The 64,960-nt window shown below is 34.2% G+C and overlaps 5 protein-coding genes and 1 non-coding gene across 11 annotated transcripts; 1 reads left to right on the top strand and 5 right to left on the bottom strand.

Moving 5' to 3' along the window:
- Positions 1-15,674: 15,674 nt before the first annotated feature.
- Positions 15,675-18,081, bottom strand: LOC115970948 (pentatricopeptide repeat-containing protein At2g22410, mitochondrial-like). Its single transcript, XM_031090586.1, has one exon. The coding sequence runs from the start codon at positions 17,997-17,999 to the stop codon at positions 15,969-15,971; it is 2,031 nt and encodes a 676-aa protein (XP_030946446.1). The 5' UTR covers positions 18,000-18,081; the 3' UTR covers positions 15,675-15,968.
- A 7,491-nt stretch (positions 18,082-25,572) lies between these two features.
- Positions 25,573-34,615, top strand: LOC115972243 (nodulin homeobox-like). 4 transcript variants are annotated; one of them, XM_031092454.1, is made up of 18 exons: positions 25,573-25,704; positions 27,089-27,170; positions 27,259-27,310; positions 27,485-27,613; positions 27,727-27,885; positions 29,247-29,330; positions 29,408-29,533; positions 29,795-30,013; positions 30,461-30,592; positions 30,735-30,830; positions 31,271-31,432; positions 31,748-32,039; positions 32,128-32,253; positions 32,339-32,408; positions 32,604-32,667; positions 33,054-33,539; positions 33,627-33,661; positions 33,954-34,615. In XM_031092454.1, the coding sequence occupies exons 3-18, from the start codon at positions 27,269-27,271 to the stop codon at positions 34,489-34,491; spliced, it is 2,760 nt and encodes a 919-aa protein (XP_030948314.1). In that variant the 5' UTR covers positions 25,573-25,704; positions 27,089-27,170; positions 27,259-27,268; the 3' UTR covers positions 34,492-34,615. The 4 variants fall into 4 exon arrangements, with proteins under 4 accessions (XP_030948314.1, XP_030948316.1, XP_030948317.1 ...); XM_031092456.1 differs by lacking the exon at positions 27,089-27,170; XM_031092457.1 differs by lacking the exon at positions 27,089-27,170 and having other exon boundaries at positions 25,573-25,859.
- A 2,756-nt stretch (positions 34,616-37,371) lies between these two features.
- Positions 37,372-47,107, bottom strand: LOC115971152 (serine/threonine-protein phosphatase BSL1). 3 transcript variants are annotated; one of them, XM_031090875.1, is made up of 21 exons: positions 46,458-47,107; positions 46,294-46,354; positions 46,111-46,189; positions 45,902-45,981; positions 45,705-45,799; positions 45,019-45,118; positions 44,853-44,922; positions 42,674-42,775; positions 42,306-42,387; positions 42,021-42,194; positions 41,495-41,684; positions 41,199-41,403; positions 40,949-41,116; positions 40,624-40,862; positions 39,632-39,716; positions 39,436-39,534; positions 39,158-39,357; positions 39,000-39,075; positions 38,240-38,375; positions 38,020-38,159; positions 37,372-37,907 (listed from the first exon to the last, which is right to left on the bottom strand). In XM_031090875.1, the coding sequence occupies exons 1-21, from the start codon at positions 46,660-46,662 to the stop codon at positions 37,824-37,826; spliced, it is 2,670 nt and encodes an 889-aa protein (XP_030946735.1). In that variant the 5' UTR covers positions 46,663-47,107; the 3' UTR covers positions 37,372-37,823. The 3 variants fall into 3 exon arrangements, with proteins under 3 accessions (XP_030946735.1, XP_030946736.1, XP_030946737.1); XM_031090876.1 differs by having other exon boundaries at positions 41,199-41,400; positions 46,458-46,769; XM_031090877.1 differs by lacking the exons at positions 46,294-46,354; positions 46,458-47,107 and having other exon boundaries at positions 45,902-45,971.
- A 3,670-nt stretch (positions 47,108-50,777) lies between these two features.
- On the bottom strand, positions 50,778-57,409 carry LOC115971364 (protein tas-like). The gene is made up of 12 exons (XM_031091243.1): positions 57,258-57,409; positions 57,064-57,163; positions 56,755-56,863; positions 55,801-55,889; positions 54,779-54,835; positions 54,475-54,583; positions 54,285-54,386; positions 54,093-54,157; positions 53,308-53,411; positions 53,167-53,231; positions 52,717-52,771; positions 50,778-51,551 (listed from the first exon to the last, which is right to left on the bottom strand). The coding sequence occupies exons 1-12, from the start codon at positions 57,313-57,315 to the stop codon at positions 51,391-51,393; spliced, it is 1,074 nt and encodes a 357-aa protein (XP_030947103.1). The 5' UTR covers positions 57,316-57,409; the 3' UTR covers positions 50,778-51,390.
- Positions 57,410-57,431: 22 nt separating this feature from the next.
- TRNAA-UGC lies at positions 57,432-57,504 on the bottom strand. Its single transcript has one exon. It is a non-coding gene; the product is annotated as a tRNA-Ala (tRNA).
- A 2,366-nt stretch (positions 57,505-59,870) lies between these two features.
- LOC115972560 (histone H2AX-like) lies at positions 59,871-60,943 on the bottom strand. Its single transcript, XM_031092884.1, has 2 exons — positions 60,648-60,943; positions 59,871-60,296 (listed from the first exon to the last, which is right to left on the bottom strand). Exons 1-2 carry the CDS (start codon positions 60,846-60,848, stop codon positions 60,075-60,077), a joined length of 423 nt encoding a protein of 140 aa, XP_030948744.1. The 5' UTR covers positions 60,849-60,943; the 3' UTR covers positions 59,871-60,074.
- Between the last annotated feature and the right edge of the window lie 4,017 nt (positions 60,944-64,960).

Raw genomic sequence — 64,960 nt, 5'->3', positions numbered from 1 at the left:
AAATTTAAATTCAATAACAAGTTATTGACTGATGTAACATTGTTTAGAATTACATCATATGTAACTTGAACCCAACTCATATATATATGAGTTTAAGTTACATCTAGTATAACTTCTTTATTCTCAAAAAAAAAAAAAAAAAAAAAAAATAGTATAACTTCGTATACCTTTTATGGACCATTGATTTATATTTGATTTAAGGGTGAAAAAACACTCATAGTTATCTTGTTATTGTTCTCTAAAAATTTGTAATTAAGGCATTAAATCTTCTTATTAAAAAAAAAAAAAAAAAAAAACTTCATCCTCTCTCCTCTCTCACATGTTCTTTGTGTTCTATGTACTTTCAGCCTCAATGATGGAGCAGGAACCACTATAGATTTGGGTATAGTTTTGACCCAATTCGTCCAACCCACTTACTTGGAAATTAGGGACAAGTTCAGGAAAAAGCAAGTTTTTTTTTTTTTTTTTTTTATTTTTTTATTATTATTATTATTTTTTTAATGTTGGGACTATTTAATTGCTTCCCTCTTTTGCTACCACCTGTGAAGTTGTTCTTTCATGGGGCCATGCCTTCCATGTTGCACCACCAATGTCGGAGTGCGGCAAGAATTTCTGTTGATCTATATCTGGAAATGTCATTATATCCTATTTTACCATTCTAAAAAACTACTTTATCAATTATATCATACTATTTTACAATACTTTCAACATTCCAACTTTTATTTTATAATATTACACACTAAAATAATAAAAATTATACAATAAAATAATAAACAAATTATCTATCTCTCCTTTCTCTCATCTCCGTCCCTGCCTTTCTAAGTCTCTGTCCCTCTCTCAACAACCAAATAGCCCAATCATCAACACACCACCACCACCATGCCCACCACGCCACCATTGCCCACTGCCCACCAAAATCTCACCGGAACCAAAAACCCAAATTAAGGAAAAAAAAAAAAAACCACCAAATCATTGCCACATCCAACCCATCTAAACCCAAAAGATAAAAATCAATCCATGCCTCATTGCAAAACACACACAAAACCCATCATTTGCAGGGATCTTGAGCAACCCATCACTGCAAAACACACCGCCAACATCTTTGCAAAACCCATCACTACAAAACCCATCGCTACAAATCTGAATATACAGATCACAAATTCAAAATTTTACCCATACCGTTTTCACTCTCAGTCTCCCTCTCTCATCTCTCTTCATTTGTGGCTTGGTGCTTCTCCACCTCCCCTCCGATTCGATCTACTGTTAACGCTCACACTTACCCACAAGTTTAATCGGCTAAGGTATGCTTTTTCTCTTCACTAATCTAAGTTGATTTCACTCTTTGATGTGTTCCGAAATCCCTCTCCTTTTTTTTTTTTTTTTTTTGTCTCTTCGTTTTCTGTGATATTGTGTGGCTAAACCACTAGACCCATGGTGCCACCATCATCGGTGAAACCACTAGACCCAATGCACCACCAGATCCACGCCACCGCTAGACCCACGATGAACCCACGACCCACACCGGAATAGCCCATCGTGAGAGAGAGATGTGATGAGAGAGAGAGAGAGAGGCCGTTGTGGAGAGAGAAAGGAGATAAGAAACAGAGAAGAGAAAATAAAGAGAGAGAGAGAGAGTCAGATATGTGAATAAAATAATATTTTTTGTTTTACAATTGAGCAACAGTGTATTGTAGCACAATTGTAAATTTTTTTTGCAATAGTCTACATTTACAAGTCCGGATGCAGTGGGGTTTTTGGGCTTTTATGCTAAATTGAACCAACATATGGTATATACCATTCCCAATGTGAATGCTCTTATAGGTATAAGCCTCTCATTCCATTTCAATTCTTATAAAATAATTATTATAACAAATATATATATATATATTTTACCCTTATTTCCTGTATATAATTGTAGCTTCTATACGAAATTTGTGAGGTCCCTTTGTGTCCTCTACTCCTCTTACCCAAACTGTTTGATGCTCTATCTTCGGTCTCAAAAAAAAAAAAAAAAAAAAAAAAAAAAAAAAAAATCATGATTTATATTTTGGGTATTTCCAGCGCGTAGACAACAAATGCTATAGAGGTTGAAGGACATTTTTGTCATCTTCGTAGATGCATGCACTTGACCTTGAATCACAATTTTGAAATTTGATTTTAGAAGGCAAACTACTGGGAAAACGAATGAGATTAGAAAGAAGTGGCAGTATCCTGGATTGTAGAAATAGCAATATAATTGGCTTGAGTACCCGATATTTCTTCAAAGATACTGATTATAATGGAAAAATAAGCCTTAAAGTAACACCAAGAAGATAACAAAGATCATTGAATCTCCAATCTAAATGCAAATTTTTTTTTCTTTCTTAGATTCAGAGTAGAAGACTCAATGAGTGAAGTCAAAGAAAGGCATTCAAATGGGAAAGGAAATGCGAAATTTGCCTTTCTGATGACTGAAGAAAATAAGAAATTGGCAAGTCAAGAGAAACTTTGTAAGAACATGCCAAGAAAACACTTCCAACTTTCCACTTTGGATTTCTTTTTCTTCCTTTCACTTTAATAGCCTGTTGTTGTTTGGAAGTTTGGAGAGGGAGGAGAGTAGAGGGGAAAAGAGTAGTGGGGAAAAGAGTAGTGGGGAGTAGAGTAAAGAGTAATGGTTACCCTCCACCTTGTTTGGATGTTTTTAAAATTAATAAGGGAGAATGGAGTAATTAGCCATTTCTCTTGTTTGAATGTTTTAAAAATTAGAATGGAAAGGAGAGGAAATAATTTAAATAGACAAATTTACCCCTATTTGAAAATGGACTTACAACATTGGTCTATAATTAATTTGTTAGATTAAATAATTATTTAATCAACATTCTCATTTCATCAAATACCACTAATAAAAGAATAATTAACTATTATAAAAAAAATTATTACCTTAAAAAAATTATAATAAAAATAAATTTTCTTTATTAATGGAAATTTTTCAAGAAGCTTCACATAGGAAGTTCGGTGCTATCTTCAGCTCCCTCAGCTCCTCCTTCTCCAACGAGGACGAGCTTTGCCATATCATGGACGAGCTCGACTCCGACCACAACGGCTTCATTTCCCTGATTGAGTTCGCCGCCTTTTGCTGCTCTAGCTCTGAAGATGGCGGAACCTCCGAGCTCTGCGATGCATTCAAGCTCTACGATCCGTCGATTCTAATGGGCATTGAAGCGACGTGTGAGAACCGAGAGAGCGTGGAGAAATGGCAGAGGCAGAGGCGAAGTTTAGAGTGCCTACCTTCACACCTCACCGATGCTCTTCTCCACCGCCTCATCCACCATCGTCTCCTCTTTCCTTCATTACTTGAGTACCTCCTCTTCTTTCAAAATTTTGAATAATTTGAGTTTTCACTGAATGAATTTGATGATGAGCTCTGAAATTTTATCTTGATGTGTGTGGTTATTTGAATCTGGACTTAGTGAGGGAAGAGATAATTGAGAATTTCACTGTATCTTTAATCATTTTCTTGGCAACCAAACAGATCATTACGTTAGTGTTTAATTTTCTCAGGAAACAAACAAAAATTATTTATATAATCGGTTTGTAATTTTGTTAATTTAGAAAGGGTAAATTGGAGAATTCATTTGGTGAATAATTTATCTACTCTACTCTCTCTTCAAATCTCTCCAATTTGAGGGAATTAAAAATGAGGGGTTAGAGGTAGTTGAAAACCTTTCAAATCTCTCTCCCTCATTCCTTAAAAAAACTTCCAAATAAGGTAATTGAATTACTCTCCCTCCCTTTACTCTACTGCCCCTCATTTTTTAAACTTCCAAACAGGCCATAAATTCTGTCAGTAGATCATTATTGGGGGTTAATGCTTGTGATTATTTCGGTTCTCTTCTCCCAAGTCTTGGAGTCCGTTTGGTAACATATTTTTAGTAACGTTGTTTAAGTGTTATGAAAATACATATGAGTTAAATGGTATTATGATATTTAAATACTGAAAACTGTTGTTTAAATAACATTTACAAACACCCCCTTACCTTCCTTTTAACTTTAACTTTCTCTCTTCTTAACTTATAACTTTCTCTCTCTCTCTCTCTCATATATGGACCTTTAACTTTTTGACTTTTGTGTCCAAATTATCCAAAGTGCTGTCGGGCAAGTTTTTGATTTTGTTTTTTTTATGTTTTCATTTTTATTTTTATAATTTTAAACATTCAGCTTATTTGAAATGGGAAATTGCAAGCATTATTGAACTTCCGTGTACAGTGTACTCCTACGTATCACATCTCTCAAATTTCATAGTTCATGCATCTTATGCAACCCTGACCCCTCCTCCTTGGCCACCCAAAATTCCCTCCTCCCAAAGAGTCGCTCAGATTTGTTAGGAAAGCATCACAATACGCATGAAAGAAAGTTCATGAATTGAGCACTATCAGGAACAGAGTCTTACTCTTCTAGTTTGGACAACAAAAATAAATGGTTTAATCAGCGGCGGCTTGATGCATTTGGGGGCCTAAGGCGAAAATTGATTATTTTGTTGTAGATGCAAAATCACTACTAATTAACATGAACTACATAGAATTTTTTCTTTTTTTAGAAATTTTATAGACAGAGAAAATTTGACAAAATTTTTCATACTTGTTGATGTAGTAGATTGATAGTGGTAAGTAAAACAGTGGTGTTAGTAGTAAACTTAGATAAAAACTAGTAAAAGTTTGCTAACTAAACTCTTATTATTATTATTTTTTTTTTAGAAGTGCAACATTCACAATATTTTTTACAACAAATCTTAGATTTTAAACTGTTTTTTGTTTTCTATTTGAAAATATCACTATAATTATTTTTTTGCCATCAACAATAAGCTGTAATAACCTGCTACTTAGCATTAGTTGTAAAAGTGTTGTGAAAAATATTGTGAACATTGCATTTTTCTCTATTTTTTTATTTAATTTTCATCTGGTAAAAAAAAATTTTATTTATTGATTATAAATAACCCTATTGGTTAAAATTTGGGGGCCTTTTTTTTACTTAGGGCTTTAGGCGACCGCATTTCTTGCTCCACCATTCAGCCGGCCCTAGGTTTAATACCTTATAAATCTCTTTGGATTGAGGGTGTGATCCATCAGCAACTAAAAATTCAAAAAACTCACCCTCTACCTCTATCAATCCACTACCAGGAGTTTTCTTGACACCCCTCCTCACTCATCATATTTTTAACCATCCTTACATCAACCTATCTTCCCTCATGAGCACAAATATCTGCAAGCAATGAATATATACCACTATCTTTAGGATCCAAGTCTAAAAGTTAAATGGTCCGTTTGGATTGAGGGGGAATAAAGGGAGTAGAGTAATGATATCACATGACACAATTTAATGAAATCTCTTTCTCTCAATATGTGAGACTCACATGTGTGAACTTACACATATTGTGAGAAAGATGTATTAAATCGTCTTATAAGATAATTTTACTTTAGTTAAATTACAAATTATACCCTCTAATTTTGCAAAAAATTCAATTCAATCCTAGAACTTTAATTACAATCAATTCAATCTCCTAACTCTGAACTTTATTCAATTTAGTTATTCCGTTGAGATTCGTCAAAAATGAGCAATTAGTGTTCCAAAAACAACACAGTTTGGACTTTTAAAATTTTCTTTAATTAAAAATTTTCATTCAAATTAATAAAGAATATTTTAAAAATAAAATAAAAACATAAATTTAAATCTATTATCCTTCTCCTCCGTCTATCAGGGCAAGCATCCTTTCTTGATTTGATCCATTTAGAGTCAACCATAACAAAAAAACTTAGAAAACAAATCTTGGCAAAGCCAATCAATTAGCTGACCGAGTGGGCAGGGCTATAAAGTTTGCTGGGCTGAGAATTGATCAATTAGCTGATCAATTTTATTTTATTTTATTTGTTTTTAAGAAACAAACACACATTCACGTGAGAGAATGAATGAGATTTTAACATATAAACACACCATAAACTCCACTAAAAAATCATAGCAATTTTTCTAATTTTAGTTACAAAAAGACACAAAGGAGACTATCTTCCTGTCGTTTTTCTTGTTACCAAAATTTGTGTATTTGTTTGTGTTGTGGGTTTTATAATTTTTGTTTAAATTCTTTTTTAATCTTTAATTACAATCTCCCTTTTTTTAAGTTTTAAAAAATTTATAAAAAAAAATCGAAACTACGCCATTTTTGAGATTGGGACAATAACGACCAATACAGTTCCACAAACACTAACAGCTAAATTAAATAAAGTTCATAGTTGAAGAACTAAATTGAATGAAATTGAAGTTACGAGACTGAATTGAATTTTAGACAAAATTAGAAGATATAATTTATAATTTAACCTTTAAAAAAAAACTTTGGGTTTGCTTTTTTTCCCTTCCCGTTTAACAATTTGTGTGTTGTGATTGGTTGATTTAACTTTGGATTCTCTTTTTTTCCTCAACTTCAACTTTCATTTCTCAGATCTTTTCATCAGGAACCTGGGGTTACCCCTAGATATAAAAGCTTTTGAATAAATTATAATTTATCTTAGTCTAGGTTGATCATATCATAATTTATTACATAAAATAAGGTTTCGTTAAAATAGTAAGTACTATTTCACTCGTGAGATATATGTACAATTTTATGGGTGCAACTTGTGAAAGAAATCTTGAAGAGCACAAGAAAATAAATATACCTACAACTAATGTTGTCCAAGTAATTTGTAGAGAAAATCTCACTGCAAAATAATGTGAATTATAACAGAATTCTTGCCCACAACTTCAAAACTCTATGATGTAGAACACGTGGCTTTATATGGCCGGACTATGGATCTCTTTAATTTTAACCTTTGTTCTCCTTAATACTTCTTCAATCGAGGTAGTATATGGTGTTTGCGGTGCATGCATCTTCTCTCTCACATGAGGGTGGATCCTACAAGTGTGAGGTCCACCCTCTCTGGTGGGGTCCACCCTCATGTGAGAGGGAAGATGCATGCATCAAAAACACCATGTATTTTCTCCTTTCAATCAAGGAGTGTCTATTCACCAAATAATGTATATTGATCAGATAATGTTTTTAACTGATAATTCATAAATAAGCCTCTAATAGAATGAATCCTTATGTATAAGACTATCACTCATATTATAAATATCTTGTATAGGATTGAATTTTATGGGTGCAGTGTAACATTTCAAGAATATAGCCTTTGCATTTTTGGGGGCTTTCTTTTTTTGTGTGTGTGTTTGAGGGGGGGGGGGGGGGGGGCAGTTTAAAAGATGATCACGTCTTTAGATTTCATTGTTGTAGGATTCTGCTACTTGCTCTCTCTCTCAAATGATATTCACCGTATGAGTAGTATGCATTTTTTATATTTTAGGCCTTTTACCATTACATTATACATCTACAAATGGAGCTGACCCCAATTTTTTTAGAATTAAGATTTAGTTTAATTGAATTGAGTTATCATGTTAGCTATATCTATGGTAGTTTGGTAGATGTAAGAGCTGTAGTGCAAATAGGTACAACTTGGTTGATCTGTCATCTCATGTGAACTTGTGCAAGGATCTGTTCATCAACTTCTGTGTAAGCAGGGACGTTGGAAGGGATGGTTTGATATTTATCAGGAACTTCATCACTGAGTCCTTTGCTTGAAAATTTGCAAGTCTTTGGTTAATGCCACAAACACACTTTCCACATGTGCGCAAAGTAAAGGGACTGAAATTCTGTAGCTGATCCCACAGCACCTTCAACTAAGTGAAATAGTCAGTAATGGATTGTTCTCCTTGATGAAGCTTAGCAATTCGCTTCTGAATATTGAACACCTTAGGTCCATTTCCTTGACAGAAAGCATCTTTGAGATCGGTCCAAATCTCTAGGGTTGTGACTTTGTATATGATACTTGCTTGGATTTTGGGAGAAACTGAATTGATGATCCAAGCTCCAACCATATTGTCAGCTTGGATCCAAACTTGAACAGCTGAAGGAGAATCCACCAATGGTAAGGAAATGGTTAAAGAACCATCTATAAAACCAAGCTTGTTCTTGGCAATGAGTGATTTTTCACGGATCTTGCCCAAGTAGGGTAGTTCTCACCTCCAATTAAAGGTTGAGAAGTGAGCACAGCACCAGGATTCTCTCCGTGATGCAAGAACAGAGGATCATTTGGATTGTATGAATCTTGTGGTGGAGATGAAGTTTCTGAGGAAGTGTTTGCTGCTGCAGCAGCCATAGAAGAGCTTAAGGAAGCTTTACAAAGATCAACAATGGCATCGAAAGAAGGGAAATTGAAGAAGAAGAAGAGGAAATCAGTAGAAAATTACCAAATTGAAAGAACCTCATTTCATAAATTTCTAGAGGATTGCTCTGATACCATGTGAGAAATTTCTAATTTGGTAAAACTGATTTCTTGATTTGCATTAATAGAGTTTAAGGCTTTATATACAAATCGAGATACACACTTTGTAACTAACTTAACAAACTCTTAAACCTGCTACAGTAAATAACTAACCAAGACACGTGTGAATTAAAACTAACAAGCACTGCTAAACTAGAAGAAAACCACACTGCCGTTTATGCAGCTTGTTATTCAACTTCACTCTTTTGTCTTGGCAACTCGATGCTCCTTGCTTTTGGCAACTTGATGCTTGATTCCCTGAAGACTATGTTTGTTCAATCTGCCTGGATGAATGCAATTCCACCTGTTCTGTAACTGATCCCTTAGCTGTAGAAGTTGATTCTTCAAGTTGCTTCACTACAACTTTCTTGCCTTGGCTTTGATAATGCTAGTCTAAAAGAGAAACAAAAGTTAAAATGACTAATTACCTTTGAACTATGAGCACATCGATCATTAGTGAGCTACATGTGGTTTCAAAACCACTTAGAACACTATTTGTCAACCTCAGAGTCCGATATCTCACAGATGATCAATTAATCAGTTGTGTTGTAGAAGAACCGTAAAATGAAGGGCATATAAAGCTATGAAAATACTCTTCATTTGTTAAGGTCTTGTATGCAGGTGGGTTTCCTGACTTTATAAGCTTCTCAGCAGGTCCAAAGTCCATTGATGAATTGGGATAGCAGAAGGGAACGATTAACAGCCTTTGTTTTTTACTTGTTCACCACTTCTGTATGATCTGGTGCTTCGTAACTCCCATTGCTCATAATCTGCTTGATCTGAGTAAATGTTATGAATTTGTTACCTAAGTTTACCTTGCATTTTACTTTTTCTACTGTAATTAATCTTGTAGTCTGCTATCTTCAAATAATTCGGGTGTGGTTATATTTTTCAACAAAGTACTTTGCTCACCATAAGGTACTCTTCTCCCATTTCTCTCTTTTTCAATTCGCTTCATTACTGTTGTGGGTTATTTTTCTACCATAAAAATTCAAGATTTGATTTTTCTACTTCTAAAATTCGTTTTTTTTATCATAAAAATCTCATATCTGATTTTTTGACGTCTCAAATGTCTTTTTTAGTTTTCACGACTGCTTTTTCATTAATCCTTAAATTAAATTTATATATTGTTACATCATTTAAATAAACTAGCCGCAAGTCCACGCAATACGTGGGAACACACACACACACACACACACACACACACACATATATATATATATATATAATTGTTGTAACACTTAATTCAAGTATTGTCAATTTTTTAAAATGACAAAACTTAGGTACAATACCTTAGATATTGTTCTTTAGGTTCCCCTCTTAAGATTTTGCCACATCAATACTTATCTAAAAATACACTTTCATCTTATAAGAAAAAATCCACATGGCAAAATCTTAAAAGATAAACCTAAGGAACAACACCTAAGTACTGTACCTAAGTTTTGCCCTTTTTAAAAAGATTTCTACAAGAATTTTTTATCTTTTTATCTCTACAAATATATCATTATATTATTTTTTGTATGTTTGATTAATATTTTTTTAAAGTGAACCATATCTTTCAAACTTTTGTTGTAGTATGTTATATTAAACTAATATACAACTAAACATTATAAGTTTCAACTCTCTTAAGGAATAAGGAGATATCATGTAATCAAAACTCATCACAAAATTACAAATTTATCTTAACCAAAATTAAAACGAAACCAAAGAAACAAAAGATAGACTTCATCATAATTTATTGTTCAAACAATTGGTAGGCATATTCTAATTCATAGCCATGTAGATTGTATTTTGATATAAACTCAAATTCCTATTTCCGGAAAAAAAAAAAAAAAGTATTAACCTAAACCAAAATTCAACCATAGATATAAAAGGGAGAGAGAAGACTTTGTAATGAGAAATTTATATATATAAAATAATTATAAAAAAAAAACACACAATCCCAAAACATATATTAAAAAAAAAAAAAAAAACCATCAATCTAAATTAGAGTTATAAAAAATAACAAAAATTTACCAAGAGAGAGAGAGAGTACTCACAAATTTTTTTTGTGGTAAAAATATGGATTGAAATGGAAGAAATGATATCAAATTTATACAAATAAAATGGGAAGAAGAAGAGTCAAGTTATAAAAAAGAGAAAATGATGAAGGAAGTGTAACGGCAAAATAGAGAGTAGTGGGGGAGGTAAAGAGGCAAAGAGGAAAGAGGAAAGAGAAAAGTTGAAGGAAGCATAACCATAGGCATGTACAAATAAAATGGGAAGAAGAAGAGTCAAGTTATGAAAAAAGATGAAGGAAGTGTAACGGTGAAGTAGAGAGTAGTGGGAGAGGTAAAGAGGCAAAAAAGGAAGGGAAATGTTGGAGGAAGTGTAACTGTAGGTGTAGACTAATAGGGAGAAGAAGATATTTTTGTTTTTTGTTTTTTTAGAGAGTAGTAAGAAGAAAATTTTAAAAAAGAAAAGAAGAAATAAAAAATAAGTGGATGATGTGGCTTAATGATTGAGTAGTAAAATGCATTGTGTGTGTGTGTATACAAGGATTAGGATGGAAAGAAAATGACACTCAATGTTGAAAGGAACTTTCAATATAGACAATAAACAATTAGAATTTATGATGGCATGTAGTGTATTACATTTGGCCACAAAAAATTAATTTTACAATAGATAATCAATAAAGATGGAAAACCAATAAAATAGTGATATGGTCGCTAATGTGGTTTAACAGGAGCATAGTAATAATAAATGTTACACTTGATTTTAGATATATATAGATGAGTAATACTATAGACACAAACTATTTTACAACATTTTTGATAGGCCAATAATGTATTGACCCCTTGTGATGAATTAATTGATTAATTAGCTAAGTTTATTAATTAATCAAATTAACATGCAATGAGTGTGGTAGCACAAACAAATCACCAAATAACTAAATGCAGCGGAAATTAAATTTAACACGGATGATTTGTTTATGAATGGGAAAAACCACTAAGGCAAAACCCCACCAAATAATTTTAAGGTCACAACTCCCGAGAATCCACTATTATCAAAACAATCGGTTACAAGTAAAGGAATCCCAGTACTTTATACCAATCTACAGTTGAACCCTTACCCCAATACCCAATTGGACTTGGTCTGTAGTGACAATCTTTACTTTTGATGCATGGCTCCCAATACGTGACTAACCAATTGCACAGATCCTAGTACGCGACTTCAATCACCAACTAGAGAAGGTTATTAGCTGCAAAGTTCTTCAGTTCATCTAGATGATGAAGATCGAGAAGATGCTTGGTCACAAAACCCTACGATGTACAAACACAGCAACTTCTTCACAAGAGAGATGAACTAGGGCAAATTCTGTCTCCAGTCACAATTTGCTTAAACAAACTTTACTCAACACTTGTGCAACTTGTGCCACCTTTGATGGCCCTTAAAATAATCCTTTTATATGTTTAGGATTGTGAGAAAAGAAAGCCTAAACACATAATCACGGATTGGAGTCAAAACAGAACTGAAACTCTGTTTTTCATAAACCTTAACAGATAGCTATTTGTCGAACTGCTATCAAGCCACGGGGCTAGAACAGCTCTTCAAGCTCGATAGATGCTAGCTGTCGAGCTTTAATGACAGACACTTTCTCAACTTGAATCTTAGACGTACAGACTTGCATGGTTTTAATACTTGATCTTGAAACAAGGTTTCTTGAATTATTAAACACATCCTAGATCTACCCAATTACAAGTAAAGTACGTTTTGTCAACGGATTAGACAATTACATAAAGTAGTGACATATATTCCTAACAAGTGAATCACATATGTCCTAACAATTTTTACAAACTGTTGATGTGATAAATTTTTACTAGTTCTAATATGAGTATATCACTAACATCACATTTTTACTTACAATAATTATTTAGAAAATGCTAAAACCACCTCAGTAGTTTGTAAAAATATTATAAAATAGTTTGTATTTCTAGCATTACTCGTATATATGCATTTCAATATCAGAACAATAAGTATTAGATCTGTTCAGTACAATGAGTTTTAGAACACAAACTATTGTCCATATAGTTATAAATGACTTTTAAGTCTTTAATATATAGAACACAAAGCTACAAACTATTGGGTAATCAAATGACTTAAGAAAGAAGTGACAACATACCTGGATAGAAACGGCAGCGTACTTGGCTTGAGTACCCGATATTTCTTCAAAGATACTGATTATGGTGGAAAAATCACACTTAAAATAACGCCAAGAAGATAACAAAGACCATCAAATCTCCTATCTAAATGCAATATATGTACTTTTTCTGCCTTAGATTCAGGGTAGAAAACTCAGTAAGAGAAGCAAAAGACATTCAAATGGGAAACTTGTTTTCCTAATGAATGAAGAAGATGTGAAAGTGGCAAGCAAGTGGAGAGAAACTTCGTGGTGGTATGACAGGCTCAGAAAACAAAACACTTCGGCCCTGTTTAGTGAGTTAGTTTAAACACATATTTTCACATTTTAAATAACTTTACACAAATTTCAACACACTTTTTCACCCACACATATATCAAAAACACCCAAACAACATTACTCAAACTCCCCTACCAAATGGGCCTTTCAACTTTCTACTTTGGGTTTCCCACTTTTTGTCCCTTTCAAGATTCCACTTCAACTTTTAGCTTTTTCTCTAGGGACAAAATAAAAATTAACAATAATTTCACAATATTTTTAAATTAATATTAAAAATAAATTAAATTTCATATTTTTTTTAGCTCATATGAGTTGGTAGGCTATTTTAGAATATTGTGAAATAATTATGGACTTTATCATTTCCGTGTGAATTGGCATTATTGTTATGAACAAGTAGGCTATTGGTTCATGCGTGTGAATTGGCATTATTGTTTCCGTTTCATCATCAGTGACTTGGGTTTGGGAGTTGCATGTGAATCATGCCAACTAGTTGTAAAATACTCCCACTCAAATAAAGAATCTAACACATAAATTATGGTGGTGATATCCTTAATTGTAATTGAAACTTCCTTCAATGTATAATACTCCTAATGTGAGTACTTTATGAGTTTTTTTTTTTTTAATTTATTTATGAAACTTTATGAGCTAATAATTCTTCTTTATGATTCGATGACCTATTAGACATTTAAATCATTTCAGTTAACTCAACTAGTAAAGTCTCTTATAATCAAATAAGATATTTGAGGTTTGATTCCTACCTACACCAAAAACAAATTAGTATCTTGGTCAGATGATAAAGAATAATCATCAAGAGCGAACTTCATAAATTGAAATTATCTCTATAAAAAATGTCGTCTTTTTATATCCCAAACAAATAAAACTATTTTTATATTTATACTATGTGCACCAAATGAACATTATATCTTTTATTCTCTAAGAATAATAAAATATATGTTCAAAATACAAAACAACTAGAGAGGAATTAAACATCAAAAAAGCTACCAAGCCCCATATGCTTAACATGGTCTTTACTATTTGGTCAGCAAACCTTTAGTCATGGGATCAGTAACCATTAGCTTCATTGCTATTTTGGTGTTCTTTGTTATTTTTTGGCATTCTTTTTGTAATTTTGTAACCGTGAACTACATAATGTAGGATAAAAAGTGTAATTGTTTACTTTATTTTATTGCAATTAGTTTGTTTATGATGATAAGTTCTAAAATGAATGGATATGAAAATGGGAGAGATAAAGTAAAATGAAATTCTCGTGAAAAACAAGGCCATGAGTCAAAATAAGACGTTGCATTGTCATTATTTATTCCTTATATCCTCATTGATATATTTTATGATATACCTTCATTGCTATTTTGGTATTCATTTTTTTGGTATAAATTTTTTAATTTGAATTTTTATTGATATTTATTAATTAAATATGTATCATATACAAAGATTTATTTATTTTAAATATTTATAATATATATAAATCAATTAATTAATTATTTATTGGATCAGATTTGCTCAGGAATTTGAGTAGTGCTAGAGTCACTAAGATCACCCATTGGAACAATTTGTGATATATAAAATATATTATAAAATAGACTTTCTTGTGTCTAAACGTCCCGCAAAATCAAAATATGAATAACTAATCACTTCCAGCAAAATCAAAATATGAATAACTGATTACTTCCAATAAATCAATATGTGTGTAAGTCAACTTATAATACTTGGGGTTAAATTTAATTGAAGAACTTAAATATTATTTAAGGATTTGTATCTAAGTATTACTCATCATAATATTATACTTAGAAGAATAACTTTTTTTTTTAACCTAAGTCATTTTTGTGGCTCCGTACTTTGCGGGCACAGAAAATTTTTTAAAAAAAAAAGTCAAATTTGTAGGAAATGGACGTGATGCATTTTTTCTCCCATAAATATTATAGAATTTGAATTTATAATATTCACTCAATAATAATTGTTTTTTATTATCATGTCACAACACTTAATGGTTTTTGATGTAATTAAGGTTTGAATCTAGGTGTCTTGTTCAAAGATAAGAAACTTTAACAATTATATTTCTGAGATAGGAAGATATTAGGTGAGGAGAAGTTGGATTGAACTATAGACATAGAACACTGCAAAAAAGGTCATTACTCCTAGTCATTAGATTTTACCAATTATTTGGTAATAAGCGATGGACGACTATCAATAAAATATTCCTAAAAATTATGGTAGACAACCTTTTAAGGTTAAACCTCCAAACTCCAAAGATAATGCGTCAGTTTTCTTTATAAAAAAATGGTGCGTAGTTTTGTAGAGATGATTCTTGTGTTGGGGTTCAAGTGATAACAAAAAGACCCTCGTTTGTTGAGAAAATGACGGTCGTTTATGGGATGCAATGAAAGATATGCCCTTTCGGCCTTTCCTCCACTATCTACCGGCTCCTCTAAGAAGCGCTCTCTCTCTCTCTCACACACAGTTATTAGTTATTACTACAAAGCCACTCTTAGTTAATGAACGTAAGAGTTAACTCAAAAAAAGAATAGGGATGTTTGTCCCACATTAGTTGTGTGTGTCTAGTATCCGCTGTTTATAACCCTAGTCTACAACTACAAAAATTAGGTCATTTTATAGTTGTACTCTAATTATGTAATGTATTATAAACCTGGTTTAAAACACTATTATTATTTTTTTTTTTTTTTTGTTCTAATAAGTATTACTGTTTACTCAAAAAAAAAAAAAAAAAAAACCTCCCCATTTAACACGCCATAATGGCAGGTCAAATACTGTTACGTGATTCATGTGCGCTTGAAAAAGAAGAATAATATGCTTAAGTGCGAAGCGTATTATAAGCCAATGTGAGGAAGAGAAAGGGAAGTTGAAGAGATAGGTTTGGGAGAATCAGAAATTGCACCAGAGAAGAATGAGAGGAAGTCTAGATGGGTCAAGTTGAGGACTTTGGTTTACACTATAGGTCTATAAGCCAAGACAGTCGCTCAAATTTTGGTGTCATATCTCCTTAATTTCATGGTTCATGCATGTTCTGCAACCCTGCCCCTCATCTTGACCGCCCAAATAATCCCCCCTAAAGTCAGTCACTCAATTTGTAAATAAAGCATCAAACACATTAAAGTTCATGAATTGAGTTTCGTATCAGGAACAGAGTCTTCCACTTTGGACAGCAAAAATATTTCGTTTAATACCCTATAAATATCTTCGGATTGAGGGTGTGATCCATCAGCAACCAAAAATTCATAAAACTCACCCTCTACCTCTATCAAGCTACTACCAGGAGTTTTCTTAACCCCTCTCTCTCTCATCATACTTCTAACCATCCTTACATCACCCCATCTTCTCTCATGAGCACATATATTTGCAAGCAATGAATAGATACCACTATCTTCAGGATCCAAGTCTAAAAGCTTAAAGGCAGAAAGCTTACCCACCTCAACATTCCCATGCATTCTACAAGCATTAAGAAGGGCGCCCCATGCAGCTACACTTGCTTCCATAGGCATTTTTGTTATTAATTCATAAGCTTCTTCTAGTAGCCCCACTCGACCAAATAAATCAATCATGCAAGCATAGTGTTCAACCGTTGGTTCTATCCCAAAATTTCTTTTCATACTTTTGAAATATTCTCGACCTACAGAAACCAAACCACCATGACTGCAAGCCGATAAGACACCCACAAATGTGATTTCATCAGGCTTAAATCCCATATTAATCATCTCATCGAAAAGGACAAGGGCTTTTGTAGCATGTCCATGAGAAGCATATCCAGCAATCATGGAATTCCAAGAAACCAAATCTCTCTCCACCATTTCGTTAAAAATCATTGCAGCTGCATCAATACTCCCACATTTAGCATACATGTCAATAAATGCATTTGCCAGGATCACACTAGGTTGAATCCGCTTTTGATTAATATAGTAGTGGTGAATCCATTGACCCAAATCCAAAGAACCCAGTTGACCACAAGCAGAGAGCACACAGACCAATGTGTTCTCTATTGGATGCAAACCAACTCCCACCAAGTTACGAAACAACTTCAATGCTTCCTCTGGTTGATTATTCTGAGAATAACCTGCAATCATTGCATTCCAAGAGACCACATTTTTTTCAGGCATGGCATCAAAAAACTTCCTTGCTAAATCCAACTCACCAAACTTAGCATACCCATTAACCATAATAGTCCATGAAAACACATCTCTAATTTTCATGTCATCAAAAACCTCCCTAGCAGCAACCAAGCAACCACATTTTACATACATATCCAACATAGCGTTTTGCAAATTCAGGCTATAATTAACGTTCCTCTTTTTTATATACTCATGGATACTTTTTCCCATAGTTAAGTCCCCCTTTAGGGAGCACGCTGAAAGTACAGCAATCATAGTAACCTCATTTGGCTCAACATCACTCATTACCATTGAATTAAACAATTTCAATGCCTCCTCCGAACAATTATGCACCACATATCCATCAATCATCGAGGTCCACGTAACAACATCTCTTTCAAAACTTTGATCAAACACCTCACGTGCAAAATTCAAACACCCACATTCAGCATAAAAATGAACCAACCCATTTCTCACTACTAAATCCGAATCAAAACCCATCTTCCAAATCCAACAGTGAACTGATTCCCCCTCTAAAACTGTACAAAACTGCTCGCACGCCTTGAGCGCAAAAACAAAGCTCCGGCGATCCATTTCGACGCATTCTCGAGCCATTTGACGAAAAAATGAAAACCCAATGGTGGGAATTTTGGCTTTACAGTAGCCCCTGATCATAGTGTTCCACATATAAGTATTAGGTCTTTCAATCTGAGAAAAAAGCACACGGGCATATTGAATGTCACCAGAATCAGCCAAAGCGCAAAATGCTAGGACTCGGCTGACAGGGAAAGTGTGAGTGATGAGGGCAGTGCGGGTCATGTGGGCTTGAATTTGTTTGAGTTGGAGCATGGTGGTGCAGGACTCCATGATTAGCAGAGTTGGGTTGGTGATGATCACGTTGGTGGTTGAGTTCCATTTGGCTTTGTTGGTGGAAATTGAAGAGAATGGCCTGAGGCTGAGAGAGTGGAGGTGTAGTTGAGATATGAGAGTGAGAGCAGAGAGGAGTAGTGAGATCGAGTTTTGAGAAGGAAGAAGGGGTTTCATGTGAAGCTCGAATATTTGGCTTCAAAATGCATAACGAAGTACTAGTATAGTACAGCCATTCAGCAACAAAAAGCTTGTCAATTAGTCGTTAGGGGTTTCCTTCTTTTTTTTTTCTTTTTTTTGTTTTTGGAGCTGGTTATATATAATTTTATATATATATATATATTTTTTAACGATTTTTTTTTATATAGTCCTTTATTAATGTGGAAGATGCTGTTCATTTAACTCAACTGGTAAAATCTCTAATGGTTAAATAATTGATGTTTTGGTCGGATGATAAATAGCTATTACCAAAAGTGGACTCTATAAGTTGAAATTCTCTAAAAATATATATATATATATATGCGGAGGATGCGAAACTTGCTAATGTACAAGATGTCCTAATTTTGTTTTAATTATGATTTATGCAGTACAACTATTTCTATTTCATTTTTGTTTTATTGTACTTATGTATTTTACATTAAATAGATTAGAACAGCACCATTCTAGTATGAGCAAAACTTTCGTATTATATTATGTAATATGTGTGTGTATATATATATTTATATATTTTGATAACGTATTATGTCATATGTATACCTTTATAGTTGGGAAACCACTTTTATAAATGACTAAAAACTGAAATGGCTTTATGGGTGAAGAGGGGTTGTATTTTACAGTCAACGGGTAAAATAATTTCCGTTTGACCCAATTTTCTATAGGTACCAAACACACAGATTGGTGTAAAATAATTTCCTGAAATCCTTTTCAGGCGAAACAAACGCAGACTAAGTCTTTAAAGTACATCTAATATAAGAAATGTTGCAAGCTCTCATATAATTAAGAATCTAAGATTTAAAATACAATATCAAATTCAGGGTTGGAGAAGGTGAATAGAAAGACACTTGAAAAGATGTAATGCCATACAAAAGCTTCATAAGATTTTCAAAAATGCTGTTAAGTGTTGAAAATAAATTAACAGACTGACTGATTTAGTAGAACATGGAAAAGTGTAAAAATAGAAACCAAAATAGTGTCAATATTTTGCCAAAATTGAGAAAATTTCAATTGAACATGGTGTGTAACAGGTTGCCAGAAAATAGACCATGATGCTAATCCAATTTGAGCTTTTTGCAGGTTAAACTGAAGCCATACAGATCAAGTGACTTGGCTCCATCTCCTTCAATCTGTTCTTTTACAAAATTGCATGTTGTTCGAGCAAGGCTTTAGAATTTACTATTTAGAACGCTAAGTGGGTCAACTTCATTTGACAGAAGTTTGCTATGTCTCAGCATGCCTTTATGGCTTGGTTGACCACCTATAATCGATTTGCTGCTTGGCGGAATCAAGGTTATTCGTTGAAAAGGGAAAGCATGAAGTCACGTGTTAGTAGATTGGCATTTGTCGATATTGTCTATCATCTATGGATTCAAAGAACTTCTTGGATTTATGGCAATTTGGCATTCGAATCCTCCCTAATGAGAGTATTTTAAATGTCACTACTTACTAGAAACGATGTGTGATTCTTCGATTGGTGGGAAATATGAAGTTCAATGATTCTTTGTAAGACAGACTCTAGTGTGCCTTATGAAGAGTATGTGTCTATCCTTTGTTGAGTTTGCTCTTTGAGTATGCTTGTTAAATTGGTATCGTGTTTTCAATAAAACGAGAGATTTGTATTTTTAAACAAATCCAAATTTAGAATAGCTACGCAAACTTGTCTTTCTCTTTCCATATTTTTAAGTAAGTGTATCGAAATTGACTGAATTGAACCGAATTAGACCAAATGGACCAAAGTGGATCAAATTGGACCGAAATGCTATAATAATGTAATTCAATGGGAGCATAGGAACATTAAATGTTATGCTTCAACTTTTAGTTTTCAATAAAATACACCACCACACACCCTTGGTGCGATGGTCACTCCATAAGTATAAGTGCTTGTGAGGTGTGGGAGGCAAAGGCCGGGGTTTAAGACTCTAGAAGAAAGTTTCACACACATACATACATAGATTATGTTAGAATATAATTTCTATCTTGTATAAAAAAAATACAATTTATTCATAAAAATTAAAAAATAAATAAAAGGCCCCTTGAGGTCAATGATTGTCTATAATTAATTATGGAGCAAGAAGTGATAATTAATGAGTATATCTCTTCATTACATTCCATGAAAGTCTTAAGGAAGAATTAAGATGCAAGAAAAGGCTTTAGGAATACTCATTATTACAAAATATTATTTCATATAGAACCTAATAATCTCCATTATCGGAGTAGTAACATAGGATTTAAACCTATAATGTTAGCTCCAAAATTATTGTTTTTTTAGTGTTGGATTAAGGTATCAATTAGTCTTTTTGCTGTCTCACAAGTGAGATACAAATCCAAGTCCCTTATTTGAGAACAGTAAATTTTATTAATTGAAGTAATTGAAATCCATGAGTAGTAAGTATTATTCCCAAAAAAAAAAAAAAAAAGACATCTACGGAAAATGACATCATTAGAGCATACATGGAAGAATTCTTGATTTAATTTTGTCAACTTGTATTTGGAAAAGTTACACCTGGCAACCCATGCATGCAAGGGCCAACTAGAATGGCACCAAAAATTAATTTTTATTTTTATTTTCTTTTCTATTACTATTTAATATCCATTTTTACGAATCATTTATTTTCTTAAACTATTTGTGAAGAATATTAAATAAAATAAAATGAGGGGAAAAAAAAACACAACTGCATTTTTTTTTCATATATAAACTATTTAATCTCTTGATTTCCTTTATTGCCATTCGATTGCATCTAGTTGTGGCATTCCGTATAATCAAGGATGTATATGTGAAGCCTTTCAGGGGAAAAAAAAACCCTAATTGATTTGGGATTTAACCTTGGTGTAAATCTAAAAGAGGAAGATAAAAGTTTCGATTTGTAGGTCAAATTTATGCTAAGAAATCTATGATGAAGCCCTTCACAAAGTGTCGATCAAGGTTTTCAAATGATTCTACGAATCAAGAACAGAGAGAAATTGGGCAAAAGTAACATATGTTAAACATCATTTTATTTAACATTTTGAAAAGTAACATATGTTAAACATCGTTTTTTTTTTTTTTTTTTCAATATCTAATCTTGTTTTTGTATGATCCCCGAAAAACCCTTTTATTTTGAGGTATACATAATTTTTAATTGGATTTGTTTGTGGCATTATGTATAATCAAGGAGCTATGTTAAGCCTTTTGAAAGAAATTAATCCATTAGAGAATTAAAGTTGGTGTAAATCTTTTAAGATAAAGCTTTATATCATTCTTAAGTGTGAATTTTATATTTAGGGAAGCTATGATGAAACCCTTCACAAAGCGTTGAAGTTCGAAATTGACAAGAGTGAACCTAAAAGATTGCCACGGAAGATGCTCACACTGTGGAGGAGTTCTTGCAGGTTGCGTTTGGGTATGTGGTGTGGGTTTGAATTGGAAAGATCATGTTGTGATTGACAAGAGGTATTTTAGGCCTACTGAGGTTGATAACCTTAAGGGAGACGGAAGCAGAGGTAAGAAAGTTCTTGGTTGGAAGCCATGATCAGCTTGGGTCTTTCCAATTTTTGCTTCAGATCCGCAACAATGGGGTTTAGAAATGATTCTATTTAAGGGGTTCTTAGAGCTGATATAGTTTTCAATTCAGTAATTTATATCGATAGTGTTTTCAGATGTTACTGTTATCATGTTATGCATTGTTTGAATATCTGTAATTCGGTTCTAGCAAGTCCCATACGTGTTCTTCTTATTTTGCTTCTTGGAGTCACAATGTGGATGGGATGGATAAGATCATATTTTTTTCCTGGGAAGTTCGAGATCTTGCAATTTTGAACACTGGAGCCTTTTTGGAGATGTTGGATCTGATCACTTTTGATTCGCAGGAATGTAGTTTTTGATTTCCAGGGGCAAGGGAATGGCGTTCCCCTTAGTTTCCTTTTTTCTTTTTCATTTTTGTAATTAACTTATTTCAGTAAAATTAAGAAATTAAAAAAAAACACACACACACACAAATGGTGTAGTCTTGGTTTAGTTAACTGTAGGACCAGGAGTTAACTGAAGGACAACGAAAGATTGAATTGACAAAATTTAAACCTTAGAGGACTGAAATGACAAAACTAAACTTAAATGACTGAAATGACAAAAGTTAAAACTTAGAGGACCAATTTTAGATTTTAGCCTCTCTTTTTTTAACGATTTTTTTTACATAGTTCTTTATTAATGCAGAGGATGCGGTAGGTTTCAGTTAACTCAATTGGTAAAGTCTATGATGGTTGAATAATTGGTATTTTGGTCTGATGATAAATAGCTATTATTAGAAGTGGACGCTATAGGTTGAAATTCTCTCCAATAAATAAATGAAGAAGATGCTAAACTTGCTAATGTACAAAATGTACTAATCTTTGTTTAATTATGAAGTACAATTATTTCTATTTCATTTTTCTTTATAAAAAAATAAATAAAATTTTCTTTCATTTTTGTTTTATTGTACTAATGTATTTTACATTAAATAGATTAGAATAGCACCATTCTAGTATGAGCAAAACTTTCATATTATATTATGCAATATGTGTGTGTATATATATATATATATATATATATTTTTTTTTTTTTTGATAACGTATTATGTCATATGTATACCTTTATAGTTGGGAAACCACTTTTATAAATGACTAAGTCTTTAAAGTACATCTAATATAAGAAATGTTGCAAGCTCTCATATAATTAAGAATCTAAGATTTAAAATACAATATCAAATTCAGGATTGGAGAAGGTGAATAGAAAGACACTTGAAAAGATGTGATGCCATACAAAAGCTTCATAAGATTTTCAAAAATGTTGTTCAGTGTTGAAAATAAATTAACAGACTATATAAGGACTGATTTAGTAGAACATGGAAAAGTGTAAAATAGAAACCAAAATAGCATCAATATTTTGCCAAAGTTGATTAAATTTCAATTGAACATGGTGTGTAATAGGTTGCCATAAAACATTCCTTGATGCTCATCCAATTTGAGCTTAATTTCTAGGTTAAACTGAAGCAAGACAGATCAAGTGACTTGGCTCCATCTCCTTCAATCAATTCTCTTACAAAATTGCCTATTGTTTGAGCAAGGCATTAGAATTTACTATTTAGAAGGCTTAGTGGGTCAACTTCATTTGACAGGAGTTCGCTCTGTCTCAGCATGGCTTTATGGCTTGGTTGACCACCTATGATCGATTTGCTGCTTGGTAGTATCAAGGTTATTCGTTGAAAAGGGAAAGCATGAAGTCATGTGTTAGTAGATTGGCATTCGTCGATATTGTCTATCATCTATGGATTCAAAGAACTTCTTGGATTTATAGCAATTTGGCATTCGAATCCTCTCTAATGAGGTGTGATTCTTCAATTGGTGGGAAATATGAAGTTCAATGACTCTTTGTAAGACAAACTTTGGTGTGCCTCATGGAGAGTCTATGTGTCTATCCTTAGTTGAGTTTGCTTTTAGAGTATGCTTGTTGAATTGGTATCGTGTTTTCAATAAAACAAGAGATCTGTATTTTTAAACAAATTCAAATTTAGAATAGCTACTCTCAATACAAATTTGTCTTCTTCTTTTTTTCCATATTTTTAAGTAAGTGTATCAAAATTGATTGAATTGAACCGAATTAGACCAAAATGGACCAAATTGGAACAAAATGCTATAATAATGTGGTTCAATAGGAGCATAGGAACGTTAAATATTATGCTTCAACTTTTAGTTTTCAATAAAATACAATTTATTCATAAAAAATTAAAAAAATAAATAAAAGGCCCTTGAGGATAATGATTGTCTATAATTAATTATGGGGCAAGATTTTAAAAATAATGAGTATATCTCTTCATTACATTCCATGAAAGTCTTAAGGAAGAATTAAGATGCAAGAAAAGGCTTTAGGAATACTCATTATTACAAAATATTATTTCATATAGAACCTAATAACCTCCATTATCGGAGCAGTAATATAGGATTTGAACCTATAATATCAGCTCCAAAATTATTGTTTTTTTTACTATTAGATTAAATTATTAATTAGTCTTTTTGCTGTTTCACAAGTGAGATACAAACCCAAGTTCCTTATTTGAAAACAGTAAATTTTATTAATTGAAGTAATTGAAATACATGAGTAGTAAGTATTATTCAAATAAAAAGAAAAGACATCTGCAGCAAATGACGTTATTAGAGCATACATGGAAGAATTCCCGGTTTAATTTTCTAGACTTGTATTTGGGTAAGTTACACCTGGCAACCCATGCATGCAAGGAGAGTGGTACCAAAAATTTAATTTTCTTTTCTATTACTATTTAATATCCATTTTTACAAATCATTTATTGTCTTAAAACTATTTATGAAGAATATTAAATAAAATAAAATGAGGGAAAAAAAAAACACAACTACATTTTTTTCCATATATAAACTATTTAATCTCTTGATTTCCTTTATTGCCATTTGCTCGGATCTAGTTGTGGCATTGTGTATAATCGAGGAGGTATGTGAAGCCTTTCAAGAGGGAAAAAAACCCTAATTGATTTGGGATTTAACCTTGGTATAAATCTAAAAGGGGAAGATAAAAGTTTCGATTTGTAGGTCAAATTTATACTAAGAAATCTATGATGAAGCCCTTCACAAAGCGTCGATCAAGATTTTCAAATGATTCTACGAATCAAGAACGGAGAGAAATTGGGCAAAAAACTTCCGATATAATTATCAGGTGAAGTATCACGATCAACACTTTACCTATTATGAAATTACCATTTTGATAACACTTGTTTGTGGATTTTATAGTTATTGAATATTTTGAAAAGTAACATATGTTAAACATTGTTTTTTTTTTTTTTTTCAATATTTAATCTTGATTTGTACAATCCCTTAAAAACCCTTTTGTTTTGAGGTATACATAATTTTTAATTGGATTTGTTTGTGGCATTATGTATAATCAAGGAGCTATGTCTTAGAGAATTAAAGTTGGTGTAAATCTTTTAAGATAAAGCTTTATATCATTCTTAGGTGTGAATTTTATATTTAAGGAAGCTATAATGAAACCCTTCACAAAGCGTTGAAATTCGAAACTGACAAGTAATTAAGTGAACCTAGAAGGTAGAGAAGTTCAACAAAGAACTTCCAATAAAGTTATAAGATGAAGTACCATGGTATAATAACTATTTTGAAAATACTATTTTCATAATCACTTATTTGTGAAATTTATAGTTATTTAATAATTTGAGAAGTAATGTTTAAAAATCAAATATTTTTTCAATATTTAATCTTGATTTTTTTTTTTTTTTGAGAGAATTTAATCTTGATTTGTATAATCCCAAAAAAACCCAATTGTTTTGGGAGTTTATATCTTATACATAAATACACAAATACATGTATATAGTTTTATATAGTATCTTTAATAGGCCTTTAATCTAACACATTAGTATTAAATTATTAATTAACTAAACATAAATTTTTTTATTAAAAAAAAAAAAAAAAAAACACTGAAACGCAAAATAACATTGTAGTCCTTAACAAAACTGCATTTTACAATTCAAATCTCATTCTCGAGGTGTGTACATTAGCTCAAAAAAAAAACACCCGCGAATTTCTTGCTTTTTCATTTTTAATTTTTAATATATATTTATTTTTTGAGGCGCTTTATATAAATCTCGTACTCGAAGCTCGTCGATACGGTTCTCAGGTCAGCTTTCTGATTTTTTTGAATACAAATACATACACTTTTTCAAAGCCATTTCTACTGTGCGCTTCACACAGTAGCCTCTGAAAAAGTCTTTGCATTTATAGGGTTTTAACGTTCAATTCAACATGGTTGCTACAGAACTAGGGTTTTCTGATGTGGGTTTTTGATGGTTTTACTGTATATTGAAGTTACAAGTTTAATTTTCAATTATTGTATACTGTTTTAGTTTTTTTCTTGGTTGTGTTTTTTTTTTTTTTTTTGGTTATGGAATTTGTCATTACTGCATTAATGAGTTCAGTTGTGTTTTGCTAGTTGGATTTTGCAGTCTGCATCAATTTGATAAAAAGTTATGTATTGCATTTTAGATTTTCTTTTGGGACTATATGTATTGGCAAATGTTTAATAATTGCTTTTTAATTGATATACATGACGATTTTGATACTTAAGAGTAATGGGTTGTGTGTGTTTTGAGTAAAACTTCTCATTTCCAAAGGAAAGATGTGATTTTGGTGAGTTTTTATTTGCATTTGCATGTCTAGGTGTGAATGCACTTCCATATGCATGCAGTAGCTGTAGTGCTATTTGCATTTCCTCACTGTTGTTTCTCATGGGATGCAATCTATGACTCGGTGCCCTGTAAATGGATTTAGTTTTTTGAGCTTGACTGGCTCTACGCGTGGCAGAGTTGTGTTGTCTTATGGGGGATTGTTTAATCATTTGTGGATTGATTTGGTGATTGTTAACTTATGATATTGATTTCTATCCCAGGAAGCACCAATATGGATACAGAATACATATACAATTCAATACCAACACAGCGATTTGTCAATTCTTGAAAATTTAGTATACAATATGGCATGGATGCTTCAATTAATTGATATAAAAGTAAACATTCCTAGGTAAATATTATGCTAATTTTCAGTTTAAAGATAGACAAGAAATGTTAATAGGTGCAAAATATGTTTGAATGATGAAACCAATTAAGAAGCTATTAGTTTCATAGAGGGGAAATGGGTGAAAGAGGGAGTGAAAAATTATAAAAAATTAAGTATCTTGTGAGAGTATCCATATTGGATGTGTGTCCAATACATGTATAAATGCTAGTTGAAATAATTCATGCTTCCTAGGCTCTGTCTAATATGCCACTTGCTGCAAGAATACCTGTGTGGAATGCATGCAATTTCACCAATTTTAAGTGTTGAAGATTGAGGTTCAATAACCATCATGGACCCTGCTTCCAAATAGAAAAAATCTGATGTCTTCTATGCAACTCAAGTTCCGCAATGCTCGCTATGCATCATTTCATAATTGGAAGGAGCGGGAGTTGCTTCTCATACAGATTCCTTTTTACATTTGAAATTTCCATAAGTATTACTTGTACTAGGTCCCATTGTCTGCCCTCAACTTTTAGCCCTTGGAGTGACTTCAACATAATCAAGCTTTTTGCCGTCCTAAATTGCAAAATAGTAATTATCCTATGCTTACTAAACTCTTGTTGGTGATTGCTTGCTCTACTTCTCTTTCTTATGTTATTGTTTTTCCCCTTGGCTTTAGATTTTCAAGAATGACGCTTGCTATGGAAGAACCATCATGTAGTTCTGCAGTAGTAAGTAATCTGAACTTAACCTGAACTTGGTTGCATATTTTTTCTATCCTTTTTCTTTCTTGTGATTGTCTGTTTGATTTAACTATTTTACATTTTTTTTTTAAAATTTAAATCTGTTTCTTCAACTCATATCCCCTCCTGTTCCCATCATAATTTAGTTCAATTTATTTGTAGGAAGCCATTGACTTAATTTCAGCAGTGAAGGGGTTGCATGGGCTTAGCTCCCTGGAACTTCATAAGTTATTGAGGGACTCCGAAAACTTCACTATTCACTACCTTAATAAAAAGGGGTCATCAATTAAGGTCAGATAATGCATCATTATCATCAGCATCATGGTCGTCGTTTATCATCAATATGCAATCCTGTTCTTACCTTTTTATTAATATGTGAGATCTTAGATTATGATTTGTTTCAGATTGATATGGAGAAGCTTGCAGCATTTCTTCCCTTACACCTTATGGCAGTGCTTATGTCATCTGACAAAGATGAAACCCTGTTCAGATACTTGTTATCCGGCATTCGTCTCTTACATTCATTGTGTGATTTAGCACCTCGACACGCTAAACTTGAGCAGGTTCCTATACTAATTCTTGCTTAAGATTTTTTTTAAATTTTTATTTTTTTATTTTTTTATTTTATTATTATTATTATTTTATCATGTCTCTATTATTATTAATCTTGTGTTTGTTTCTTATGTGTTGAGGACTTAACATATTATTACATATTGCTCCAATGTCTGTTGAGAGTCTGGAGACTTGATGGATTTTCTGAGCAAGCTGTATTCATTTGGTTCGGGGTAGTCTTTTAGGCTTCCCAAGCATTACCTGGTTGCAAATAGATCAAGGAATTATATAGCATAAGCACTTTATTGGAAAATTTTATATTTTAGTTCATCAAATATATATTTAATTAGTTATAATTGTTACTTTAGTTTAAATAAAGCAGAACTTTATCAAGCCATGGGAATGTGGATTCCCTCTAAAAAGGTGGGTATCCATATTCTCATGACTTGGGAAAGTTACGATATTTAAAAGTTACAATTATACCCTAATTTACTACCAACTACGATGTAACTTTTTTCTTTCTTTCAAGAAGTGTTTATGCTATGTATTTAACTTTCTTTTTCATCATATGGTTAAATTCACATTTGAACTTTTTTTTTTCTTTTTTTCTTTTTTCTCCTATTTTGATATGTTTTAGTCTTTTAAGAAAATAAATAATTTTGATCGAAAATGCATGATGTCTTGTTAAATAACATAAATAAATATATACCCACACACACACACACACATATATATATATATATATTATTTTGGTCTTATACTAGACTATTACTTTAGGAGATTTCACTTAATTTACAGCTCATATTCTTTTTAATTTTTTAGTTATTATTTATTTGCCTTATAAAAATAATGAGTAAAATGCTTGACATTGTATTTAAAACCTAAGGATATCATGGGAAGAATCAGTAATTCTTATAAGATTTCTAGAAATAAACCAAACATCCACCTCACATTAGAACCTAATCAAACAAACATGGTCAAGCTTACTTCTATAATCTTGATCATCATAGTGCCATTTATATATATAATGCCAAAACTTGATTTTGGTATTCTTAACCGAATGTTTTCCTTCTCCTTTTCCTTTCAAGATAGTAGAGTATTGTTGTATAATTGGGGTTTTTACTGTTAATGTCTGTGTAAATGATTGTTCATGACAAGGGACAATGTGAATGCTATTTTTCATTTATGTTTAATTGCTGAATTGTTCTTTCTTCTTTTATTCACTTTGCTTATTCATGGTCTCTTTGGGATGTATGAGACCTCCATCTCTTTCTTTCCAAAAGTTCGAGTATTTTGCCATGGCGCTAGAACAGGTGCTATTCTAAAGGCTACAAAATCTCTCAAGATTCTTATGCTTGAATTATGGTTTCAGATTTTGCTAGATGATGTCAAGGTGACAGAGCAGCTGCTTGACCTGGTGTTTTATTTGCTAATTGTTCTTGGTGGTTATAAACAGGTTTTCCACAATCCTCATCTTCTGAGGTCTATCATCTGTACTACTTATATATATTGAGACTTACTTTCATGATGCAGGAAACCCGTAATGACTCCATGCCCCTTATGCATTCAGCAATGGTGGCATGCAGTCTATATCTATTAACAGGATGTATATGTTCACAATGGCCAGATCTTGCTCATGTATTGCTTGCACACCCTAAGGTATAACTTACCCCACATGATTTGATTAAGCTGCTATTAATAGAAATAGGGTTCAGTTTAAGTAATCTCTCTTCAAAGCTACTGTTTTCATGTTCATGGAACATTTTTATATTCATTATTCCATCAGTTTAAGCTACATTTTTAATCAGTTCCTGAGTATAATCTTTGCTCTTGCTAGATTTCTTTTTCCCCTTCTCAGTTATCAAGTTCTGCAAGCTTACACATATATGCAGTCAGTGATCATGAATCTTTCTGCTACAGGTTGACGTATTTATGGATGCTGCTTTTGGAGCAGTTCTTGTAGCCATTAGGTTTCTCAACATCAAGCTGTCAACTCAATATCCTGTTTCATGTATGAAATCAAATCTGACTGCTGAACAAATAGTTAACTATCTCTGCCAGCAATGTGAGGCTTCTTTACAGTTTCTTCAATCATTGTGCCAACAAAAAATGTTTCTGGAGCGCCTACTCAGGAATAAGGTTTCCAAGCCAGAACTCTATTTTTCCTTTTGTTTTCAGTGAATGATATGTTAGGGGTCTCTTATATGTTGTATCAGTTGGCTGAAAGGGAAAGAGATGGGATGAGTTCATCATTTTTTCAAACCAGAAGTACCCTTGGGTAGATATCTGTGTAGATATAACCCTCTCTCAATTGCATTGTTTACAAGCAAGGGCAAGTAGGCAGTGAGACAAACAGGGAGATTTGCATTGTCAAAATTCTTGGTTTGGCTGACAAAATCATGGTTTAGATTGTAGCAATTATTAAACAAGTTCAAGGTCATATGACATATGGGTTTCTTATTGAAAATTGACTTAATGGATACTTGTAAAGTTATTGGCCAATTCTATTTTCTTATTTGGTTGATTCTTTAAGATTATATACAGCTGTTGTTATTTTATTAAACTCTCGTTTTGGTCCTATTTCAGGAACTATGTGAAAAGGGTTGTGTTCTGTTTTTGGCGCGAGCCATCTTGAAACTAAATGTCACACCGCCTTTTGTAGAATCCTCCAGAGTTGTGGCTGCTGTATCTAGGCTGAAAGCTAAAGTCCTATCAATTGTGAGTCCCAGTGATGAAGATTTACTGTTAATTTCTACTCTGAGGCTTCAGCTACTTTAGATTCTACTGCAGCTTCCCATTGTGTGATTCCTCTGTAAACAAACCCCATTTATTGAAACTAGTTACATTTCCTCTTTTGCAGCTGTTGAGTCTGTGTGAATCAGAAAGCCTCTCTTACCTGGATGACGTTGCTAGTTCACCAGGGAGCCTGGATTTGGCAAAATCTGTAGCTTTAGAGGTAAGTTCCTGTATTATTCTGAGAGTGGGCTATCCTTCTCAATGGACCATTAGACTTCTTGTACAGCAGCTTGGTGGCTTGCTTTGAAGTGGCTCACCAACGGACCCAACCTTTTTTTTATGTTTTTGGCTGGAGGATCTAACATGATTATCATTTTCACTTCATTGTCTATACCTGCGGTCCTCTTTTCATAATTATTTCTGGTTATGGAACATTTCGTGAGGTTGGTTTTTTGAGTGTGTACCAAAAGAGATGGTAATTTAAGCAGAGATCAACTTTTCTGTCCTCAACCCTTGGGTTCCCTCATTACTAGTAGACTGCAAACTGCATTTATGCAAGTGACAGTAGTCCATTTTTTTGTCTTCTTGAACGTTCTACTGTTCTTCTAGATACTCTTTTTCTGTGCGTAAAGCCTGCTTTAACTATGGTTTTGTCAGCAGGTTTTTGGGTTATTGAAGACTGAGCTTGGTAGGGATCCCAAACATCTTGCTTCCTGCTCTGACAGATGTTACCCCATGGGTTTTTTACAACTCAATGCAATGCGCCTAGCTGACATCTTCTCAGATGATTCAAACTTTCATTCTTACATTACAATATACTTTGTAAGCTATCATCATCAGGCTTCATAGACTAGATACCTACTATAGTTCCAATATTATACTTTTGATATAATTCTGTTTTGAGAGTCCAATGTTCTTTGATAATTTTTGAGATCTAGAGGCTGTGCAATTACTTGATTCAAAAGAGATGCACATACTTTACCAAAAAAAAAAAAAAAAAAAAATTTATTACCTATTTTTTCTTCAAATAGTGATTCTGTGATCTAGAATTGATGATGCATTTGGTGCACATACATTACGTATTTGCCTTAAAAGCATCTCTAATAGTTTATGACCAAGTCTTTTCTCTCTTTCCAGACAAAAGTTCTGACTGCAATATTTTCACTTCCTCATGGAGATTTCGTATCTAGTTGGTGTTCTTCTAACCTCCCAGTAAGGGAAGATGATTCTACTCTTGAGTATGATTCATTTGCAGCAGCTGGATGGGTTTTGGATAAATTTTCATCATTGGACCAACCAAATGAAACAAATTTGGAATTTACTTTAATTCCCAATAGCATACGTCAGGCTTCCTATGCGCATCAGAGAACATCATTATTTGTCAAAATAATAGCAAATCTTCATTGTTTTAATCCCAACATCTGTGAAGGTTGATTCTTTTCTAAAGTTTATAATCTTTAGCTGTACATATAAGGATTCTTGATTACATTGATCAAACTTTCTCTTTTAATCCACAGAGCAGGAGCGGAACCTCTTCCTTCACAAGTTTGTAGAGTGCTTGAAAATGGATCTATCAAAATCATTGCCTGGTTTCTCCTTTACTTCTGATGCTCCAAAAGCTGCCAGTGTTTGCAGGAATCTGCGTAATTATCTTCTTCTTCTTCTTTTTGTTCTTGTGGACATAATTGTGATAATATATCATTCCTTATGGATAACTTGTTTGTGTAGGTTCATTGCTAAGTCATGCAGAATCTTTAATTCCTAATTTTTTGAACGAGGAAGATGTACAGCTCCTAAGGTTATTTAAACCTAACTAAACTTTTTTTCTCTCCCAGATGTTTTTGGCTAAATTAGCAAGAATTCATATTGTTATTTCTGTTTATGTATGCTTGTGGGCGCATTTATATTTAGCTTTCCTCCATTGTAACGTATTTTGTTTGACTTCACTAACTCTTTGACATAGTTAATTTTTTTTATTCGAATTTTCTTTCAGGGTGTTCTTTAACCAATTACAATCATTAATTACTTCTGCTGACTTTGAGGAAAAACAAGTGCAGGTAAATTTAGTCCTTTGGAGCAGTTTTAATTTATTTCCTTTTATTTCTTCACTTTGCAAGATCCTTTTTATTTTCCTTTTCTTTTTAATGTCCTTTATAAATATGAACCATTCTTCTGAGGCAAATTGAGGAAAGAAAACCTGAGTCTATATCTTGGGTTAAATTTTCTATACTGAACATCAGCAAACATTGTCATAAAATTGCCCGTTAATAGCATGCAATTTTGTTAACTATAAAACTTGAATTTAGAATCAAATAGCATACATATGCTTTAAAATTTCAGATAATATATAAATTAGCCAATGCTCTCTTTGGCTTACAGAGTTAGGCGATTTAATTTGTTTTCAAAATATTGAGCTAAGGAAGTAAATTTTTATCTCTTATAGGAGGCTCAGAGTCCAGAGGGATGCTCATCACCTTTTCTGAGGAAAGAACCTCCAAATTCTAATGGCCAACATGGTAACTTAGAGAAGGAAATGTTCAAGGATTCTGCTTTTCAAGAAATGGACCAGTTTTGCATCAAAAGGGGACATGTGGAACATGGTGATGATATGATGACGCAAGATAGGAGGGAGGGTAAAGGTATATCCAGTACAAGAGCATCTGAAGGTTTGAGAGAAATGGACAGAGATGCTCAGAATATTGAAACAAGTGGTTCAGATACGAGTTCCACTAGAGGAAAGAATGCCATTGATCAAATGGACAAACAAGTTGAAACCATTCAGTGTGAAGAAAAGCAGCAAAGAAAACGGAAACGAACTTTAATGAATGATAGGCAGATGAATATGATCGAGAGGGCTCTCTTAGATGAACCTGATATGCAGAGAAATGCAGCTTCCGTACAATCATGGGCTCATAAAATAAGTCTTCATGTACGTCACTTGCAACTCATAATATATAAATGGTGTAAGTTAATTCGATAACATGTGCCTAAGGAGTTCCTACATTGTGTTTTCCAGGGTTCAAAGGTTACATCTGCACAGCTAAAGAACTGGTGAGAAAACTTTTATATAAGCACCTTTCTTTTTTAATGAGTGAGCTTTGGCCCCAAGGGAAGGGAGAAGAGGAGATTCAAACCAGTGACCTCTATTTCATGAGTTGTGGTCCTCAGCCATTGTGCTCTATCCCTTGGGGTCCTCATATCAGCACATACACCTGCAATATGTACATACGTTACATGTGTACATGCGTAATTTATGTCTCACGTAGTCTCTATCCTAGCACTTGATATATTTTCTGACAGTTCTCTTTGTAATGAAAAATCATTGATTTTGTATTATCAACAGGCTGAACAACCGGAAAGTCAGGCTAGCTCGTGCCCGTGCGGCTAAGGCTGTTCGTGCAGCACTAGAGGTTGAAAATGGTCTTCAAGACAAGCACAGTTCACTGAGACTAGCCAATGACTCACCTGAGAGTCCTGGTGAAGATTCTTATGTCCCAAGAGATGCTTTTGGAGATCCTCAAAGCATTCTGGGAGCTAGTGATGGTGAAAACTCTATGATTGTCCAGTCAAACTTTATTGTTGTTGGCCGCGCAGATTTTGTCCAGTGCAAGCCAGGTCAGTGTGTAATGTTTGTAAATGTGAAAGGAGAGGAGATTGGTAAGGGAAAGGTGTATCAGATGCATGGTGAATGGTATGGATGGAAGTTGAAGGAACGAAAGACATGCGTGCTGGATGTTTATGAGCTTAAGGTTGAGAAAGGGACTATTCTTCCTCACCCTTCTAAATCTACAGGCATGTCATTTGAAGAGGCTGAAACAAAGATAGGGCTAGTTAGAGTGTTGTGGGATTTAAGCAGAATATTCACTATCCGACCTCAGTGAATGTATATCCCATTCTTAAAGTGGCTGGGGGGATAGTTTCTTGTTACATGCAAGCTGTCAATTGTACATCTTTTAGACACAAACCAAGAATAAGTTTAGCAAAAAGAAAAGAAATCAATTATAGGTTCAATTTAAAAAATTTTGTTTTTTTTTTTTTATGCAAATTTTTTTTGTTTTTACTTATGTTCAATATGTTCGGATAAGCCTAGTAACACTCATAAGGTATGGCACTGCTTCAATCAAATAACTGATGTTAAGATTGTATGAACCTTATGGTTTTGTGCTTGCCATTGAAACTTAACAAATAACGATTACAAGATAGATAGTTGCAGCATTGAGCAGAACTGCAGAAGTAGGTAATATGGGGAGGAAAGTGATGGCACATTGGCATCTGCACCCACAAGGTGGGCAAGAAGCGCGGCCTGTTGGCTAGCTGGCCCAAATTCTACAGATATAGGTTTTTACACTGGATCCAAAAGTACTTTTGCCATAAGAAAAAGGAAAAAGGCCCCAATGCTACCAACACAACTTTTTTCATATTAAATTTCAGAATTGCTTAGTTGATTGACCATGAGTGGTGGAAAAAAAGTAATGAGTCTGTGTGTCAATTGTCCATCACGCGCAATCTACCAATTCAACAATTATAAAATTTGATGTGAAAAAGTTGTGTCCATACTCTTTTTCCACAATTATGGACTCCATAGCATTATTGTTTTCCAAATTACAACATAGCTTGGGTAGTATGTCTGTGTCAAACTATATGCCAAGACCTTGCTGGGAAAGTCAAGTTCACCCCAAAGGATGGGAAATTTATCTTATGCAGCAAGTACACCACATCAACATTGCGTTTTTGGTGTAGCAAGCCAATAACTGCTTAACATGTGTGTCAAAATATTATATTCCAATATACAAACCGGAACGGAACTTGTTACTTAAAATAGAAACGATTTACCACATTAGCGGGTAGCTAAGCTGCAAATTCTGGTGCTTACTACAAAATTCCATGAGAAAGGTTCTTAATAATGTTCACACTTTGACCCCAATTGGCCATTGCCTGAACCAGAGTCCAATATAACTTGTATGAATTACTCTCTTTATTCCAACTAAAATTTACAGTTACGCATTTGACAAATTGCAATCTATTTATGGGTGTGCATCCTATGTGTTAAAAAAAAATTACCAAAAGGATCAGAATCTATTTGCACGCAATTAGCTTGCCTTTTATTGTCACCATAATAAACTGATGCTACAATGTTAGCTAGAGCTAAATAGATGTTCTTATAAGTTTGCAGTAAGTGCTTGATAAGTTTCAATACGTTTTACTAAATTCCTTGTATTGTTTTAAATGGACAGTATCAGTTTCTTTATTCATTGTTTGCCAAAGCATAGAAATTGGGTTTCTATATCTTTGTATTGGTCGATACTTAACGTAAAAACTAGTTGGGTGAACCATGTATTTTATTGTGTTTCCTTCTTGTATTTTCTCTTATGTTGATTTTTCATGCTTTTTTGTGTTTTTCTAGTTTTCACTGACACAATAATAAGCACCAAGTGCATATTTTATGGTTTTATCCCAAGTGACTACATGCCTACGAAAGGTTCAATAATTTTGCTTCATAGAAAGTCATTTTTACAATCATGATTTTCTGACTAAACATTTTAGTTTCTTGCTGCCCATATAAGCATTCAATGCTCGTTTTGATTTGATGTTAAGGTTCTTGCAGTTAGAAAGCAAGGATGGTCTCTCCTAAAGACGTTGTGCCTGCAGCCAAGAATGACATGAACACGGTACATACTTTTGAACAATCGCAAGACTGTAATAAGACATGCTTAGCCCTTGTGGCTGATGAGACAGCTGCAGTTCACTTCCAGTTATTGGGGGATGACTGTGATGCCTTCGACTCAGGCGACATAATCCACCTGACCAATGGAATTTTGAATTTTATCTTACAACCGGGAAAATTGGGCGCTAAGGGCTGGCAAGAAAGGATAGCAAGAGAGGGAAGGAGAGATTTGTGGTGTTTGCTTAACACAACACAAGTCAATCTAAGTTTGTGCAGAAGGCTGTGATTTCACCATATTCACGCATTTTTCCACCAATACCGTAGTTGTTGAGCCTTTTGCTTTCATGGAATAATCCTCACTACAATTTTAAGATCACCATAAATTGTGAGATCTGCGGTGTTTGCTTAACACAATATGTATTTCTTTCTATTTTCAAATCCCTCTGAGCAATCTATCTATTGCGTACAGTAGAATTTGATCGTTCTACTTGCGTGTGTTTTTTTTTTTTTAAGTGGTTAGTTTCATCAAAGACCATGGGAGCTCATCTCTTTCAAAAGAACAAATGGCTGACAGAACAATTTTTTATTAATCTTTTGTTGAGGTGTTTTTATGTCCAAAGAAGAAATGCTTCCATTTATCAACAACTTTGCTATCCCAAAAAACGCATGAATACTTCTGAACCCTTGTCACCCAACATATAAAGAAAGATAAATAAAAAACAAAATTTGACTTCAAACATGTTTAAAATTATCTTTTTCAAATCATTATATTACCATTTATAAGACTATCTATGTTTTTTTTTTTAATTAATTATAACATACTACTAATTCAACAACTCAAACATTCCCCCCCCTCCTAAATACCCAGGCATTTTGTGCATGTAGATGTGTCAATTCAATTACAAAGTCCTTGGCTATAAGACTATTTATGTGTATTATATAAACAAGTCATGTGATTCATTAAAAAAGCCCGTCACTAAAATTATACATGGATGATTTCTTTAACCACATCATGAATTTGAGCAAGATAACTCCAAATATGTTTCAAGCCAAACTCCATCCATAAATAAATACTCCAATAAGTGACACAATTACAAGAATATTGTTCAACTCCATGAACATTTCAAATTATAACTTTGGTTTCAAAATTGCCTTATCAAAATGCAAATAAATACCTTACAAAGAAATTAATTGCATATTGTTGTTTATTTTACATTACACAAAAGCAAAACAAGCTTCTTCTCCTTCCCTATAATTTATCTGTATGGTGGGCAACAGTATCTTCACATTCTAAATTGTACATAAATTACAAATGTTAAAGAACGATGATCAATTGGCTAATAGCTACATCCTCTACCATCCTCAAGCTATGTGTACACTAGACAAGGCTTCATTTTTGGCAACTCATATCTTTCAGACTACAATAGGACATATTGGTCACAGGTGGAAAACTTATCCCGACCCAGGACAGGTCAAGGTCAAGCCTGTCAGAGAAATGCAGATTTTTACTTTGACAAGTTGTGAAGTTCACAAATCTGTCAGGTAACATTATATGTATGCAAGTGAGCTCCGGTCAAGGTCAGGCTGTGGTCGACCACGAGTAGGAGTTGGTGGTCTTTGAATGTTAAGTTCCTGCAGAGCACAAGAATAAAGTGTGACACAAGTCAGTGAAAAGAATTGGTATTCTCAAATGGATCTATATCCAACATAAAGGCACAATTAAAACACCATGCAAAAAGCATACCTGCATCCATGTGTCCTCTTGTACACGTTCAGGAGATGTCTCTGGTGACTGAAGGGGCGGTGGCAAGGGATGAATTAATTTTGGAACCACAACCAACCCCCTGCCAACTACCAGTATAGCTCCAGCATTGTTTGCCGTCCCTAAATGTATATGCCATATGAGACTATATTACATATACTTGCAAATCAAGAGGGTGAAACCCCAAAGCAATGTTACTTACCACAATAGTTAGTTGCAGAAAAAAGAGTTATCAACTGTCCCTGAGCAAACCGTTCAAACCCATCCATGACACATTCGTGGGCCCTTATAATTAGCTGTAATTTGTTTCTCTTACAGAAATCTGTGACACGATCAGGCTGCAAGTAGAAAGAATAAATAATGGTTGCATAATGCAAGTATGCATATAACAAAAGTGCACGACTAGAAAACAGTATCCCAGTGAAGAGGTATGTAGCTGAATCAAGTATAATATAGAATAGATTTTGGACAAGAACATATATATATCAAACAAATTAAACCAAGGTATATATAATAGTACATCGTAACCACTATCCACATTAAACTAATGATAGTTATTAATAGAGGCTATCAGGTAATCAACTTTGACGATATATAGCTCAGTCAAATAATTTGTGAAAGTCTATTGCTATTAAAGGAATGCAATTTAAATGGGTTTGGCCTGAAAACAACCTCTTTTCTGGATCCTATACTGTGGGTTGTCCCTTATTGCTATTGGCTTCCTACTAATCTACTATATGTCAGATAATATATATATATATATTGAATGTTATACTATGTTTGATTAGTGGCTACAAGCTCTGACCATAGCAGTAGGAAAATGGGGAAAACAAAAAAAAAACAAAAAGCAACTCAGACACAGAAGCAACATCAGTACATAACATTAAATAATAAATAAATAAACACATAACATGAGGAAATATATTCAGGATTCAATTCAACATAAAGAATATTATGCGTACCCCAAAAGTGACAAGACCAGGCCCTCTAGCATTCGGTCTCAAACCCTCCACGCTATCATTCTCTGTAGGATCAGACCTGTATTTGTACCATGTTGTCAACAAAAAAATCTTGAACATAAATACCAAATACACAAATCAATTGGATGAGAAGATCACACCATAGAAGATCCATCAAAATTATAGATCCAGCATCCATTGTTATAGGCCTTTCGAGCTTCTCTATCTGTTCTACTGAATTTATAGACCTCCCTATGCCACCATGCATACAGATGATTTTCTTCTCAATAAGTGCAGCAAGTGGAAGATAGTTGAATAGTTGATTAAATCGTGTCCATGCCCATATTCCATCATTCTCTCCCTACAACATCAAACATTATTAGGACATTCAAAAAACTCAAACAATATAGATGTACCATAAATGCATATTCATCTATACCATTCTTTCAATGCATTCAAGGCGAAAACCAAAGAGAGCATTTATGTCAGCAGCCTCATGATTTCCACGTATTAAGTGAACGTTCTCAGGATACTCAATCTGCAAAATCATAAACAGAGCACTATGGAGTCAAATATAAGTAAATAAGAACAACAGAACGTATACTAAAGTTGGAATACTCAAAACAGAAGTTTGCCTTAAGAGCAAGCAGCAAGGTTATGGTCTCCAAGCTATGCTGTCCTCGATCAACATAATCACCCAAAAACAGGTAGTCAATATACCTGACACAAATAGACAGGCTCATTAAACATCTCCAACTTGTTTGCTATGATTCTTAATTTACATAGAGAATGACCACAGAAGACTTTCTATAAAGTTTCACTTGACCATTGATTAGAAGAAATACGTCTTGCACAGGCAACAAGAATCACAGAGAATACCCAAATAGGTTAAGGGAAACATGTTTGATACAAAGGAGCTTACTAGATTATCAAAAAAAAGGAGCTTACTATAATCCCCTGGGCCTTATGTAGGTCACAGTACTGAGTTTTTTGCAACTTTTAAAAATAGATAGCTAAAGTGCTTAACCCCAACCCACAAAACACAGACCAACACCACGCATTATAGCTTTAGATAGGAAAGTTTTTATCCAATATCAGTACAAATCACATAGAAAAGATTTTAGAATATAGTGCAGTGCAATGAGTAAAACAAATTTTTCAAAAAATGACAGCCAAAAGCAGCAAACCAAGGCACTAATGTTTAAACCAGCATGAACTACCCAACTAATTTTGATTTATGATACATAAGTGCAACCTTGACCCAAAATAGTGTCCATTATTTGCAGGATCACCCATGAATCAAACATATTCAACCTTTCTCCCTGTCTTTAGATGCATACCTTCAAAACCAAGCAACAATTTCTTTTTACAAAAGCTTTCAGCTCATTCTATACAGGAAGTCATTACCCTAAACCCAATTGTTTCAAGTCAAATCCAATTATAATTCAGCAGTTTCTTACTCTACAATAGAAATAGGATAGACTCTGGAGTTTTACCAAATAATCCAAGATTTATGATTCTGACACAACTAACAATCCATAAAATCTAAAACTGATACAGATAAATTGCCCCATTTAATCAGATTTATTACCATAATATAAAGCAGAAAACTAAATATCAAACTTACGTTATATCTCCTGCAGTGGAAGGAAATCCATATTCATCAAAAAGCCGCATTAAATCACCAAATTGTCCATGGAGATCACCAAATACTTTAACAGGTGCTTTCAGTTGAAGGACTGTTGGCTCATGCATAAAGATCTGTTCAGCAGCATAACAGAGCTCACCCACTTCATATGAATCCAGGAAAAATCTCCTATTGGCAGGAGGTTTCCAATTCCGAGGTCTGAGCAATGAAGAAATGATCTGGCAAGAATACAAATGACAATAGATCACATTGAAGTAAGCCAGATAAAAACAAGGGAAAAACTCTAAATCTGAATAATGCTTGCCTTCTTATGTAAGCCCTGAGGAGACTTCTGCCTGGTGAATTTTTTAGTAGGATAGGATAAATCATTGTTCAATGGAATCATCCGTCTGCTCTCATTCTCAAATTGATCCAAAGATAATTGCCTTACCATCCCACCCAGGTTACCCACAGCCTCTTTCGCAACCACAACCTGTGACCACAGAATGGTATGATTTTGCATTTCGAGTACAAAATAGAAACTTAGATATAGGACACTGATGCAAAGGACATACAGCTCTTGGATGAAGACGAACATCTGCCTCTGTATCACTACCATCTGAAGTTGTTTCTGCAGCTTGGGAGTTATCATCTGATACAGATGTCTCTTCAGGAGGAGCAGCAGAAGCAGCCTGCACTGCTTGCCAGACAGCGGTAGCTGCCTCAGCTTCAGCAGCAGAAGCTTCCCTCAATTTCTCCAAAGAATTTTTGTCCATGCTGCTAAGGATGAACATACACCACTAAATTATCATATGAATGAACAAAGAACATGCAAGAGTGAAAGAGAGGAAAGAGGGCTATGGAACAATACCTCATGCTACCAGAAGAAGGAATATCTAGTCCACCATCCAAAGTTGGTGTAGTCACATAAGGGTTTACGTTAGGTTGATTAAATTTGGGGCTTGATATTGGTGAGGCTCTCTCGGATGTTATTACGGGAGAATTGATGTCAGACTGGAATTGAGAATTTTCTGCAACCAGAAAATCATCCAAAAGAATATCTGCACAGAGTAACATATTTGATCAGAATTTTCCACGATGATAACTTCTAACAAAAAGGGGGGGAAAGAAACACAAAGATGAGAACAGGTAATGCAAGACTATATACACCCCACAAACCCCACAATAAATAAAAAAAATAAAAAAAATAAAACAGAAAGAGAGAGTAAGAAGCTTATCAGCAAATGTGCAATTCTGATGTTAACCCGGCTGGAGATAATATTCCATTAACAGAAATCTTTTCTTTAATCCATGTAATCCAACAAACAGATTGAATATTTACTCTGCTTCTGTAGTTACATTCTTAATTATTTTCAATACTGATTTTAGAGTTTTACCTCCCTTGAGACCACCATAAATATATATACGACCACCAACAGATGCAGCTGCATGGCGGCAACGACGCATAAGCTCCAAAGTAGGATCAAATTCAGTGAGGCCCTTGCTTGTGCGTGAAGAGGAGGTGACCAAACCATTTCTATCTAACCAAACTCCAGCAGCAGTGTCCAATACTAACCAAAAAAAAGACATTTAAGGTTTTCTAAAAGAAGTACACACACACATACATACATACATACATACATACATATATGTTCACAGTAATGACATTTCTGGCACATTACCTGCAATAGCTGCTTCACCTTCAATTGCACGTCCTCCTCTAAGGGCACCTCCAGTAACATGCAATCGTGCATTAACAAAAACCTGATAGCAAGACATCTCAAGTTCAGTGATTAGAAAGAGGCTCAAGACAAAAGATTATTCATTAAAGACTAAAAAGACTACCAGTATAAAAACCTATGATCCCAAACCGACTTGTTTGAATGAACAATGCAGGCCCACTAAGAATGTATACAAGTATGGAGAATATATCCAAAAATATGCAGAAGTAACACATTTAGGATTTGTACATGAATACTCACACATACAGACAAATAAATGTTATAACTAGCAAATTGGTAGATATATACACACATATCTCACTACTTACCGCAGCTTGTTGATACCTTGGTGAAGGGGATACTCCTGGTGCAAGAGTCCATTCCCACTGACCATTCCTATGCATGAGCAGCCCATAAGCATCAGCAAGTGGCTGTGGAAGTGTAAGCACTATATAGTTAGATCATAGCTTCACCAGTAAGGCCTCAAGATAGAATTGATTACACAAGATTCAAACATTCCCACTGAATTCAGAAAGTTACATTAAGATAAGTAATAGAATTAGATTCATATTCACATAGAAAAATAATTCTATTACTTTGAATCTAATTCCAAGTAAATATGCCTACTAAAACAGAGTTACATAAATATAAGTAATAGAATTAGATTCATATTCACATGGAAACCTATAGTTTTAGCAGATGAAATTAAAAGTGGAGTTAATGCCAAGTTAGAAATTTGGTGAGATGCTATAGAATATAAAGGCTTTCGATTAAGTAGGACAAAAACAGAGTACATGGAATGTAAGTTTAGTAAAAGTAGAATCAAAGACAAAAGGGCAGTAAAATTTGACGGTCAAGAGATAAAGAGTGAGAGCTTTTGATACCTTGGATCTATAATTGATAAAGATTGAGAGATTAAAGAGAATGTAAAATCATAATATAAGAGCAAGGATGAAGTGGAGAAGCACATCGAGAATATTGTGTAATCGTAGAATACCTATAAAGTTAAAGTGAAACTTTTATAAGACTGCTACAAGACCAGCTATGCTCTATGGCATTGAATGTTGGGTAGTTAAGAAGTAGTATATCCATAAAAAAAAAAAAAAAAAACAAAATAAAAAGTATCTAAAATGAGAATGTTAAGGTAGATAAGTAGAAATAGGCAGGACAGATAGGATTAGAAATAAGGAAATCCCCTTGAAAATAAGAGTAGCCCCTATTGATGAAAAGATGAGGGCGCTTGAAATGGTTTGGCCATGTTCAAAGGTAATCGCTGGTAAAAAAGTAAGTGAGTTGATCCAAGTTAAGAGAAAGAAAAAAGGTAGAAAAAGACCTAAAAGAACATTAGTAAAGTAATAAAAAATGACATGTCAATTAATAAAGTAACAAAGAGTATGACTTCAGATAGAATAGAATGGTGGAGAAGAATGCATGTGGCCAATTCTAACTAATCTATTGAAGAGGATCCATAGCAGACCTAAAAATTTTGAGACTAAGGGTATATTTGGAAAGAAGGAGATGGAGAGAAAAGAGAGTAGAGGAGATAGTGGCCCGAATATACTAAAATTTATCCATCTTCCACTCTCCTCTACTCTCCCCTTATCTCCCTCCATCCAAACACAAGGTAAGGCTTTGTTGTTGTTGTATTCACATGGAAACCTATTTAAGACATACAAATTACTGCAACAGGTTTTGAAACACTAGGAAAATGCCATAAATCAGTTTTAAAATAATTAGGAAATATTTTCTCAAACAACTGGGACACTATTGGGAAATTTACAGGTCAACCTGCCTCTAGTTCTATACTGTGAGTTACTCCAACCAATAATTCTAGTAGCTGTGTTACTTTATGGGATGGCAGATTCTCCCTCTGTTCCCTTTTATTTGTTTATTATTGCATGTTTGGATGTCCCAAAATATTTTCCACTTTAAGAGTCAATAAACACAATTTTTTATAACTTTCCTAATTTAGCTTTTACTTTATTTAAGTTAAAATTAAGAAAAAAATTTGGAAACTGGTAACTTCTTATTTCAAAGCCAATTAAGTCAATTTAAAATTTTGGATTTTCTAATAAACAAACAATTTGGGATGGAGGGAGTAGATTATGATGTTTAAACATGCTTTAAAAACAATGTATTTTTCAATGGGAAGATAAAATGGCACCTCTTGGTGATTCCAACAGGACATCCAAGGTACAACCCCCCCACCCCCACCCCCAAAAAAAGAAATAAAAAGAGTTGAGTTGAATTGTACATGCTATCCATGTATACAAATGAGCAGACACAGATTGGCCCATCAAAATCTTTTTAGTTGATCGTCTTGACTTCACATCTTTATATGCATTAAATTATTAAGCACATTGCAATCACAGACCCCAATTCAGAGCTAAATTTGAGCCAGATGCCCAAAACCAGCCAAAAATTAATAGAGCAGAGTAAACCACAATGATGAACACATAATTTATTCAATTGACTGCTTCATAATCCACATCAGAGTATATCATATACCGCGCCAGAAGAGTCTCTTCCACCACACAGCAAAAACATGCCATCTGAACGGGCACTTGCTGTTGCATACCTACAAAATAATGTTGAATCATGAATATAAAACAAATTTGGTCTACTGGATGAATACAAACATTAATAATTTTTAGATTTACAACAAAGTACTCACATTCTTGCAGAAGGCCTGTCACCTTCTGGGCTTAGCCTCTGCCATACATATGGTTTCTGAGCAGTATCCAAAGCCCAAGCATCAGATAGAACTCTTTTGCCTGAAATAGAACGAAACATTAATTTTACATGGTTTTAAACATATGACAACATACATTCTCATTGCAGCAACATATAAAAATACATTTTTCTGGCAAATACACACACAGTTTCTATATTTCACATATGTATGCAACCAAAATAAAAAAATCTACTACCAAAGGAAGAGGAGTCAAAACCAGCAGAAGTTTTTTCTTTTCTTTTTTTGAATTGCTCATGATAAAGCTCAGCTTAAACACAAAAGACGAACACTGAGTTTAAATAAAGAGCTAGGACAAGTGAGAGTGAGAAAGTGTTGTTATCTTAATTACATTCTATATGGTAATCTCTGATTATATGTATGAGAGAAATTAATAATTTACTGAATAGATCCAACCAATGCCCTATAATGCTATCAATGGCACATCATGCATATATGGATCTTTGAGAAGTAGAGGTCATTAGTGGGTTTACAGAAGAAAAATAAATTAATCATTATACACATCATTCAAACAAACAAAAACAGAGTTTCCTTTGTGATTTTGGCATGCTTCTCTTCCAATAACACATGACAAGATAAAATATAATCGAACAGCAAATTGAACTCACCATCATTGCCACTAACAGTGACAAGATATCTTTGAGCAACCAAGTCCATTACATGGCCATAGCGAGGCCCAGGTCCTTGTCCTTGTACCACTACTCTACATCCATATCAAAAACAGAATGATCAACAGCACAACTTAAGCAAAATTCAAAAACCCCAGAAAGACAAATTCTAATCAATTCAAGACACCTAAGCTCACCTATGCCACTTAAACTTATCATTTGTCATGTCAAGCACAAATAGATCATCCGTGGAATGACCAGCAGGACCTATCCCACCCTAGCCATACAGCACCAATCAATAACACTATTAAAACATACCATAAAATCCCAGAAACAAAAACCTCTAAAATCAAAAACCCAGCTCTAAAATTCCAATCTTTTTCACGTAAACATTTCCTTTAATCACCTGAAACACAACCATTGTACCAACTGCAGCCGCGGCATGTGCAGCCCGTGGCGAGGGTGGATCACCTGCCGGCCTAATTCTGCAACCAATTCACAAAATTCAAACACCCAAATCAACCAAAACTCAATTTAACCCCAAAAGATATAAACTTCATGAAAAAATACAAAATCCCCAGAAACTCACCTGGTCCATTTCCTGGTCAAAACATCATAGGAATGAACAGAATTTGTCACGCCAGCTAACCCTACGCAAAAAACAATAAAAAAAGAAAAAAGAACCAAACTTTCATTCCCAATTTCAATTCCAAACCACAAAAGAGCTAATGAGAGATAGAGATATGAATATACTGATGCCAGGAGCAGAGGAGGAAGCGCCGCCTTCGATTGCGGTGGCGCCACCGAAGAGGATGAGACGTGGGCCATTGGATTTGGAAGCAGCAACAGCTGTGAGCGTGTGACCACATCGTGGACCAGGCGCATCCTCGTCTGTATCCCAATACGTCTCCATACTACGATAAGTCGGAGCCGGGTACAGCCACGGCTTCGAACCCATTATCAGGATTTGTTTCTTCTTTCTATTCTTGAAAACAGTGAGAGATCACAAAGTGAAAAAGAAAACCCAGCAAGGAAATAAGAGTGTGATTGAATTGTGAAGAAGAGAGAGAGAGAGAGAGAGAGAGAGAGAGTCCAAAAGGCAGAGAAGATCGGAGGGAAAGGTGGGAAAGAAGGTGGGGCCCGGACTAAGCTCCGGACCCGCCGCTCTGTTGTAATTTACTGAGTAGAATTCAGCTTTCAGCTTTTGGTTTTTGGTTTTGGTTTTTGCCTTGGTTTTTGCTGAGATTGTGGGGGGTTAAGGTTTGGGTTTGGGTTTGGGGTTTTTTTTTTTTAATTTTTGGTTTTTCGGAGAGTTTGATGAGACTTTCTCAGAGAAGTTGTTGGTTTTTTTTTTTTCTTTAATTTTTTCGGGACCTTGAAGGCTTGGACAGTAGGCACCTGTAAGAAAGAGAGAAGCCTAATAGGTCAACCATTATATGTCTTTGAGTTTTGGTAGAACGTATTAGTATGAATGATCATGTAAAATAAAAAACTCAAAATTAGTAATTTAATCATGAACTTTTGTATTTTTCTTTTTAAAAATACAATAGAATTCAATTATAATCAATACACTAATTGATATTTAGTATATATATATATATATATATATGAGATTTAAATTTAGGGTCTGTTTGGATACCGCTTATTGCAGAAAACTGAAAGCATTGTAACAAAATAACTTTTAAATGTGTGAACAATGCCATGGGACCCAATTTTGAAGTTGTTTTTCTAAAAAAAAAAAAAGTATTTATGGGTCCCGTGAACAGTGCACGAGACCTACCATTGTTTCAACTAAATGCTGGAACGCACGTTTTTCATGCGTTACAAACGCACACTTAACCTCCATTTGGATTGCGTTGAAATGAAGAAATTAGAGCATTTGTGTCTCTATCAGTGGGTCCCGTGCACTGTTCACGCACCAACAAGTTGTCTAATTTAGCAAATTTTTCTTCAAAATTAGGTCCCATATTATTATTCATATATTTAAAAATTATTTTACTACAATGTTTTTAATTTTCAATTTTCAAAAATATCCAAATAGAAACTTAAATTCTTTTTTTCTTTTTTTTTTAGATGAAGGCTGTAAAATATTACTCCTATTAACAAAAATTAGCCATTATTGGATAGAAAAAGGGTCCTAAAGTGCGGAAGAACAACTTTCAAAAATCAATGAAGTCCTTACTTAATACTAACGATGAGAGAACTTTTTCTTTTCTTTTTTTGGCTAAACCTTATTAAGTAAACTAATTAAAACTCATAATATGTTGTGATGGAGAAAATAATAATTATCATAACAATTTATGTTCACAATTATTATTTTTGAATTAATTGGTAAAAAAAATGTTGTGTTTGACTTACTGAACTCAAAAGTAGGTGGCGAAGGTCTCTCTCTGCCTCTAGGATTTTTTTTCAAAATAACTACAAAACCCAAACAATTTTATTAGTTAGCAACGTTTTCAAACTATTTAGGAAACTAACAACTCGAGTATGTGAGAGTCGATTTCACTGTAGCAAATCGAGCTTAAGAGGGTCGATTTCTGTAGGAAATCGAGCTTAAGAGAGTCGATTTCACTGTTCATCTCTTCGTTCGTTCTTTTTTTTTTTTCTCCATCTGCCGTCCTACACCCTTCTTCCCAACCCCTAAAAAACCCACGACAGTGCTTCCTTCTTCAACTATATCCATTTCTCAAAATCCCAAACCCAAATCATGATTTCAATTGGAGCAAAAATCCAAACCCCTCATCTAAATCCATTTCTCAAAATCCAAACCCATTTCTGCTCCGATTGTGATTTGGGTTTGGGATTTTGAGAAATGGATATAGTTGAAGAAAGAAGCACTGTCTTGGGTTTTTTGGGGGTTGGGAAGAAGGTGTGGGACGGCAGATGGAGGAAAAAAAAAAAGAACGGACGAAGAAGACGATGAACAGTGAAATCGACTCTCTTATACTCGATTTCCTACAGAAATCGACTCTCTTAAGCTCGATTTGCTACAGTAAAATCGACTCTCACATACTCGAGTTGTTAGTTTCCTAAATAGTTTGAAAACGTTGCTAACTAATAAAATTGTTTGGGTTTTGTAGTTATTTTGAAAAAAAATCCCTGCCTCTAGAATAAGAATCTAGATACCAATTCAGCCTCACAAGGTACTACTATGCCACCCAAAGTTAGTGAAAGATTCAAAAAGTAGGACACGGTAGAGGCACGAAAAGAGAGAAATAAAGTTGAAAATTTTTATATTTTTTCTTAGAATCAAGTTGAACATAACGTGACAGAGTGTTTAGACTTCAATAGTTTTAGACGTATATTCTACAAAACAATGAAACATGACACTTTTGACCGCGTGACCAAAAAAAAAAAAAATCATTCATTAATTATACTGTAAGTCTGTAATTGCAATATTTTTCTAAACTTTAATACAACAAACAATGCCCTTTACTCCATTGATACAATTTCTATCAAATTTAAATTAAAAGTCAATTTTTTTTTATTTTTTTTTATTTTTATAAAGCATGTCTATTAGAAAGTTTAAATTGTCACCTAGACATGTCACTATCAAAACCACTAGAAAGGAAACAAGCTATGGATTGGATTTGCATTTTTATTGGTGAGAATTTACTGTTTTTGGTGTAATGTGGCATGGTTGTACAATCAAGTCTAGATGTAAATGTAAATTATGTTATAGTGGTAGCTTCATTTCCATGCCATCATAAAAGGGCAAGAAGTACTTTTGTTACTCTTCTTCTAGAAAGTTATATGCCCCAGAAACTAGCTCCTATTAAGTTGGCAGTAAAATCCAACCAAAAATTGCAGATCTATCTTTCTGGATTGTGGTTATATTAATCTTCTTCTTTCCCATCATTAGAGCACGCTTGCATGTAGCACTTTCACATATTTTCCAATTTTATACTATCTTGCTTAGCCAGATTTGACCCCCCACTAAAAAAAATAGGCCTAAAAAATTGCAGGCACAATTTCTTTATTGGTACATTAGGCCCAGCTCATGATGGTAAAAGAACAAAATTCAGAATAATTTTTTATATTACAGCTCCCTATTTGTCTGTATGTAGTAGAACCAACCAATACCGCATCTTCCGTACAATTTATGAATTTACTCAAATATTTAAATCCTTCATTTGTTTATTGCAGCACTTGATTGATACGACCACAATCCCTTATAAAAAAGGACTAATGGAAAGGCCATTTTGTTTGAGTAAACAAGGCAAGGCCAGTGGGAGAGAAATGAGTTTTATGAGGTGGAACAAGCTGGAGAGTGGAGGCTTAAAGGCTCACACTTTCCATGGTTGGCATGTGGTACTACAATGATCACTCTGTTGTTTTGTTCATACAAAATTGAAATGTCAACTTACATAAACATTGAAGAAATTGGTTGGTAGGCATTTCTGTGAATGCTGATTACACTTTGGAAACATTTGGTTTGTTGTGATGTGTTTTGGATGTGATGCACATTATGATGATATGACATTACGATGATATTATATTAAGATTTTTTTTTTCTCTAATATTACCATAATTTAAAATTATAAAATATATCACATTATCTTAATCTCACTACCTTCCTAAACAATGTAGTATTGTATTTTTGTATTAAGATTACATTAATGTAAGATTACAATAACGTAATATTACGTTGTAATATATAACATTACGACAAATGAAACATCCCCCTTCCGTTATCTTCAGAGTTATGGGTTTTCAGCAAAGGTGTTATCTGACATTCAGGATATTTGATAGGATTTTCTAAATATTATCTTTGAGGTTGATTTTGTTTTAAAATATTGTTACTCTATATTGGTGATAGATTGCAGGACACTTCTGACTTTGCATCCATAATGAATAAAGGAAAACCTTTTGCCATACAAGCAATGCTATTTATCAACCTCTTTTTCACAAATTGTTAATTTGACTAACTATGGATATATATTTGCGATAGTGTGTATAATGTGAAAATTTTTAACTTATTTTTCGCTGCATTGATAAGCTAGATTCCATAGTTAGCCAACTTTTGGGACCTTTATGGTACAAACTAAGCAAACCCTCTTCTCATGCTGACCATTTCTCAGAAGATTCATGACCTGTGCTCATTCACATTCAACATTCAAGATTCAACAATAAAGAAACCAAAAGCTGGAAGTCCAATTATATTATAATTTCCACGTGGTGCTGCCATGTTGCAGTTGGGACCAGACCCCACAGCCCCGTACCTTTCCAAATCTGAACAGAGCATTTGATCACCAAAAAGTACAAGTAGCACTATGGTGATTGATGCGCACAAAACATACACCTTTATAGGTGCAAAATATTATCATCAAAAATCCAGAAAATTTTATCCTTTGCCATCTTCAGATGTATCTGTCAAATCTGGTCCACACGAGCACCAAGTACACAACTAAACTGGGGCACAAAACACATGAACAATTGTGAAGATGCAACAATTTGTAGTGGACTTTTACTGTCATGCATCTCTTGGAGAATTTGCTAAGGGTAGGTACAAGCTTTTGTCATATGACTGCCACCACCACTAGCAAAGCACCAACAAAACTGACAACCTTCAATAATATCAAATTAATCAATATTACAAATGCAATTGCACGAGGTACAACCGGATCCCTTTTAGCCAATCTAGTCAATTTTCCTTAATAAGAAACTGAACAGCATTGACTACTGATCAGGGACATGGATTGGGAAACTTTCCATGAATCTTGTTAATTTCAACAATTATTTCAGATGTGAGCTCTGCTTTGAATGCATTGAGAACCTCCTGAAGCTGCCACAACTTAGTAGCTCCAAAAACAGCACTTGCAACAAGAGGATGCCTCAAAACAAAGGCTGCCAAAAAGAATGATAAATTATCTAAGTAAAAAAAGAATTAAGAATTAAGAATTAACCAACCAACCTTGACCACTATCAACCGAGATCTTTCACATGTATAGATGTGCCTAGAAAGTAGAACCTATCTAGGAATCAAAATATTCATAACTAAGCAGGAGAGAGAAAACTCAATTTTACCAGAACAGTTAGAATATATCTAATATCTAAGAGGAAAATACGTTGCTGGTTTCTCACATACCCTGATTCTGGCCTCCAATGGATCAGTACACAGAGAAACAATAATATGAAATACACACACACACACACAATTGGAAGGGAAAAGCAACTTAATCATTTTCATTTAATATGAACAGCATGATAAGAACAGGAGGAAAAATGGGATTTCTGTATCTGTCAGATAAGTTCAACAATTGCCACTAAAATAAAATTAACAGTAGGGACTTCATATCAAGTATGTGAATTTTGGGAAAAGCTCCCACATTTTACATAATGCATCCAAAATGATTCAGCCGTGTAAAGAGAAGGAAATATCTGAGATCAAGTAATAATCTAAAATAGGCATTTTGCTTTTGATGCATTAGTGACAAAGCAAGTCCAAATATAACTCTACAGTAAAACTTCCCAATATTTATAGCCTTCATAATTACCCAAATTAGTCTAGAGTCTAGACAACGAAACCCTGACCCCTTGTCTTATGGACAATAGTTTTCAATCATTATTGGGATTTGTAAGGTTAGGTTCATGATTGTCACATCAACATTTTATTTAAAATTCAATACATCCTACCACATCTAATAACATCTGAATAAACTTTCAATTTGTTTGGATTTATATATGGGTATTAGAATTGATTGGGTGTGATTGTACTTATTCTTAAATATGTGATAAAATGATATGGCATGTTGGGATTGGAGAGGTAAAACATGGGTTTTACATCATGTCCTTACATAATTTAATTTCTAATAATAATAATACGATCATTAGTAGCACAAAAGGCAACTACAACTTCCATTATATCTAGAACTGATTTATATAGCTCACAAAGTCTCATATGATCGTGAGGTGTAAGAGAAAATTTGCAACAATTGCAAAAGCTACAGAGATTAATAATCTTATATAAGAATATATTGCACAAATAAAGTGAGAGGGAGTAGTATCAAACCAATTGCAAGGGATACAGGATGAAGGCCATATTTTTTGGAAATTTCAAGATACTCCTGGAGAGAGAGAGAGGACAGGTCAGATTAACATGCAAAAGGCAGGCTCAAAAATATACGATAAACTCAACAATGAACTTGCAACACATTACAAATAATATGCTGAAAAGTATGTATGTCTTCATTGTTCTGAAAAGGCTAATGTGAGCAACTAAACTAAGCCATCTTTAAATCAAGTTAAGTAATAAGAAGGTTTAGAGAACTCTAACAGAAAACTGGCTAAAAAGTCCCCATTTCCCAGTCAAAGTTTAGACCACATTTCTTATTTGTGTCACTGATCAACAGTTAATCATGAATATGGATTTCAATTTAAGAATAGGTTTTGAAAATGTAGGTTCTTGTAATAAGCCTCTCACATTATAACTAAAATTCAAAACCGAGAAGCATCTGCTTACCATGGTAGCTGCTTTTATGATGTTACTAGACAGGTTGTATCTGGATTCCCCTTCTGAGTACCTACCTGAAAAGAATAAACAACACAATAGTTCCACATGAGACAAGTTAGTAGTTAGATTAAATAAAATTTGATCATTGACCTTTAAAAAGATTCAACCGAGCATCTGTGGGACCCCCATCTGGCAAAGAATACTTCCCAGAGAGAACACCCATTGCCAAGGGACTGTAGGCCAATAAGCTGACCCTAAAAATTAAAAACAAAAGAGCTTAAATACAATACAAGTGCATTTAGTTGGGTATTTCAATTTATCACATTACAACTATATGAATGCAGCATAATCTACTTAATAAAGCCAAATTGGTTCTTTCCATCTAAAGAGAAAGCTAATCTTGTAAGTAATAACAAACCAAAGTTTCATATTGACAGAAAAATCCTTGTCCCTAGCAAATTTCCGAAGTTACAATTAAATTTCAATTGCTAATTTGTATTGCTCACAGTAATACTAACCATGCATACTAATAATTTGTGTAAAATTGAATTCTTCCAGAACTGCTAGGGAACAAAAAAATTATATTCAGAACCAAATTTTAGGCAGTTTAGCAATGAATTTCATAGACGAGAGCACAACTTCTGACACAGTGAACATGAAATCACATAACTACACTTCTGTGGAAGCCAAAGGTAGCTGCTATGAGTCATGTTATAAAAATGATTTCAATTACACATCCAGTTCAGCATGTATAAACAGTAGTTGTAAACATAAAAACATAAAAGACAAAATACGATCTCTAATGCTATAGTTCTTTCCATTCGTACAATTAATTGACTTGTGTAAGTTGAGCACTTTTTTTATCACCATTTCATACATGATAAGATCAAATATAATTCCACCCCCAGTAATCAATATATCGAAAACAAAACTACCTCTCATGGTGACAGCACTCAGCCATTCCAGAATCAAAAGTTCGACAAAGCAAGCTGTATGAGTTCTATCACAAAGACAATGAGTTGTACATGAGCCTTGCAACCAATAAAGTAGAGAGAGAGAGATGTGAAAAAAAATGCTAAAGAAAAACAGGAAGCCTTGCAGCTATGAAGCAGAAAACCTCATACAACCTGCACTGATACTATCTTAGGATGGCCAGGAACTCGTTTGGCAATCTGAATGAATTTCATGACGCCATATGGTGTTTCATTACTGAGACCAACGTATCTGATCTATGAACAAAGTTTTTCATTATAACTGGAAATTCCATGTTATCCAGAGATTTATTATAGAGGCAGACCCAATGATAACATCACTCACCTTTCCAGCATCAATGGCTCTACCAAGAGTGTCAAGTTGTTCCTCTATATCAACCGAACTGAACTGTCGAGTTGGATCATATTCAGTTTCCCCAAACATGGGCACATAGCTACAAAATCAGCTATGAATTACTTCAAGAGAACAATTTTGGGTTGGTGTCAAAGAAAACAAATGATCAAGAAGTTTCATCCCCCCCCCCCCCCCCCAACCCACCCAGGATATATCCCAAAAATCATGCTTAGTAATGAGCTACTTTGATATCTACAATATCCCAGAACACTTGATTTAGGATCCACATACAAACCGATCTGGCCAATGAATTTGATAAAGATCAATGTAGTCAGTTCGCATTCGCAGCAAGCTGCATCAATTCAATAAATAACCCATTAGAGCATAATACAAATTTCTTAACTGAATGATCATACATCTCATCCTTTTGGGTTTCCTCTTTTTTTTTTTAATAAGTAAATAATTTCATCGAAGAATAAGGTGCTACTCAAGTAGTACGAGCTGTATATATAGAGAAACACAAAACAGAAAAGGATCAAAAAGGAGTTCAGAAATAAATATATGTGTGTGTGTTAATGTTTCTAAAACGAAAAACCCTACAATATGCTATAACTGTTATAGTATAACAATTCCCATTATACAAAACCATGTGTTGTAACTCTTGGGTAAAATCATTTTTCAGTTGGGTAATATCGTGGTAACACCAAACACAACATTGTATAACTTGTTCTTGATGCTTGTTCTCTCATGGAAACCCAAGGCAATGGCCATTGACACTAGCCCAGGTGGCACAGATATCCTTTTAAAGGGTAAAACCAAGTTCAAAGATGGTCAAACAGAAACTTACACTAAGATGAATACATAATCACCATCCAGTAGGATTTACATGTACCTAGGGGCTAGGGCATTCTTACATAGGGCCATCCTGTTTTAATAATGTTAATGTAACAAAAGTTAAATATACCGCAAAGACATAGCCTACAAATCTAATGTATAAACAAACATGCAAAGACTAAATGAGAAATCGTGAGAGATTATCTTCTACATACAAGTGGCAAACTAAAAGAAAGCAATTTATCCCAAATGGAAAACGAGAGAGAGAGAGAGAGGATTAATAGATGGCTCAAAATACGAAGAGAATAAAAGATAAAAGAATATAGAACACTGGCCAGTACGTATAAGTATAACAAATAGAATGCATATAAGATGTAAACCATTTGGACTAATGAGTCACACTATCTCAGTCACTTGATGATCTGATGAATACAAACTATGAAAGCCTGCAGTGACTAGACATAAACAGGTTTAAAAACTAACCTGTTGTCAATGGCTTCAGCAATATTCCTGTGATCCAAACACTTTGGCCCACCTCGAATCCAAGTCATTTGCCCAGATGGTCCAGTAACCTAGATCCAAACAATACACAAAGAACTGAGCACAAATTTCAAATGAGTATTAAAAACTAATAATGTGACATTAGAAGGAATGGTTATTAAGCCTAAAAAAGATCTCAAACCGCGGACAACGGGACATTTTATTTTGGTACTATGTCCAAATAGTACAAAAAGGCTTATAACATATACCGACCTTGAGCTATTACAAGAATAACTATATTATAAAGATAATATAGAAACAATAAAGATTCTGCATTCATATGTTTACCCACATTCATATGCTTATAGGGACTCTCCTTAATCTAGAAAATCTAGCCCAGTGTTTTACTTATAAACAGCCCCAAACAATCATCATGGAACTAAAACCAGATTCAAATGCCTTCACATTTGCCTAAAAGAACATGACAAACTATACCACTTCTATCAAAATAAAGTTTAAACAATCTTAATGTGCATGTCTAACCAAAAGCAAAATCATACGGAGCCAGAATTTTCATAAGAGACTACAATCAAAACCCCAAATAAGTTGACCATGTACTAGTTTTTTCATGCAGACAAAGGAACTCAAAACAAGCACTGAATTCAAATCCACTGTCCTAATGCATGGTCAGAGATTTTTGGTTGTTTCACCTCAGCATACCACCCAAATGTTAATGCACATATTCATATTATTACTATAGACCAATAAGACTTTTGAGCAATGTGGAAAACCAAATACTTGTGATTAACTAAAATGAATATCAATATATCATTCAAAGGTGAACCAAATATTTGTAATTAACAGAAATGAATATCATTCAAAGGTGACATCTTTGAAGCCTTTCACATTCATAAACTATATATAAATGTAAAAGACTTCAAAGAGTTGAATTGAGACCTTTGTGGCTAAAACGACGCGATCCCGGGAGATCTTCCTATCTCTAATCCAACGGCCCAGGTACTCCTCGCTCCTACCCTGAGTCTCAGCACGCTGAGGCACTGGGTACCTGAAGTTCCAAACATACAATTACTTGCATATATATATATATATATATATATATATATATACATTACAAACATGCCCAGAAGTTGAAAAAACTCAAAGGAAAACAAAACCCAGAAAGAAATCTCGAAAAAAAGAAGAAGTTTTTACTACATAATTATACCCAGAAAGGAATTGCAAGGTTTAAAATTTAAAGGTGTGTACATTTCTGCAGAGTCGAAGAAGTTGATTCCAGCACCGAAAGCTTCATCGAGGAGGCGAAATGACTGTGGAAGAGTGTTCTGCTCACCAAAAGTCATGGTCCCTGAGACATAGAGAGAAGAGGGTAAGGTTGTGGGTTTGAAGGATTAGAGAGATGAAGTGAACATAGAAAAAGAGTTTGGGAGAGAAGTGAGAACCTAAGCAGAGCCTAGAAACTGTGAGGTCTGGAGCGAAGTTGAAGAGAGGAACGGACATGAGAGCGTGCGTGTGTGTGTAATGTGTATAGTTCAAGTTTGGTGACGAGTACTGAGAAGTGAAGTGAAAAAAACTTGGGATAAGGAAGGAGCAAAAATGGAAAAATATGTATTGGATGGAGATGCAGGGGATCGAACCCTGTACCTCTCGCATGCAAAGCGAGCGCTCTACCATTTGAGCTACATCCCCGTTTAAAATTGAGTTCTTAATTATAATATCTTATATTAATAATATTAAACGAACAGGATCTTTGTTAGCAATTAACTCTTGATCCCCTCCTTCAGCCTAAGACGTGAGACGTGTAGAGGCTTCGGCCTTCACTCCTAGCACGTTTGCGTTGCGCTTGAATAAAGCCGAAATGTGTTGCATCCAATAGTCAATGGGAGAGACCAGTTAAAAAAAAATAAAAAAAATTTGGCCAAGTGTTCATTCTGAGCAGCATATTATGAAATTGGTACTTCATTGATTTTTTTTTTTGGTAAATCGGATAATAACATTAACTAACAAAAAGCAAAAGAAGAGCGACAACGCTCATACATAGTCCCAGTGCATCAAAATTTACCAAAAGAGAAACATCAGCAGGAGGGAAATGAAAAATAACAAAATCTTGAGGCAACAAGGCGCCCCTTCTAGCAAGAGCATCGGCACACTTATTCGCCTCTCTGTAGCAATGTTGAACTTTAGTCCTTGGGATCTTTTGCAAACCTTCTAAACAGTCTGCAATAATCACATCATTACCCGAAGGTCCATCACTACCTTTCTGCACCAGATTCACCACAAGCATAGCGTCTAATTCGAAAATGACATTGGTCAAATTTAGAGCAACGCAAAGGTTAGTTCCATCTCATAGAGCCCATAATTCAGCAGCTACGCTTGAGGTATGACCAATAGCACGTGCATAGCCACTTACCCATTCTCCACAGGAATTGCGGATAATACCACATCCACCAGCCCTACCAGGATTGCCCAATGAAGACCCATCAGAATTCAGCTTAAACCAATCATCTGGGGGGGATACCACTGCACCTGTATGACAGCTAGCGTGCATTGGAGCATCTCATTCAAGCCGAGGAATGCAAATTCAGAAGCTTTGGCTAGAGTTTCCTCCTTTAAAGTTTTTTGGACTTTTGCATTTCTAAAAATCACTATGTTGCGTCTGAGCCAGAGGCACCACACTCCAAAAGGGAAGAGAATGCTCCAAGATATACCAGATACAGCCACCTGATAATTGGTACAATTTATTCGAAGCCAGTCCAATAGATTAGTACCATAGAATGTGCAAGAGTGGATCGGTATAGGAAAGGAATTCCAGAATTCTTTGGCAAGAGGACAGTCACGTAAAATGTGAATAATTGATTCAACCTCCGCGTTGCACAGAGGACAAGAGATGGGAACAAGTCCCCTTGCGTCAAGCACTTCTCTAGCGGGAATACTTTAATGAATGCCCTGCCAAAGGAAGCACTTGATCTTGGGTAAAGCAATAGTTTTCCACACCCAATTACCCATAAAAGACTCATACAAATGGGAATCATGAACTACACAAGCTAGATTATAAGCCTCCTTCCAATCAAACTCCCCAACAGGCGAAGAACACCATGAAATATGGTCTACACTTGTTGCTGCCATTGGAATAGGAGTTGCTTTGATTCTCTGCCTTAGGGAATATGGAAAGGAAAAAGAAATATCTCCCAAGTTCCAAGAGTTATGCCGCATAACATCCCTAATAAGCAAAGTCTCCTCATTTCTCTACAAAGTACCTTCAATGAGGCTTCTAATGGTACCATCACTCAACCACTTATCATGCCAAAAAGATAAACTGCTATCTTTCCCCGCTATCCATTTTATACCCTTATTAAAAATAGGCTCACCTCTCTTGATTTCTGCCCAAGTGGGAGAACAAGATCTGAACTTATTTGGAGGCCGCCTCCTACGAGTGATGTATTTGTGAGATAGAACTCTAGCCCAAGGGGCATCCTTTTCTTGGTGAAAACACCAATTTAGCTTGGCAAGAAGAGCTGAATTCCTTTCCTTGGCTGATTGAAGGCCGAGACCACCATTGGTTTTGGGTTTTGTTATCTTTTCCCAGCTGATCAGGTGGAGTTTCTTCTTAGTTTCAGTAGTGCCCCACAAATTGAGTACATTAAGGAGTTTCTTTTTGTTATCCACAAATTGAATGTTGGAAGACTTCAAAAAGAAAGAGAACAATCTGCAATCTAGCACTAATATGAAGAGTGAGACTACAGATACATAGCCTAACAGCCAAATGACAGTGCATATGTCTCAACAGCAGCCTAGAGAAGCCAATTTATCACTCACAGTGAGCTCCCTAATGATAGCTAAAAGGTTTCATTTGCAAAGAAAAAGGTCATAAACACCAAATATCCATGTTTCTAGTTGTGAAAACTGAAAACTAGAACCTATAGATTCAGAAAGGTTAGAAAATATCCTCATTTCATCAAAACATTAAGAACAAATTAATAACTAATCACAAACACATGCCAAAACAATTCACTAGAATGAACCCAGCAAAAACCAAAACATCATTTCATCTGTAATTCAGATTAAACAATATAATATTCATTTCACACAGAAAATTGTAAACATTAAATTATTATCCTTTATATTCAACCACCAAAAATACCCAAATTAAGGGTTTACAAGGACCAAACAGATCAGAAAGCCCAAATGGGCACCCAACAAATCCCATCCTCGACCGTTTCTTAAATCTCAAACATCAAATTCCTCACCCAAAAAAAATCCTAAAACTCTTGCGATGCTGATCCAATATCACCTTTCCCTTTACCAATCTTCTTAGGCAACAAATTCTGATGAATGTTGGGCAAGACACCTCCATTAGCAATGGTGACCGTTCCCAAAAGCTTGCTCAACTCCTCATCATTTCGCACAGCAAGTTGTATGTGTCTTGGAACAATACGATTCTTCTTGTTGTCTCTAGCAGCATTGCCAGCTAGCTCAAGAACCTGTAGAGAATCACATCAATCACCTCAATTAAGCCCAAATGGTTTAACACTACAAATGACAAATCTTCCTAGTGCTTTCTTACAAACCAAACACAATTTCTATTAAATTTAGTATCTTTACAGTTTCTATCCAATATTTTCTCAGCAACCAAACAGAAAAGAGAAACCCAAAACCGAATACTAAACAAAGTCCCTAATTGCATAGATCCAAAGATCCAATACCCAAATCCATAAACTAACAGAGCAACGATCACAAAACACAAAATCAGCACACCCAGTTTCCCACATATTCTCGGCATCCAAACACCCCCACGAAATGAACCTAAAAAAAAAAAAAAATCAAAGACTAACCTCAGCAGCAAGGTATTCGAGCACGGCGGAGAGGTAAACCGGAGCTCCGGCACCGACACGCTCGGCGTACTTGCCAGCTTTTAAGAACCGGGCGATACGACCCACAGGGAATTGAAGCCCAGCTTTCTGTGACCGAGAAACAGACTTTGAGGACTTTGGTTTGCCTCGGCCACCCTTGGTTGAAGCTCCTGTGGAACTCATGGTTTTGCACTTTGGTTTTTCTGATCGGAGAAAAAAATGAAGGTGTTTTTTTTTTTGTTTGGGTCTGATGATGATAATATAAGGGTTTGAGGGTGCGAAGGAGTTAAGGTTAGTTTATATAGGAAGAGAAAGAATGCTGTGGTGGGTTTTGATTGGTGGGGATTAGTTAGGTGCGGATCGCCAACGTGGCATTGTGATTTTGCGGGAATTTGAAATTTTTTTCATGGCAGGAGACGTGGGAAAGTGGAAATGTCTTTTTTACAAAGATTTCGATTTTTTTAACTTTTTTCAGGGATGATGATGGGCTTTGAAGATGTTGATGAATTGAACAGTTTGTTGTCGTTGGCCCAATTCAAGGTAGCTCAAACTTGGGCCGAGTTGAATCCCATTGCTATTTTCATTTCAGTTATAAGCTATAATATCTGGCTGTACTAAAAAAATAAATAAATAAATCTATCATTTTTGTTACTCATTTTCCCATCACATATGCTTAAGGGTGCCAAATTGTCTCTAAGCAGAAGAATGGACACAGGACAGCTTGGCCTGGACCTGGAAAAATAAAAATAAAAATGATATATATGCATTTTTTTTATATTATGATTTGTCTAATCTTAAAAATTTGTGAGTTTGTGACCACCCTAAATTTTTTTAGATCCCAAAAAATTAAAAAAAAAAAAAAAAAAAACTTTGGTTCTCTTAACCATATATTAGGCCCTCTCAAACAAAAAGAAAAAGCTCATGAAAATTTTATTGAACTCAAATTTGAAAGAGGTGTAGCTCGTAATAGCATTAATAATGAGACTATCGTACAACAGTTTCAAAACATAAATGTGGGGCCAGAAAATTTGTGACCCCGGCCCACCTTACATTAGGGCCCAAGACCTGAGTCGAGGAGAGACATTGCTAAGGACATACAACGAAAATCCAAATGGCCTAGAAATATAGCCGAGGACGATTCTGTCCTCGGCATCCCAAAGCGCTCCTAGGAGAAAAGGCGAGTACGGTATAGGAGCGGTTCATGGAAAAGCTAAACACCTCCGCATTAATGGGGAAAGGACCCCTGAACAGTGTGGCGACAAAGGACAAGGGAAAAGCTACCATTACTGCAGTTAAGTACTCTGCGCCTAACAGAGCAATGCTTTTTAGCTTTTACAACCACTCCCAACCACTTTGGGTATGGGCTGATAGGACAAGTATCAGTCCTAGAAAGCTGAACCTACATGTGGACGTTGGAGGGAGGGTGAAGGCTAGTATAAAAAGGAGAAGGAAGCAAGCCAAAAAGAGGGGGGGAACTGGGACGAGGGCCAAGAACTAGAGCCTCCTAGGCTGTGCCAAGGAGAAAATCTTTTCGAACAAACTTAGTCCACCCCTGTTCGACCATCATGAATATCGTGACTAACAACTGTCCGGTGACCAAGACCTAGCCTTTTAACCCACTCTCTACAAATTTATTGTTTGGACCTTTAATGTTTAAACTCAGTAAGCCAATCTGGGGTCGTTACCAATTGAGTCCTTACAATGAAAACTGGTAAAAAAAAATTTTGTAAAACTTGATGAATTTGTGTTTTTTTTTTTCAATATATAAAGTTTTATTTTTATTTGATTTTGTCTAATTTAAAGTTTTTTAATGGCCAACCTCAAGAAAATTTCTAGAACCGCCACTGTTCCTGGCTGTTGGTCCCATGGGTACCCAAACCCTACCCAATTCAAGCCAAGTTTTTTTTTTTTTTTAAGAACTACAAGGAAAAATGTTCTTCTTCATTTTTAAACCTAAAAATAATTTTTCTATAGTTAATTTCAAACAATAGAGCTGAGACTTTTTTATTGAGTTTAATTTTGTCCTTTCTTTTATTTTCTTATGAAACAAATCAAAATTTTATTAGTTTATAGGATTTAATGTACAATTTAGTAAATTTGTTACCAAATTTTTTTTTTTTTTTTAAGGATTCAATTTGTTACAAAAAAAAAATAAAAAACGTATTTTCCATTCCCCCATTTATGATCTACAAAGAATAAGAAACAAAGTGATCCAAAAGTATTTATAGTAGTAGAATATGTAAAAAAAAGTATATATGTTTTGCATACAATAAATTAAAATTTTATAGACACTGACATTCAGGAAGGGACAACGCCCCTTGGCCGCAAAGAAAAACATGCGCTGAGGGGGATTCTTTTGTCATCCACGTTGAGATTTTAGAATCACACAATTAAATGAAATTGCTAATAAATTTAAGTACTAAACACAAATTCTTCCCCCCAAATTTAAATCATATTCCACTGGAAAAGTTTTGTTTCAAAAGAGTGAGAAAGCTAACAGAGCGATCGAAAGAGTTGGGAAACTTTATGAGAGAGAGAAGGAGCGCAAACAAAGTAGGCAAGTGAAGGTAGTCACAGTGGTGAGTAATAATAACAATAAGTCAGGGTGTACACATCTTCTGAGGTTCCAAACTTGAATGAGGGCGACTTGATGAAGAAAGCAAGAAAGGAGTTTTTGAATTGCCTAGAGGTGAAGAATGTTCAAGCTATCAACTTGCAAAGGAAATATCATTGTCACTGAGTTTGTCTGTGAGAAGATTTAGTAAATTTGCTCGGGTATTCTTTATTTTGTTAAGGTTTTTTTTCTCTGTTTTTTTTGGTCAAAGTGAGTTTGGCTGTTTGGGTTTTCATTAGAGAACATATTTGTAATTGTTGAAATTTATAATAGATTTGTTTTTCTTTATGGGTTCTCTCTCTCTCTCTCTCTCTCTCTCTCTCTCTCTCTAAATTTTGTTAGAGTATTATTTTCAATTGTCAAGTTACAAATTAAGCCTGCCTACAATTAAAACATTCACAGGATAAAGTAAACATGTTCAAAATAAATTTGTGGAATCATCTTCCTTATGTTCCTTTTTATTTTTTGGGCATCTACTTCCTTTTTTCTTCATTGCATTTTTACTGAAGACATAAAATCAGTCATAACTCCTAAGGATTTCACACTTTACCTGTTTTAAGAGCATGATCAGGTTAATGTTCCGATGCAAAGTTAACATTAAAATTGAGATAGAAAATAAAAAAAGTTGTCCCCATTCCAAACAAGATTTCTTTTAGGAAAATTAGACAAAAAAGAAGTAAAATAACTATGGTTTCAGTTAATTCAACTGTTAATGTCTCTTATGGTCAAATAAGAGATTTATCTACATCAAAAACTAATTAAAATATTAGTCTAATGATAAAATACAATTATCAAGAGTGAATGTCAAAGATTGAAACTGTTTCTTAAAAAAATAAATAAAATAAAATAGTTTCAATCTTTTAGAAGAGAAGTAAATTAGTTCCCTTCTTTGTAAAAACTCTAAAAAATAGTACAAATATATATTTAATCCAACATCTTAAACTAATCAAACTCCACTTCTCGAATAACCTAAAGATCTTATTAACGGAGCTTGTTCTATGTTGCTAGATCCAATTACCAATCAAATTTGTTACAAAAATAGTTATACATCACCAATTACACTTTTGGTTTCAATAGCGAAATAGACTAAATGTATACCCACAAATTTGACAACATGATCAACCACAACCCTAATAGCAATCAACATCACACAGCTAAGGTAATGTTTTTGCTAACTAGGGTAATTGCTAACATATTTACCACTATTTATAGTTTACAATGTCAATATTGCAAAAGATGAGAGAAATTTTAAGGTTCCTCCAAATTCCAATATATTCAAGCTGAAAAAAACACTACTTTGATCACTTTTCCATTGTAAATGCTTGATTGAATTTTTAATTCCAAAAATTCCCAAATTTTAAAACAAAAATTAACATTTACGAAGATAAATTTTAGATGCAATTACCACTAAAATTAATAACAAATATGGTCATACGGTTATAGAATATGCAATTGTAATTATATATCACATCCAATGTGTTCACCGTATCAAAGATAATTGCTAACGTTTTACAAGATGATTTAAATTATTAACCCATATTTTTACTCCAAATTCAAATTACATTCAATATGAAAGTTTCAATTCCACAATCACTTTTCTTGTTATATTCTTGCCCTGAACCCGATATCCGACCCCATATCCAACCCACATCTCACTTTACATCCCCGGCTCTTGGTCTTG

This window comes from Quercus lobata, chromosome 12, assembly GCF_001633185.2.
Source record: "Quercus lobata isolate SW786 chromosome 12, ValleyOak3.0 Primary Assembly, whole genome shotgun sequence".
Lineage (NCBI taxonomy): Eukaryota > Viridiplantae > Streptophyta > Magnoliopsida > Fagales > Fagaceae > Quercus > Quercus lobata.
Note: the sequence above shows the minus strand (reverse complement) of the source record. Positions and strands in the feature narration are given on the sequence as shown.

Coding starts and splice junctions, on each gene's coding strand:
- LOC115970948 (XM_031090586.1), bottom strand. CDS start 17,999: ATGAAACCCCTTCTTCCTTCTCAAAACTCGATCTCACTACTCCTCTCT.
- LOC115971152 (XM_031090875.1), bottom strand. CDS start 46,662: ATGGGTTCGAAGCCGTGGCTGTACCCGGCTCCGACTTATCGTAGTATG. Junction 45,800..45,901: donor GATAAGTTTAAGTGGCATAG/GTGAGCTTAGGT, acceptor ATATGGATGTAG/AGTAGTGGTACAAGGACAAG. Junction 42,776..44,852: donor GAAGAGACTCTTCTGGCGCG/GTATATGATATA, acceptor ACACTTCCACAG/CCACTTGCTGATGCTTATGG.
- LOC115971364 (XM_031091243.1), bottom strand. CDS start 57,315: ATGTCCGTTCCTCTCTTCAACTTCGCTCCAGACCTCACAGTTTCTAGG. Junction 54,836..55,800: donor GCTGAAGCCATTGACAACAG/GTTAGTTTTTAA, acceptor GAATTGATGCAG/CTTGCTGCGAATGCGAACTG. Junction 54,387..54,474: donor GAGCCATTGATGCTGGAAAG/GTGAGTGATGTT, acceptor CTTTGTTCATAG/ATCAGATACGTTGGTCTCAG.
- LOC115972243 (XM_031092456.1), top strand. CDS start 27,269: ATGACGCTTGCTATGGAAGAACCATCATGTAGTTCTGCAGTA. Junction 29,331..29,407: donor TTCTTGGTGGTTATAAACAG/GTTTTCCACAAT, acceptor TTCATGATGCAG/GAAACCCGTAATGACTCCAT. Junction 30,593..30,734: donor AAGCTAAAGTCCTATCAATT/GTGAGTCCCAGT, acceptor CCTCTTTTGCAG/CTGTTGAGTCTGTGTGAATC.
- LOC115972560 (XM_031092884.1), bottom strand. CDS start 60,848: ATGAGTTCCACAGGAGCTTCAACCAAGGGTGGCCGAGGCAAACCAAAG. Junction 60,297..60,647: donor TCGAATACCTTGCTGCTGAG/GTTAGTCTTTGA, acceptor GATTCTCTACAG/GTTCTTGAGCTAGCTGGCAA.